Source organism: Triticum urartu, chromosome 7A, assembly GCF_056163025.1.
Source record: "Triticum urartu cultivar PI428250 chromosome 7A, HENAU_Tu73, whole genome shotgun sequence".
NCBI classification, from domain to species: Eukaryota; Viridiplantae; Streptophyta; class Magnoliopsida; order Poales; family Poaceae; genus Triticum; species Triticum urartu.
Window position 1 is genome coordinate 132,330,199 of NC_141879.1, and position 72,089 is coordinate 132,402,287.

General features: G+C 49.3%; 1 protein-coding gene, 1 long non-coding RNA gene and 1 pseudogene across 3 annotated transcripts; all 3 read right to left on the minus strand.

Moving 5' to 3' along the window:
* Positions 1–11,633: 11,633 nt before the first annotated feature.
* Positions 11,634–14,662, minus strand: LOC147958519 (uncharacterized). Its single transcript, XR_015612050.1, has 8 exons — positions 14,481–14,662; positions 14,151–14,252; positions 13,656–14,026; positions 13,330–13,573; positions 12,993–13,250; positions 12,877–12,915; positions 12,543–12,795; positions 11,634–11,807 (listed from the first exon to the last, which is right to left on the minus strand). It is a non-coding gene; the product is annotated as an uncharacterized LOC147958519 (long non-coding RNA).
* A 1,902-nt stretch (positions 14,663–16,564) lies between these two features.
* LOC147958520 (uncharacterized) lies at positions 16,565–19,370 on the minus strand (annotated as a pseudogene). Its single transcript, XR_015612049.1, has 2 exons — positions 16,739–19,370; positions 16,565–16,663 (listed from the first exon to the last, which is right to left on the minus strand). The product of XR_015612049.1 is annotated as an uncharacterized LOC147958520 (transcript).
* Positions 19,371–36,690: 17,320 nt separating this feature from the next.
* LOC147958521 (uncharacterized) lies at positions 36,691–37,200 on the minus strand. The gene has a single exon (XM_087532175.1). It carries the CDS (start codon positions 37,198–37,200, stop codon positions 36,691–36,693), a length of 510 nt encoding a protein of 169 aa, XP_087388301.1.
* Between the last annotated feature and the right edge of the window lie 34,889 nt (positions 37,201–72,089).

Genomic DNA, 72,089 nt, shown 5'->3' on the forward strand with positions numbered 1-72,089 from the left:
GTGGTGCTGTCATGTGAACGTTGACTACATGACACTTCACCATTGTTTGGGCCTAGAGGGAGGCATTGGGAAGTAATAAGTAGATGATGGGTTGCTAGAGTGACATAAACTTAAATCCTAGTTTATGCGTTGCTTCGTAAGGGGCTGATTTGGATCCATATGTTTCATGCTATGGTTAGGTTTACCTTAATACTTCTGTTGTAGTTGCGGATGCTTGCAATGGGCTGGGGGTTAATCATAAGTGGGATGCTTGTCCAAGTAAGGACAGCACCCAAGCACCGGTCCACCCACATATCAGATTATCAAAGTACCGAACGTGAATCATATGAACGTGATGAAAACTAGCTTGACGATAATTCCCATGTGTCCTCGGGAGCGCTTTCCTTCATATAAGAGTTTGTCCAGGCTTGTCCTTTTCTACAAAAAGGATTGGGCCATCTTGTTGCACATTATTTACTTTTATTGCTCGCTACTCGTTACAAATTACCATATCACAAAACTATCTATTACCGATAATTTCAGTGCTTGCAGAGAATACCTTACTGTTGGGTTCGACACTCTTACTTATTGAAAAGCTACGAGAGATCCCCTACACTTGTGGGTCATCAAGCATATGGCTTGAACCAAGATTTTCGACTGCCTGTGGGAGGCTGCATGTGTAGACGTGGTCTATCACAAATATTCTATTGATTGACTCGAGCATTAACAGTATCCTTTGTCTTATCAGGAATGTTGAGGATCGTGTGAAAAAGGGACTCTGCGACATTCTTTTCGGTGTGCATCACGTTGATGTGGTATGGAAGTTTGAGGTCCTTAAAATAGGGAAGCTGCATGAAGGAGGTAATGTGAGTCCAGTTGTGCATCTCACCATATCATTCAAAACATTTTTTCCTTTGCCTTTTCCTTTGCCCTCGCCCTCGCCCTTGTCTTCGCCTGTGGCTTTGCCTTTGCCTTTTCCTTTCCCTTCGCCGGTAGGCTTAAGAGCTTTCAGCTGAGCAAGCACATCCCCACAAGAAAAAGTTGGAATCTCGTTTACTTCATGGACAACTTTGCCTTTTGTGAAGTTCTTCTTGTCTTCCCTATCAGGATGGTCTGGAGGGAGGAACTGTCGATGCAGGTCAAAGGCAACATACTTGCCACCCTTCTTCAGCCAAATGAAAATCAACGCCTGCATGCACACTGGGCAAGGCATCTTCCCACTTGTACACCATCCGCAGAACAGGGCATAGCCGGGAAAGTCATGCATGCAATACTGTAGCCAAACTTTCATCAACAAATTTTTCTACAGATGCCGGCCGTATGTCAACCTCGGGAAGTACCAAGAATGGTGCAAATCATCCACCAACGGCTGCATAAACACACTCAAATTATTCCTCGGATATTCAGGCCCTGGAATTATAAGCGACAGCAACATGGTCTTGCATTGCATTATGGCGCCGGGAGGGAGATTGAGCGGAATAACAAATGCGGGCCAGCAGCTGTATGGATTAGACGACATACCATATGGATTGAACCCATCACCTGATATAGCAATTATGACATTCCCAGCCTCGGCTGCTTCCTCCGGGTACTCTATATCGAATGACTTACATGCTTCACCTTCTGATGGATGTACAATTCTTTTTGGATTGTACCTTTTTCCTTCCTTGTGCCACTTCATCATTTTGGCAGACTCCTTGGTGATGAAAAGGCGCTGCAGTCTTTTATAAAATCAAGATACCGAAGAACCTGCATAGGGATTTTTAGCTGCTGCTTTTGACCATGCTCATCGACCACCTCAATAACCGAGAGGAACCGCACTTCCTACAGTAGTTGTCATTCGCATACTCATGCCTAAACAAAAGGAAATTCTTTGGAGAAACATGTATTTTCTCATAATCCATGGAGAGCGCCTTCATGATTTTCTTCGTAGCGTACATGGTTTTCAGCAGTTCATGGCCCTCAGGCAGGATGTTAGCCCATACTCCCAGAAATGCTTCGAAGCAACCTCAGCTACAGCCGTACTCAGCCTTGACTGCCATCAGTTGCGAGATGGCATCTAGCACAGAGAGCTTGGCATCGTAATAAAGAGGTTTCTTTGACGAGGCCAAGATATCCAGGAAGGCCTTTGCGGTTTCTTCCGCTTCTCCGGTTTATTCTTTGAATGTGACGAAGGTGTCGGCTGTGCAGCAAAGACATCATCTAGCATGTCTCTAACACCATCGTCCTCATAACCAGCGATGCGTTGTCGTATCACCTCCTCTCTACCACGGTCCCGCTGGGCAAAGTTTATCGGCATATTAAAGTTGGGCATAAATCCATGCGTGGGAAGGTGCTTAGTCATCTCACTCTTATCTCTGCACATACGTCTCTTACATTTGGCACACGGGCATTCTGGCACAATCCTCATTGGACTACGGAATATCTCTTTCAAAAACACATCAGTTTTCTTGACCCACTTTGTTGTTACTTGATTTCGACGGAAAAATCCACTATACATCCACTGATTACCTGCCATCTCTACTTTATCGAAAGCCACGCAACAAAATTAAGGATTCATTTAAATTACTCACATCAATATTTTATTTTTTATAGGGTTGAGGAGAAACGACATTTAATCCACCTACATCTCTAATAGGTAAAGATGGGTCCTAATCCCGCCCGAGAATGTGTAGATTGAGTACGTTGTCCATGCTCTACCCCATTCTGAGACAAAATTTCGGCAGCACCTCCCCGTTGTTCTCCAAATACAAGTCTCGGCAAAATGCCGAGAGAATGTGCATCCGAAAAACAACGGGGAGGCGCCGCCGAAATCCTGTCTCGGAATGGGGTAGAGCATGGACAACGTACCCAATCTACACATCCTCGGGCTGTCCGTGGAAAACGCTAGACAATCCGAAAGAGCTGCGGTGCTAAATATACAATTGAATGCATATTTATTGATGCAACCCTTTCGGACGGGAGACGCCTAGGTTACGCCACTTGATGTGAAAATGAAATATAGTGACATGGCAAAAAAGCAGACGAGTCCATGGAATTATTGCTCACCCTCCAATGTAGAGGATGTAGTCGATCAGAGGGATGATCGTGGACCAACACCACCAACATCGGCGATCACTCCATGAAGATGGAACACCACAAATCCTGTTAATTCCACCGAGTGAAAAAAATTAGGTCATCACCTCACATTAAGCATTGGCACAACATTATGAATCAACATGAAACAACATGTCAAATTGCAAAAAAAATCTTCATTATCTATTTTAGAAACTAAGTGTGTCGAATTGCTTCTTATGAATCAACATGACCTAACACTAACTTGACCAAATACTAACTTGACAAATATCCATCCATCTATTCATCTATATTTGACAAACTAAGTGTCTAAAACATTTATTAACTTGACTAACATCCATTCACAAACTTACTAAAAACTATCTACTATGCATCTAAAAACCTAATAAAACTAAACAAAACAAAAAAAATACATTTTATTCATATATCTAGCATACGCATCTAATATCCATTCATCCATGCATCTAATATCCATCCATGCATCTAACAGTGTCATTCATCTAGCAAATGAAATAAATTGAAAAAAAGCCTTACCTCGCCGGAGAAGGAGCAAGTAGGAAGTCGGGGTGGGGGCAGGGCGTCCGGGGCAGGGGCAGAGCGGTGGCGGCACACACGGGTGGGGGCGAGTGGGCCGGCGACAACGCGGGTGGGGGTCGAGTGGGGCAGCAGTGGCGAGGGGGCAGGGTGGAGTGGGAGGCGACAGGGCAGGGGCGAGTACGATGGCGGCGGCAAGGGGCGAGAAGTCGGGGGTGGGGTGGTGGTGGGTAGGGCGGTCGCGGCGGCACGGGGACGAGGTGGAGTGGGATGGGCGGCGGCGACGCGGGGGGGGAGGCAGGGGGCGAGGCGAGGGGCGGGGGCAAGTGCGGCGGCGGCGAGTAGGCGGCGGCAGGGGGCGGGGCGAGTGCATCGGCGGCGAGTGGGCGGCGCCAGGGGGCGGGGGCGAGATCGGCGGCGGCGGCGAGCAGTTGGGGTCGTCGGGGCCAGGCGCTAGGGGAGAATGAGTGGACACAAGCAGCCGCGAGGGGATAAGGCGATCTATGCCGACGGCTGCCGTCTGCATAGACACCACGTCATCAATCTGCGTGACCCCGGCCCTATGGCCGCAGCGCCGTCGGCATAGTTATATTTTTCCTTTTTATTTCATATAGATTTGTTTTATGTTTTTTACGTATTATTATTTGATTAACTTACATGAAGCATGTGTAAATATAAGCATACGGCGTCTCTGGAGTGTGCAAACGCCCGGCAGGCGTCTCCGGAGTGTGACCCCCTCACGTTCGGGGTTACCGCAGAACGTCCACTACCGTGTCATCGCCGTCCTTGAGGGGGGGCCACACCCCGGAGACGGGTGCCACCTCTTCAGACATGCCACCACACCACTCCGCATGTATGAGGGGCCGGTGCAATGCTCCGCTAGCATTGCTAAGCCCCCCCTCCCCCAGGGCCCCCATCCCGCCTAACCCTGGAGCGGTTGACCACGAGATCTGGCCCTTTGACTTACCACGGACGGGCTTTGACCAGTGGACCTCTCCACCCAGTTGTGTTAGGTCAGCCTAGAGGGACACCTGGGAGCAACATCCGAGCCAAACCCACAGCTAAATCCCCTCCGTGTAGACCTGACGCGTCCGTTTCCCCCCTCCAGGTGCGGGCGGTGGCGCCGTCCGTGCGGGGGCACACCCCGGAGACGCATGCCGCCTCTTCAGACATGCCACAACACCACCCCGCATGTATGAGGGGCCGGTGCGATGCTCCGATGGCATTGCTACCCCCCCCCCAGGGCCCCCGTCCCACCTAACCCTGGAGCGGTTGACCACGATATCTAGCCCTTTCACTTCCCACGGACGGGCTTTGACCAGTGGACCTCTCCACCCGGTTGTGTTAGGTCAGCCCAACGGGACACCTGGGAGCAACTTCTGGGCCAAACCCACAGCTACATCCCCTCCGTGTAGACCCGACACGTCCGTTTCCCCCTCCAGGTGTCGGCGGCAGCGCCGTCTGTGGGGGGGCACACCCCGGAGACACATGCCGCCTCTTCAGACATGCCACAACACCACCCCGCATGTATGAGGGGCCGGTGTGATGATCCGGTGGCATTGCAACCCCCCCCCCCCTCAGGGCCCCCGTCCCGCCTAACCCTGGAGCGGTTGACCACGAGATCTAGCCCTTTGACTTCCCATGGACGGGCTTTGACCAGTGGACCTCTCCACCCGGTTGTGTTAGGTCAGCATAGAGGAACACCTGGGAGCAACTTCCAGGCCAAACCCACAGCTACATCCCCTCTGTGTAGACCCGACGCGTCCATTTCCCCCTCCAGGTGCCGGCGGCGCCGCCGTCCGTGAGAGGGGGCACACCCTGGAGACGCGCGCCGCCTCTTCAGACATGCCACAACACCACCCCGCATGTATGATGGGCCGGTGCGATGCTCCAGTGGCATTGCTACCCCCCCCCAGGGCCCCCGTCCCACCTAACCCTGGAGCGGATGACCATGAGATCTAGCCCTTTGACTTCCCACGGACGTTCTTTGACCAGTGGACCTCTCCACCCGGTTGTGTTAGGTCAGCCCAGAGGGACACCTGGGAGCAACTTCCGGGCCAAACCCAAAGCTACATCCCCTCCGTGTAGACCCGACGCGTCTGTCACTACAAGAAACCTGTTAATACGTGACGGATTTCTGGTGACATTCTCAGATATCGTCACTGATGATGATAGTTTCTCTTATCCGTCATGGAAAGCGTCATGGATCAGCAGGATGTGACCGCACCCCCTTGCTAGTGCTTAGGCTTCTCTTTTTTTATACATCATTCAGACCGTCACCGATGGTTGCTGCTGACGTGTCCCATGTGACTCTTTATTTGTCCCACCTGTCAGTTGGTGTAGCCAATGATTTATATTAAAACTAAAAGAGAATGCACGAACTTTCCAGAGAGCGCGCGGACATGTAAAATTTTAAGTTGCCCACGTGGGCCGGTTGTAATTTTTTTGACCCGGACTACTTAAGCCCACGATCCACACCCATCTAACCCTAATCCCCTTTCTCTCCTCCGTTCCCTCCGCCGCCACAGTTGCCCGCACCCGATTTCGGCGATTGCAGCGGCTATTGCCGGCGCGGAGCACCCCACTGAGCTCGCTTCGCTCGGGTCCATCCTCCCCTCCGCAAGATTTCCCCCTCCCGGCTTCTACCGCTCGCCGAAAATCCAGTCCCGTGCTAGGGTTTTCTACTCCGGCACACCCTTCATCGTCGGCGCATCTTCGGCGGCCTCTGGCAGCTCTTATTCGTCGTCTACGGCGCCCGCAGTTGTCGGTCCACCTCGAGCAGGTCGGCGCAGAGGATCTCCTCCCGCAGGTTCCATGGACACGGCGCACCCTGCAGTTGCTGGTCCGGGACGAGGGCGGGCACGGCGAGCCTTGTCCTGCTCGACGACGATGCCGGCGAACGCCGGTGCTCCTCCTGGTCGACCTCTAAGGAGGAGCGCCAGTACAGCATCAGCACGCCCTGCGGCTGAACCCCCCTTCTCCACCCATCCAATGGCGTACAGGATGTCAGCAAGTCCAACACCCCCTTAGCCCTGCGGCCCTGCCTCCTGTCCTCTAGCTCCAAAAGTTTTTATTTACTGTTAAGGTACATGAATCACTCGTGGAAATATTCTGATATTTATGTACTGACTTGGTTCTTGGGAAGGAGGAGTTAGTGCAGAATCAATATCAGAACCATCAGAAGTTCAGGATTGGACGTGGTGTTATTTTGTTCCAGTTTCTAGACAGAGACATATATGTACGTATATCTATGTTAGATGCAGTATGCTGGTACATATATCTATGTTATATGCAGTATGCTGGTATGTTCAAATCATTGTTCCAATCCATATATACCACATTAAAAATGTATTACAGGCATCGACAGTATTCCATCTCAATGCAAGCACAATGTCTCTCCCTTTGTCATCTTGACAAACTGCACTTTTCAGTATCTCTGCTGCTTAGAGCTCTAAGAAGCTTGATTTTTGTGTAAAAAATTAATTCTTCGTGGTTTTATCCAAAATTTACATCTCTTCAAAAGCTTAGCATATATAAGAATAGGAGTTTTATGTTACTTCCATGTTTACATCATGAATGCCATGGTTTTGAACATTTTCAGTTGTATTTGGTAGTGCGAGGTTAGTTGTCCTCCTATAAAGCTAACAAGCTGTTTATTGTGCACGAACTCTTTCTGGTGAACATTAGGTGAAAAATGACCAAGCAAGAACATATCCATGAATTGAGTTACTTATTCCATGTATTCGGGCCTATTTTTTTATCTTTTTTAGAACAAGACCGTGCATTCATGTATCAGCTACATGGCAAAATGTTGTGCTATCGTTTCTGGATAAATGGTGCTTAGGTGGTGTATAGTCAGTTCCCTTCACTCTCCCTCTCCCAGTTTTACATTCTTTCCCCATCTTTTTATTTCAAATTGAGACATTTATGTCAGTTTTCTGTTCATTTGCTACATAACAGTCGAAGGTAGGCGTCAAAGGTAGGAGTTTGTGGTTCTGTGATTGTAGTTGTATATGATGATTTGCACCATGTGTTTTCTTAAACTGTAGAAACTCTCTTACAAAAACTGTGTATACAGGAGGGGCACAACTCAACTAAATAGTTCATTTAGATGCCTAGTAGAGAGATAATAGGGTCCCAACAGCAATACAATATAGTCTGAGTTGTTTTTAAGATAACTCGGACACCAGTTGGCAGGTTATGATAACCGTCGCTTAGAGGCTGATTTTTTACTAATAGTTATTGCTCATTCAGACGGGGAGCATGACTCCACCAATGGACATGCACCTTTCCGTCGTTGAAATTTAAACGCTCGACATTCTGGTATTTTTCATGTATGTCGTAGTGGAGTCAAATATGGCCTCTTTTGTTAGGAAATTATATCTTCGGATATTTTGGGTACATTCCTTGAATTTTTGCATCCCAATCTCTCAGTAATACTCCTTCATTATGTTTCTAAATGTATTTTGTTTGTTCTAGAATAAATCATATACTGCATTTTGCATCATATAAATGCGCTGGTTTTGATCATATCTCCACTTTTGTCCTGTATGTTTTGCGAAATGGAGTAATTAACTTGAATTGTTAATGCGATTCAGATCTTTGGCATGTACAGTTCATATAGCTAATGCCTCCCTACAAATGACTTTGACCCCACTACAACTGTTCAAAGTTTACATGCATATTGTTTATGCTGGGTTCACTTCATATAGGAGCAAAATCTGAGAAGTTGTTGCGTTCAGGTTTATGTGAGTTCTTGGTATGGCTCCACTTCAACGTTGTTTAGTTGTAATATCACGCCTTTGAACGACTTATTCATAATACTTCTGTTGTTACGCAACCTTAGCTGGGCTGCATTTCTTATCTGAGTTGTAGTGGAACTTTTTATGTCAAATAAGCACAACGGAGTTTAGTTCTTTTCTCCCTACCAACTCTATTGATCTATTACAGTTCATCATTACTTTTTGTTGTCGCTGGTTGTTTCTTTTCACATGTTCGATTAAGTTTGTTGCACTAGTTTGCACCCTGGAAGTGAAAAAATATCGTGATAATGTGTAAGCTACTTCTAGTTTTACCTACTGGCTATTACATTTTATAATGTGACATAATTTTCATAATGTGGCAGATATTGGTTTATGGGAGCAGTTTCAACCACAACGACATGTGTTTTGATGACTTCGGTGTGCAGCCAGAAACATGGGATCACCCATAGTTGCTGTTTGATGAGAGTTGGCCTTGCTGATTTGGGTGGTACTGCCTGGAGAGTAGCATAGTGTTCTTTGAGACGTGCTTGTAAAATTAGTGTTTTCTGGGTCTTCCTTTTGCTCCTGTACTGATATATTTTTGGTGTATATTTGTAATTTTCTTTTTTAGTGAAATGAGCATATATTTTTTGGCAAACTCTTAATAGCCTGAAATTTCCATGGACCAAGAGAAATGACTGATGGGCTGATGTCTTTGGATTGAAATTCGTGGGCCTTACCCGAAATTATTATGGGCTGTCCCTTTTGGACACCGAGCTGAAATATAGTGGGCCAAAATTTAGATGGGCTGATTACTATATGGGCTGCCACATCATATCCATGTCAGATGATGATGTGGCAGGCAAATTGACGCCGTTATGAGTATGTCAGTTAGGTGCCATCCATGACAGTAAAGAACCGTCATGGTTCATGACGGTTTTGGATGATCCGTCATGGAGTGTGCAGTGGTTAAATTATGACGTGATAAATATGACGGATTTTAAATCCGTCACGTATGCCCTTCCACGGCTTTGCACATGCCTGTGACGGACTTAATCTGTCATGGATTAACAGAATTCTTATAGTGGTTTCCCCCTCCAAGTGCCAGCGGCGGCGCCGTCCGTGTGGGGGGGCACACCCCCGAGACGTGTGCCGCCTCTTTAGACATGCCACAACACGACCCCACATGTATGAGGGGCCGGTGCGATGCTCTGATGGCATTGCTACCCCCCCCCACCCGGTCCCCCGTCCCGCCTAACCCTAGAGCGGTTGACCACGAGATCTAGCCCTTTGACTTCCCACGGACGAGTTTTGACCAGTGGACCTCTCCACTCGGTTAGTTCAGCCCAGAGGGACACCTGCGAGCAACTTCCGGGCCAAACCCACAGCTACGTCCCCTCCGTGTAGACCCGACGCGTCCATTTCCCCCCTCCAGGTGCCGGCGGCGGCGCCGCCCGTGAGGGAGGGCACACCCCAGAGACGCGTGTCGCCTCTTCAGACATGCCACAACACCACCCTGCATGTATGAGGGGCCGATGCGACGTTCCGGTGGCATTTCTACCCCAGGGCCCCCGTCCCGCCTAACCCTGGAGCGGTTGACCATGAGATCTAGCCCTTTGACTTCCCACGGAGGGGCTTTGACCAGTGGACCTCTCCACCCGGTTGTGTTAGATCATCCCAAAGGGACATTGGGAGCAACTTCCGGGCCAAACCCACAGCTACATCCCCTCCGTGTAGACCCGACGCGTCCGTTTCCCCCCTCCAGGTGCCGGTGGCGGCGCCGTCCGTGAGGGGGCGCACACCCTGGAGACGCGTGCCGGGAGTTTGACATGCCACCACACCACACGGTTGTGGTAGGTCATCCCATTTAAACACCGGGCGTTTGACCCGATGCGGCTGTTTCCCCCCTCCAGGTGTCGGCCGCCGACGGCGGCGCCGTCCATGAGGGGGGTCACACCCCTCCGTATAGATTGAAAAAGTAAGGTATTTTTGCTTATATTAACACATGCTACATGTAAGTAAATTAACTAATAATACGTAAAAGGAACAAAAAATTCTATAAGAAATGCAAAGAAAAAAAACTATGCTGACGGCAAAGCCGTCGGCATAGCCTAGGCCAGGGCTGATGGACGGCGCGTCGCGGATCAATGACGTGTCATCTGTGCCGACAGGAGCCATTGGCATAGGTCTTGGTCGGTGCGGTTTGGATCGATGACGTGTCACCTGTATCTATGTCGACGACCGCCCATCTCCGCCGTCGGCATAGATCCGACGTCGTTAGCCGCCCGTCACGAGCGTGGTCAGCGGGCCTGCATGTATGCCGACGGCCAGTATATGCCGACGGCAGCTGTAGGCGAAGTCTGGGATAAGCCAACGGCTTTTCTTTGCCGACGGGGGCCATCGGTGTAGCCGCGGATAGCCCGACGGCCATTGTGCGCCGACAGCCTGGACCCAGCTGTCGGCATGGCTTGGAGTAGGCTGACGGGGGCCGTCGGCATACATTTGGCCGTCGGCATCGAGCCCTGTCTCGGTAGTGGCAGTAGCACAAATCTGGCATGCTCTTCACATTTTTCATGAACTTTTTGTGATTAAATAAAATGCAATTGCACACATACGCCACGAGTGCACTACACCACGGACATCAATAGGAGGCACTTTAAAATGCCTCGAAAGGGCCATATAATGCCAGCCTAGAGAATATAAGGCATTTTTAAAATATGCTAGAGATGGTCACGAAGGGAAAGGTCTTTGAAGGCACTTTTCTAGAACGCCTCAAAAGATCAACACAGAGGCATTTTTAAAATGCCAGCAAGCTCAATGGGAGGCATTTTTCAATAATGCCTCAAAAGGAACACAAAGGCATTTTTTTTAAATGCCAGCAATCTCAATTTGAGGCATCTTTAGGAATGCCTCCAAAGACTATTTGTAGCATTTCTTATACTGCCTCAAAAAAATTTGTGTGGCATAACTCATACTGCCTTCAAAACCTTTTTGTGGCATTTCTTAAGATCGCCTCGAAAACCATTTTGTGGCGTCTTTTGACTTGCCTCCAGAATGTTTCTGAGGCACATAAGAATGCCAGAAATTTTACACATGCATATAAGAATATGAATTAAAAACACTGTTACGGCAAGCTCACTAATTTGCAACCACTGTACAAACACATATATACAATAGTAGAACAAGATTGAGAGGCTTACATGGACTAGAAGTACCATCGTGCAAGAGAATAATGTAAAGCATTAGAACATCTTCACAAATTCAAAAGCAACATCAAAGTATCAATCAGCAACACAGGGCCAACAATGTAACACAAGTACACTGCCTACTATTGTGATAACAATGTAACACAGAGGTACACTGCCTACTGTTGTAAAAACAATGTAATTAAAGAGCGTTCCAGCTTGATGCAATCAATTGGAAGTACAGAAACCAATCAGCTGCGTGTCACCTTCAACTTCGACTTTCGGATGGCATCTACAAGAGCAAAGACTGTTCTTAGCACTGTAACAGGGTTAAAGAGACAGGCATGTAAAATGATGTAAATACTAAAACTTAAACATATTTTTGTTTGCGCCATTAAACTTAATCTATCATTCAAACAGCAACAGCATGCACGAGTAGGTAAAAAATAGCACTGTAAAATGTAAAATGGGTAAATTATAAAGATCATTAAGGGGTGTCAGGTATTGCTTTAAATCTGCACCATTGGTCATTGCCTCCATGGATTGAATCACTGAATAGATGATCAACTTGGTACTAGCAAAAAAAGGATAAACTGAAACCTATGCCTGTTGTTCCATCTGATCCTACTTGCGCGTGAACCATATGACTAGATTTGTCATTTTGGAGAAGCACCACTGGCCATTAGAATGTCCAGGTTCCACATGACACTAAGACACCGAGCACTATTTTTAAGAACTGAAACATGGAGCCATCAATTCAAGGTGCAACCACTGTACAGACTTTACACATGTACAACACCAACTATTGTTTAATATTGTACAACAATGAAACATATCTTCAAAAATTCAGAAATGACCAAAGCTACTATCACAACTTAAATGAGCATCTTAGATCACAATATTGTACTGTCAAGGATTGCAGAGAAGAGGATAGTAGACGAACTTATTACTAAGTTCAGGTTAGGAAATTATATATCCACAGAAAATCTTGATGCAAGAGTAACAGGAAAAGGCATGTACAACTCACCTATGACCATCTTTCATGTTTCCCTGCCTGAATTCCTAAGTATGTTGTTTCCGGTTGTAGCAGAGATTGCTTGAGTACCTTTTTTCATTCTTGTTGTCTCAGAAACTTTCTTTCTCTTCAGTGTATTCCTCACTGCACCTTCTGAAGTACTGCAACCAGTCTGATGGTTGGTCACCTGAGTTCCAGTAGTTGTTTCATTGGGATCCACATTCTTGCTATTGTTGAAAGACATCTGACTACAAACACTAGAAACCTACAATTGGGTAGAAACAAAAATCATGTATAGTTATATATAATATGAGCACAAAACAACAACTATGACCTATGACAGTACCTTAGAGTGCAGCACGGTAGTACGGTCTGTTTGCGTAATCTGCATAAAAAAGAGTTCAGAATAGTTGCATATACAAGAACAGGGCGAATGAGTTAGCAAAGTGTCATGTATCATACATTTTTGCGTGGCCATGGAATACACCTAGCTTGGGCATTTCCTATCTTGTTTATTTTCCCTTGTGCACGAGGCAGCTCAGTTGTTTCTTTGAGCACGACGTTGACAAGAACTTCAACACAATCAGCTAGTGGTTAGCCATCAGTAGCTTTAGCTTTTCTATCAGTTTTCTGAATTGTTCCCATTGCCACCACACCTGCACTGTTTGGCGACGTCAAACTAACTTCCATGCCACACTTTATGGTATCTTCTAATCCGTCCTGTAAGTTGCAATAGTATTAAGTAACCCTTCTAATTTGCTAGTTGGTTAATAAGTTGAGACAAATATAGAAAAATCACCTTTGGCCCCTTTTGGAGCGGTGTTTGAAATATTCCTGGTTTCTTATGTTTAGTTGTCTTTGTCTTCTTTGGTTTTGGCACAGGCGCAAGACTTGGTAGTGCTGATTCTGTTTTCTTTGATTCCAGTTGGGATGCCTTCACCAACTTAGAGTAGCCATTGCCTTGGATCAGCCATTGCCTCGGATGCCTTGGTAGTATATGAAAGTGAAGTTGCTTGTTCTTCGTCATTCATGATTTCCAAGTCCTAGTATGTGGAAACTCATATTAAGCTAGTAGTAAATGCTCAAATAATGTGACTGAATATAAGAGATGAAAATAAGAATCACCTTAGAAGGTTCTTTATTTGGAAGCTCCTTTTCTAGAATTCCTCCCATTTCAACAGACCCCCTAGAAGCTATGATCAAACTATTTAGCTCATTGTACTGTTCTGCCATTCTCTCACTCTTGGCCATTATTGAAGTTTGATTTGCCACCAGAGTATGCACCACATGCCAAAGCTCCATGTTCTCTTGTTTAGCAACATGTAGTTCAGCTTCAACTTGAGCAAGGCGCTTCGAAGCGACTCCACCTACTAATAGACCAAGGCCACTTGGCCTTCCTTTCTTTCCTTTTGGGAAAATTGATGAATAAAGATCACCATCACGGGCCTCCTCACCAATCAAAGAAGGATCTTCCCGAATCTTTTTTTAATTTCATCCTGAAAGGTTCATATAACAGTAGGATTGCAAGCATAAATTTTATGAAGCACTGAACACAGCAGTATCAAGTGAAAGCTAACTAGGAATATAATAGAACAGAGCACTATGAAGTGAACTACATACCACTTTTACTCCGCTTTGTTGGTTGACTGGATATCCATTGTTTTTTGTATGCGTAACCATGTAAAGCTCGGCACGCCCAATTTCCCTACCCTCTACCATCTCCTGAAGCAGAGATGAAATTTTGATACACTAGTTACACAAGTTAAAAAGGACAAAGACACTAAGGCAACAGATCTAGACAGCAAATCTGTCCACAATTCAGTTGTGTACATATGGGAGGCAGAATAAGTAAGGTCAGCCTTCCTCGACATAGCGGTGTGGGTCCCGTTGACACAAAGAACATGGCAAATGAATATTATGGGGTAAAATAAAACAAGGAATATTGATTACCATTTGATCAAGGACAACTGCAAAACTTCGTGACCCAGCCGTGTGGGTCCCGTTGCATCCCTCGAGTTGCGATGCCCAAGTGGCTTTGTTTCTCTCATATTTTTCCTGGACACACAAATATGGTGAAGAAACTCATAACAAGCTTATATGTGGAACACATATTTAGCATAGGATAAAAACTACACCATTGAGTACTCACCTTAGCTTTCTCTGTTCTCCAGTGTTTTACTAGCCACTCCCACTGTCCAATTGGAATTCTATTATCACAACCATTAAGAATATTCCGTGCCCGTGACAAATCAGCTTTGTAGTATTTCCTCTTTAAAACAACCTTGAAGTCTTTCCATTTTTTACTAGCTGATCTCAACACCCATCTTTTGTATGACTCATCAATGTTGAAAAAAGCATATTATAAAATACATTTGTGACAACTTGTTCGTTGAAGAAAAAATGACTTGTTTGTTGAAGATGCAAATATATATATATATATGTTAGATTGCGTTGACATACCTGGACAGAACCCCACAACTTTTCTTTCTCCAACTTTGGTACTTTGCTCCAGTTTTGAGCAGCTAAGGACATTTCTTTTCCTTTCACTAGGGTTCCAATAAAATTTGACAGCTTGCAAGTCTTCAAACCACATGGCTGACCAAATCTGTTGAACTTCAAATTAATCTTGTTATCAACATCATGTTCTTTCCAGAAGCGCCTCATGTGAGTAGGTCCTCTTCTAGTCTTCTCTACAACTTCTGGTATGTGAACAGATAGGAACTACCATTAGGCCCATGCAAAACAAGCACATGTAAATTCTTTTATGCCCTCAGAACTAACCATGTGTTTGCTCTTGTTCTTGTCGAACTTCCTCTTCTTCTTCATGTTCATCTTCTTGTCTAGACTCACCTTCTTCATCTTCCGATTCAGTTTCATCACCATGTTCAGCGCCATCTTCTCCATCTTCCGATTCAGTTTCCTCACCACTTCCCTCATGGCTCCTTAAGTCAACATCTTCAGCTCTGGAATCCTTCAAAATCAATACAAGAAAACAAGATGAGCAATAAAACAAGTTTTCAAAGTTATCCATGTTGAGCTCCTCAAGACCATCAGAAGTAATAAAAACAAGAGCTCACCAAGTATTTTAAGAGCTTACCATAGTGAAGTGTTTTAATTTATCCCTGTTTGAAGCTTCTATTTTCATTTGTTTCATAACATTGATGCATTCCATTTGTGGTAGATTAACTTCTCTGACTTTATATTTCAGCTCATTCAGTCTTCGTTCATGGTCAGACACATGGGACTGATTGAATGCATCAGATCTTGATCCCGAAGTCATCATATTTCCTGGCATGTACAATTTGAAACTCGGTTAGAAAAGACGGTATCAAAACTAAGATAAAAACAATCAATTGAAATTCAGTCCAAAAACAATCAATAGCTCTCACCTAATCCTAGCCTAATATTCTTCATGCCCATCAATTCTAGCCTCCATATCAAAGAAGTCTCTTGTAGGTGGATGAACCACAGCGTACCAATCCTTCTCTATAGAATCTTGTACATAATATACTTGGGTGGCTTGAGTTGCGAGGATAAATGGCTCATCAAATATGTCGCTGCCACTGCTTAGCAAATGGTTAAAATTCACCTCAGTTATTCCATATGGGTCCTTTCGAACCCCAGCATCAGGGTGAACACTGTCGACCCAATCACACTTGAATAAAACCATGCTGCCTTTGTTTGAATAATTCAGCTCAACTATTTCAGTGATTCGGCCATAATAAACAACATCTCCTAAAGCTGGATTCTTATCTTTAGCACTTGAGAAACTAGATGTCTTTGCAATCATAGATACTCCATCACATTGCGCTTCTTTTCCGTCACCATATCCCCTTGTGTGGAAAGTGCATCCATTTATAGAGTAAGCATTGTACTTTCTCACCATCCGATATGGCTTTTGTGCTAAGACTTTAACTTCTTCAGGGATCTTAACATTATTGGAAATCAATGATTGAACCTAGAGACATAACATAGTCAATGCAATATCACCACATGAAGCGCTTCAAGAATTTTAGCGTGAGATCATAGCACTTACATGGTCAGCAAACCAAGTGTGGAAACTATTGTGATGGTCATGTTCTACATCACGTATCCTTTTGCGTTGACCCGCTGATAGAATATCATGATGTTGTCTACATGCACATGAGAGAGGGTTACTACTAGTTCAGAGAGTATGGAGAGTGTGGAACAAGTGGTGAGAAACTTACTGGACATATGGAGCAATGTGGGGGTAATTGACCAACACATATCTTTGAGCTTGGATCGATGACGTGTAGTCTAGTTCTTCAACACAAGGACCAAATAAAGGACGACCGACTATTCTCAAGTATGTTTGATGGTTTGTCGAGTCATTGGGGCCAATACAATCATTATGTCGTCCTGTTTGAGTGAATATGGTTGGACAACCATGCAAATATCTTGAGCAAAATGTAAGAGTATCACCCAAAACATATCCCTCTGCTATTGATCCCTCTGGGTGACTTAGCGTATGGATCATACTCTTTAGCTTGCCCAAAAACCTCTCAACAGCCCACATGCTTCGGTAATGCACCGGTCCAGCAATCCGTACTTCAGTTGCAAGATGAATGGTCAAGTGTTCCATGATGTCAAAAAAGGCAGGAGGAAATACTTTATCCAATTGACACATGATTTCAGGAATCTCATCCTCCAACTTTTGTATCTCACTCACATTGATAACCTTAGAGTATAATTGCTTGAAGTAGTTGCACAAACGCATCAATGGAATACAAACATCTTCAGGCAAAGTTCTCCTAATGGCTAAGGGCAACAGATCACGCATTATAATATGACGGTCATGGCTCTTTAGTCCATTTAATCTCTTTCTCACTATATCCAATTTGTTGTGCAAGTTGGATGCATAGCCCTCAGGAAACCTAGCATCCTTTAGAACCTGGCAAAACATCTTAGCACCGTGTGAATCCAAGTAGTATAATGCTGGAGGTAGGTATGGTTTACTCCCAGTTAAATCTGGATGTTGGTCTTGGCGTATATTCAATTGTTGTAGGTCAAGACGTGCATTTAGATTATCCTTTGATCTTTTGCTAACATTCAGAAGGGTATGGGCAATATTCTCAAACACATTCTTCTATATGTGCATAGGATCCAGATTATGACGCAATAGAAGTGTTTCCCAGTATGGCAGCTGAAAGAAGCAACTTCTCTTTCTGAATATTGAAGTGTCTTGCTGCACGCTTATATCATTCTCATCTACCTGATTACGGTGTCGCTTCCTGCTGCTCTTCTGCTGCAGTTTCCCATATGTAGTTTTCATGTCCTTTGTCAATATTGAAATAGCATGTGATGAAAGGGGAACGGGAGGCTCTTGATGTTCCTCAAAACCATCAAATGACTCAGCATCAAATCGAAACTCGTGATTAGGTTCCAAGAATCTGCGATGTCCCATATAGCATTTCCTATGTCCATTCTTTAACCAAAGAGAGCATGTCTCTGATAGACAATGGGAGCAAACTACTATATTTTCTCCAGACGAAGATCCACGCCCAGGCCAATCACTTATTGTCCATAGTAGTGCGGCACGTAAGAGAAACTTCTTAGATCGAGAGGCATCATAAGTCCAGACTCCATCATTCCAAAGCTCCAGAAGATCATCTATGGTCAGCTGCATGTAAACATCCATGTCTTTCCCTGGAGATTTTTTACCAGGAATGATGACAGAGAGGATAAAGTTTGATTGCTTCATACAAATCCATGGAGGAAGGTTGTAGGGGATCAAGACGATAGGCCATATGCTATATGAGAGATTCATATTTCCAAAAGGGTTGAAACCATCAGCTCCCAATCCAAATCTAACATTGCAAACTTCTGAACTGAAGTCTTTGTGAATAGCATCAAAGTGTTTCCATGCAGGTGAACCAGCTGGGTGTCGTATCAAACCGTCCTTTGTGCGGCCTTCGCTGTGCCACCTCATATCTGATGACGTCTTTGTAGAAGCGAACAACCTTTGGAGTCTCTTCTTTAGCGGGAAATGACGAACCACCTTTTGAGGCACCTTGTGGACACGCCTTCCATCAACTCCAGTATTTATGCTCTTCCATCTACTTGTGCCACACACTGGACATGATATGGCATCAGCATGTTCCTTCCTAAATAGAATGCAATCATTTTTTCATGCATCTATACTATCATATCCAATACCAATGGCTCTCACAAACTTTTTGGCCCCATGAAAATTTTTGGGCAACGCCTGACCTTCTGGAAGTGCCTCCTTAATTAGCATCAATACCTCATCAAAGCAGACATTGCTCATTCCCCTCATATTCTTGATATGAAGCAACCTCACCAAAAATTGCAGCTTTGAGAATCTTTTGCAACCCGGGTACAACTCTTGGCATCCATCATTAACTAATCTATAGTATGCCTCAGCATCATCGTCCAAATCATCTTCAGACTCTTGCTCCTCTCCTAAAGTACGAGTATCGTACATTCCAAATCCTTCTAGTAGCATCTCATCCATCTCATCACTATCAGCATATTCTTCAAACTGTGAACTAGGACCAGTAGTTGCTTCGGAGGGCCGCATACTTTCTCCATGGTGAATCCATGTGGTATATCTGGACATGAATCCATCGCAAATCAAATGATCATAGACTTCATTCTCACCTAACCAACGAGAGTTTACACATATCTTGCAAGGGCAGAGAATCCTACTATTTTTGCTGACTCACAAAAAGCAAAATTGTATGAAGTTGATAGTTCCTTCAGAATACTCAGCGGAAGACCTTGCTGCTCGCATCCAACTCTTATCCATTCTCAACTGAACAGACCCAAGTTCTACGACACGTTAAAGCAGAGACCACATAAAATTCTACAATAAATATTTGAATGCATCAAAGAGAAATTTCTAAAAGCAATATCAGTTTACTATTAGCGGAATCAAAGGGATGTTCAATATAGAAGACCTCACGTGTAGCAAGAAAACAGTGTAGCTGAAACCTGATGCAACAAGATTAGAAGTAACACAGTAGGGATGTTTTATATAGAAATGCCAAATGCACCTGCAGTTGGATTATCAGTCTATCTATATAGCTTACTCCTTGTGTGAAGTTTTCTAACATGAACAGAAGGCCACCATGCACACAAGGCAACAACAAACAAACTCCAATTTCAACAGGACAAGTTGCCACACTCCTAGTATAATTACAAGAAGAACATGACACACAGTACAAGTTAATCCTAGATGTCATCACATAATGATTCTTCATCGATAAGTCTAGCACCAACAAAAACTGGAAGAAAAATGAACTACAAAAATGAAGAGGCATTACCTCGAACACCTTGTGTGCAGTAGAGCGTCAGATCAGCAGCAACCTGGCATGGGCTTCTCTGGCGTGGGTTGGGGGTGGGGGGGTCACCGCTGATGAGTTCGTGGCCTGGACCACTTGATCTTCCTCCTCCTCTCCGAGCTTGGATCTCCCCTTCTTCTTCACCGTGCACTATGAATCCCACCCCGAGATTGGGGACGAGAGAGGGAAGGCACGGAGTGGGGATGGCGGTGCAGGTCGCGGTGGATGCAGAGGCTCCGGCGTGGAGCGCCGGTGGCGGAGCAGGCGCCAGCGGCAAAGACGACGAGGCGCCCACCGCGGAGAAGCTCTGTTTTTTGATTTTCAGGAACAAACACGACGACAAGGTGTTCCTCTGTTTTTTGTTTTTGGAGGACCTCTGTTATTTTTTACCTTGGAACGCAGCGGGGAGGGTTGTTTCACACCAAAACGCTGGCTACGCTCCGTGGCACTTTTGTATGTTGTGTCAAACTTGTCTCCGAAGGCTGCATGTCGGTAGCATGCATGCACCAGTTGTAGCAGATTACTTAGCTATGAAGGCAGTAGCAGTAAGTTGGCAAGATCATTTTGATTTTCTACTATTGTAGGTCAGCAGTGACGTAGAAGCTGTTGATGATGTAAGGGCTGAGCTCAAGCAGCTCATATGTCGGTTTGTAAGTGCTATATAAACAGCACCACCCCTCCCGTTGTAACTCACTCAAGTTAGCACCAAAGCAATCCAAGAGTAGTAGTACTACAACCAGCCTCACTACGTGAGCATCTCCACAACGAGTGTGTGCGTGCTTCACTTGTGTCCTGCTAGCTTCAGTTAGCTGCAGTATAGATCGTCTGTGCCTCTGATCCTCGGCAGTTCTGCCAGTAGATAGTTTGGGCCAACAATTGGTATCAGAGCCTTAGGTTATGCCGAAGCATATGACGAAGGAAGGCGTCGCTGGCGACGGCTCCAAGACCGCCGAGCATAGCTCGGCTGAGGACACCCGTGCGGCGGACGCGCTCGCGCTGCGAGGTAGGCCGGGAGGTGAGCTGGGTGCGCCACGCTCCGTGCGTGACGTGGGCATGTCCAGCACCTCCTTCCCTCTCCTCACGCGGACCAACTACCCCAGTTGGTCGGTCATGATGAAAGTCATCATGGAGGCGCGGCATATGTGGAAAGCTGTGGAAATCGGCGATGTCGAGTATGAGGAGGACCGGCTGGCGATGGAGGCGATCTTGCGCTCCGTCCTAGAGGAGATGGTGCTCACCCTTGGCGCCAAGGAGACGGCCAAGGAAGCATGGGACACCATCAAGACTCTGCGCATCGGCGTGGAGCGCGTACGGGAGTCGAAGGCCCAGACCTTGCGCCTCCAGTATGAGGAGATCCGGTTTAAGGCCGGTGAACAAGTCGACGACTTTGCCTTGCGGCTGCAAGGTCTCGTCAATGATCTCGCAACGCTCGGAGATCCCATCGACAACAAGATGGTGATTCTCAAGTTTCTCCGCGTCGTCCCCAGGCAGTACAAGCAACTGGCCTGGTCCATCGAGAGCTTGGTGGATCTCTCCACCATGACGATCGAGGAGCTGGTAGGGCGGCTGAAGGTCGTCGAGGAGCGCGTCGATGAAGCCGACAACCATGCTGGCGGTGAACTACTACTCACCAGGGAGCAGTGGGACGCGCAGCTTCAGCAGCGCGGCCGCGATGGCTCTTCCGGCAGTGGGGGAGGCGCCCCCACGGGAAGCAGAGGTCGTGGCAGAGGCGGAGGCCGCGCCCAGAGCGGCGGCGGCAACCGCGGTCGCAAGCCAAGCCAGGCAGGGCGAGGCGCTGGCAACGACGGCAAGTGCCGCTACTGCAACATGCCGGGTCACTGGATCCGGGATTGCCGCAGGAGGAAAGCCGACGAGGCAGCCGCGGCAACGACAAACCTCGTCCAAGCTGACGTGGACGGCGGGCCGGCAATGATGCTGGCAAGAGTCGAGCCCGTGCAGGAGAGCACAGCGTCTCTCGCGACCACGGCTCCGACAACCACCCATTCTGTGCAGGAGGCACGGAACCCGTCCATGGGAACCATCACTCCAGTGACAGGCCACACCTCGACAACGACGTTCTCGGGGCCTGTCGACTGGGAGGCGATGAAGGCTCGGGTGTGGGGGAGCCACACCCCAGCGACGCCGTCCCCGAACTCGGGACCCGACGAGGTCGCGTAAGTTGGCGCGGCAACGACGCATATGGCGGACCATGCTCCGACCATGATGCTGGCAACCATCGACTCCGTGCAGGAGCGCACGGAGACTCAGGTCAGCCACACCCCGACAACAAAGTGTTCGGGGTCCACCGTGTTGACGGGAGATGGCTCCCTGACAACGGCATGTGCGTGCGGCTACGTCTTCCTCAACGAGGAGAGAGCCATGACCACACCCACGCTTGCAGGCGGCAAGCAAAGTGAGGGTTGGTTCCTCGACACCGGCGTCACGAACCACATGACTGGTTCGGTCGACGCGTTCGCGGAGCTGGACCGCTCAATCACCGGGAAGGTGCGGTTCGCGGACGGATCCGTGGTGGAGATCCACGGGCGTGGAACCGTCGTCTTCGCCGACAAAGGGGGTGATCACAGGGCGTTCACGGACGTCTACTTCATCCCGGCGCTCAAGAGCAGTGTCGTGAGTGTTGGACAGCTCGACGAGGGCTGGTTCGACATCGGCATCCGGCGCGGTGTTCTCACCGTGCGCGACCAGCAGAAGAGGCTGCTCATCGAGGTAACCCGCTCGGCAAACCGCCTCTACAAGCTCTTCTTTCGACCCGTGCATCCTGTGTGCCTTGCCGTGGGCCATGTCTCCGACGCGTGGCGTTGGCATGCCCGGCTAGGACACCAGCACTTCGACGGGTTGCGGAAGATGGCGCGAGGAAACCTCGTTCATGGGCTACCTCACATCGAGCATGCCGATGAGTTGTGCGATGCGTGTCTTGCCGAGAAGCAGCGGCGCCTGCCCTTTCCAGAAAAGGCACGCTATCGGGCGCAGAAACCCCTGGAGCTGGTTCACGGGGACCTCTGCGGCCCAATCACCCCGGCAACACCAGGAGGGCGTCGCTACATCCTGCTGCTCGTCGACGACTATAGCAGGTTCATGTGGGTGCTGCTCCTCGCCTCCAAGGATGAGGCGGAGCAAGCCATGGTCAAGCAGCAAGCGGCGGCAGAGGTCGAGTGTGGCCAAAAGCTGCGCGTGCTGCGCACGGACCGTGGCGGCGAGTTCATGTCGGCCACGTTCTACAAGCACTGCGACGAGAAAGGGGTGCAACGTCACCTCACAGCCCCTTACTCGCCGCAGCAGAATGGCGTCGTCGAGCGGAGGAACCAGACGGTGCTCGGGATGGCACGCTGCATGCTCAAGGCAAAGCAGGTGCCGAGCACGTATTGGGGGGAGGCCATGCTCACGGCCATCTTCATCCTCAACCGCTCCTTCACAAGGAGTGTCGATGGAAAAACGCCTTACGAGGCGTGGTATGGGAGGAAACCCGATGTATGCTTCCTCCGCACCTTTGGCTGCGTCGGGCACGTCAAGATGACGCGCCCACAGCTGAAGAAGCTCGACGACAGGAGCACCCCAATGGTGTTCATGGGCTACGAGACGGGCTCTAAGGCGTACAAGATGTACGACCCCGTCTCAAAGCGTGTGCATGTCTTGCGCGATGTCATCTTCGACGAAGACGTGCGATGGACTTGGGAGGCGTCGGGGGAGGCCCCGGCAAGCAGCTCCTTCATCGTGGAGTACCCGATGTACTCTAGGACCCCGGGAAACAAGACCCCGGGAAGTTCCACCCCAGGAAGCCTGGGAAGTGTGGATCCGGGAACCGCAACCCCGAGAACACCGTCCCCGGACACCCCGACGTCAAGCAAGGTGGGTCCCGGGAGGTAGTTCGCAACCCCGCCAATGGCGAGGTCGGAGCTATTCGACGCCGACGACAGCGTTGACGCCCCCCACAGGTTTCGGCGCATGGGGGATCTCCTCGACGAGGTTGCGGCAATACCGCAACAACCCGAGGATGAGGATGCTGATGACGATGAGGTCTTGCATCTGATGGCCGGCGAGGAGCCGACCACGTTCGCGGAGGCCGAGCAAGAGGATTGCTGGCGCCACGCGATGCTAGACGAGCTGGCGTCGCTCAATGACAACGCCACTTGGACACTCACCACACTGCCTGCTGGGCACCGAGCCATCAGGCTCAAGTGGGTGTTCAAGGTGAAGAAGGACGAGCACGGCGCCATTGTCAAGCACAAGGCTCGCCTCGTTGCAAAGGGCTATGTGCAGCGTGAGGGAGTGGACTTCGAGGAAGTCTTCGCTCCGGTGGCAAGGCTGGAGTCTGTGCGGCTCATCCTTGTCGTGGCCGCTCACCGCGGGTGGGGGGTACACCACATGGACGTCAAGTCGGCGTTTCTCAATGGCGACCTTAATGAGGAGGTGTACGTCTCCCAACCACCCGGGTTCGTTGCCAAGGGCCACGAGCAGGGCGTGTATCGACTACACAAGGCCCTGTATGGTCTCCGGCAAGCCCCAAGGGTGTGGAACGCCAAGTTCGATGCAAGCCTCGCATCCCTTGGGTTCTCACGCAGCGCTTCTGAGCACGGTGTGTACTCGCGTGGCATCGCGAACACGCTGCTCATCGTCGGCATCTACGTCGACGACCTGGTCATCGCCGGGGCAGAGCCTAAAGAGGTTCAATGCTTCAAGGGAGAGATGCATCGTCTCTTCAGCATGAGCGACCTTGGGCTGCTCCGGTACTACCTCGGGCTTGAGGTGAACCAGGAGGGTGGTCGCATCACGATCACACAAACGGCCTACGCCACCAAGATGCTCGAGCGAGCAGGCATGAAGGACTGCCATGCCGTGCACGCTCCAATGCAGGCACGGCTGAAGCTCAGCAAGGAGAGCCCGGAGAAGGCGGTGGATGCTACACTCTACCGTAGCATCATCGGGAGCCTCAGGTACCTCGTGCACACCCGACCGGACATCACGTTCGTTGCCGGGTACCTGAGTAGGTTCATGGAAGCCCCGACAAGCGATCATCTCGCTGCCGTCAAGCACCTGCTCCGGTACATCGCGGGTACGCTCACTCATGGATGCGTGTATCGTCGTGGCGACGACGAGAGCTTGGTTGGGTACAGCGACTCCGACCATGCTGGTGACGTGGACTCCCGAAAGAGCACCTCGGGCATACTGTTCCTTCTCGGGAACAGTCCCGTCAACTGGCAATCGGTGAGGCAGAAGGTTGTCGCCGTATCTTCGTGCGAGGCGGAGTACATCGCGGCAGCTACAGCAGCCTGTCAAGGCATTTGGCTTGCTCGCCTTCTCGGCGAGATGCTAAATCAGGACACAACCCCTGCGCTCATCTTCGTCGACAACAAGTCGGCGATTTCCCTCTGCAAGAATCCAGTGCTTCACGACCGCAGCAAGCACATCGATCTCCGCTATCACTTTATACGTGACTGCGTCGAGAAGGGTACGGTGATCGTGGAGTTCATCCGGACTGGTGAGCAGAAGGCGGACATTCTGACGAAGGCACTTGGTCGCGTCCGGTTCCAGGAACTACGCGACAAGGTTGGGATCATGGGCACCAAGCTTCTTCGACAAGTTTGAGGGGGAGAATGTTGTGTCAAACTTGTCTCCGAAGGCTGCATGTCGGCAGCATGCATGCACCAGTAGTAGCAGATTACTTAGCTATGAAGGCAGTAGCAGTAAGTTGGCAAGATCATTTTGATTTTCTACTATTGTAGGTCAGCAGTGACGTAGAAGCTGTTGATGATGTAAGGGCTGAGCTCAAGCAGCTCATATGTCGGTTTGTAAGTGCTATATAAACAGCACCACCCCTCCCGTTGTAACTCACTCAAGTTAGCACCAAAGCAATCCAAGAGTAGTAGTACTACAACCAGCCTCACTACGTGAGCATCTCCACAACGAGTGTGTGCGTGCTTCACTTGTGTCCTGCTAGCTTCAGTTAGCTGCGGTATAGATCGTCTGTGTCTCTGATCCTCGGCAGTTCTGCCAGTAGATAGTTTGGGCCAACATTGTAGAACGCCTTGTTTTTCCCTGTTTAGAAGGCATTTTCTAAAACTGCCCTTGAAGGCTGCGAGCTTCGGAGGCACTTTTGAAAAGTGCCGTCAATACCATGATTTTGAGGCGTTTAGCAAAAACGCTGGCAAAAAAATGCCTCCTAATGACATACGTGTTGTAGTGGTGGTAGCTGGTAAGTACAGCATGGGGTTTCGGAGGTACCAATTCTGGAAACGCATAGGCAAACATTCACAGATAGACAATTTTTTTAGAATAGCAGTGTTGCTCTAGCCGGCTCCGTTACTAGAATGAAGCCAAAGCATATGCATCAGCTCAGAGACCAGTCCATGAAGTAAAACTAGCTACCAAAATGTAAATAAGTGGTGCCAGAGGCCTAATGCTACGATACCAGTTGGTGATTAATGCTGCAAAGCAACATGTCATCAGAGCTGGATGTGTTCATCCGGTGGCTTGGCGGGACAAGGTGGGGCATCATGAACTAGTCGGATACCGTCCAGGCGTTCCACACTTCCACTAACGACAGAGAACAGCATGTCCATGCAGAGCAAGCCAAATAGTACGTGGGGCAGTTAGCTTCGGAGGCGCCGAAGCTGCACCGGAGCACCAACTGCGTGACCAGGATGGCACACACGTCCATGTTGTAGCCTTGCAATCCCTGATGCCTCCTACTCCTAATCTTGCAACTTGTGCCTCCGCATTGTGTGAATATATTATCTCGGTACCAATGAAAATACATCAAGGTAAGCATCGTCTGTATACATCTCCCTTCACTCTTCCTACTCACAGGTGAGTTGCTTCTCTGATCCAGTGTTTAAGGAGTTTAGCTATGGCTTCCACTGACCACAATTGCTAGGACTATGGGACAAAGTAGCCGAAATCACTTTCTAGTGGTCGACCGACCTTACTACTACCTAGTAGTAGTATCTTGAGATATTGCAGATATATATATAGGTCCATGCCATGGCTATTATTAAATGAAGGACATGGTTGGTCAGAGGATTCCAATTCTCCTTAAATCAAGAACTTTTACATGCTTGCAGCACCTTATGAGTGTGACCGGAAAAATGTAGAAACTAAAAACCATAAGGTCACCCAAATGGCCAAAGGACTCAGAAAGTAACCATTTGCAACAAAACCCCATTGTTAAGATCAAACACATGGATACTAGAACATACCCTCAGCTTCGGGGGTGAACAACTCACACATCACCATGAGAACAGAGGAAAAGTCGATAGTGATGGTGATGGAGGAGATGACCCCCACGGCGTTCAGTCGCCACCGGAGGAGACGGGCAGGGGGTCCTCCTTCTTCTTCTTCCTTGGACCTCAGGGGGAGATGGAGCTCTCCCCTAGATTGGATCTCTCTGTTGTCTTCTGTTTCTACAACCCTGTCTCTGGCAGAAAACCATTTCTTATATTCCCGGAGATCCCTAACTCTTATTGGGATAAAATTTTGAGGGGATTTTTATCTGGAAATTATCTTTCTTACGGCGAAATAAGGGCATCAACCGACCTATGAGGTGCCCACAAGCCACCTGGGCGCGCCTAGGGGGGTGGGCCCACCCTGGTGCCTCATGGGGCGCTTGAGAACCGTCTTGCATTGATTCTTCCTCCAAAAAATCACATAATTCCAAATAAATCTCAGCAAATTTTTATCGCATTTGGACTTCATTTGGTAGGGTATTTCTGCAAAACAAAAAACATGCAAAAACAGAAACTAACACTGGGCACTAGATCAATAAGTTAGTCCATAAAAATAATACAAGACTACACGAAAAACATATAAAACTCATGTAAATATAGCATGAATACTTCAAATTATAGCTACGTTGGAGACATATCAACCCGTAGAGTTGCACACTCTCATTGACATAGTCACACACGCACAACCACAGAGATGCATGCTCTCGTCGACATAGTCGCACGCGCATGACCGAAGAGTTGCACACTCTCGTCTGCGTAGTAGCTCATGCATGGCCATAGAGTTATGCCGACGGCATAGTCGCACACGCACGACCAAGGATTTGCACACTCTTGTCGGCATAGTAGCTCACGCACAGCCACAGAGCTGCACACTTTTGTCGGCATAGTCGCACACGTGTGGCGGCGGAGTTGCACACTCTCGTCCACATAGTCGCGCACGCACGGACGTGGAATTGCATACTATCGGTCGCATAGGTGTCCACTCTCATTGGCTACAGGAGTTGCACAAGCGCGATGGAGTAGTTGCTTACAAGCAATTGCAGAGAACACCCCTGGTCGACATAGTTGCTCATGCACGGATTGCATAGTTGCACACTCTTCTCCAATAGGTTATCACGGATGGTTGTAGAGTTGCACACTCTCGTTAGCATAGTATATCACATGACTGTGGGAGTTGCACACGCGTGATGGCATAGTTGACCCAAGAACGGACATGGAGTTGCATGCTTTTGTCGGCATAGTTTCTCACGCACGACTATGGTAGCTGCACACACACGGGAGGGGGGAGTAGTTGCTCACGCACGACTGCGTAGTTGTACTCCCTGGTCTACATAGTTGCTCACGCACGGACCGCAGAGTTACACACTCTCGTCAGATAGTTTCTGACGAACGGTTGTAGAGTTGTACATGCACGGCGACTACCAGGCAGTTGGTCCGGGCAGCAAACGAAGTTGTACATCTCACTGGTATGCGATAGTTTGGAGTGGAGGCGTCATCAACGATTACCACATGTACATGGGTTGGGGGAAATTTGCACATCGACTGCCAGGTAGGTGTACGTCAACGGCTAGACAGTTGCACCAAACGGTGACTAAATTGCATACAAAAAGGTCATCGAAAATAACTACACGGGATCTAGTTTCAAAGAGCACGTCGCGAGGATTCCTATAGTGAAATCAGATCTTAATTCCTATGTTCGAGCCAAAAGTAATGATTTTTTAGAAAGTTGGAAACCCGAATAAATGTCTTAACACATGTTTGTATGACTATAAACAGCAAGTCCACGAATAGAGAGAAAGTTGCACAATAACTATCAGCCAGTTGCACATCGACTTCTAGAGAATTGCACCGAACGGGCACTAAATTGCACACAAAACAAGTTCGTCGGAACATACCAATGCGGGATCTAGTTTTCAAAAGCACGTCCCATGCATTCTAATGGTGAAACGGATCTTAATTTTGACGCACGGTTTAAAAGTTATGCCTTTCTATAAAAAAAGAAAATATATAGAAAATGCACTCACATCTATTCACATGAGAGCTTTTGTAATTATTTCTCCTTTTTTCTGTTTACATGATACTTTCCTAGTATGGATTGGAATTTTCCTTGTATAAATATAAGAGGAGACAAATTATTTCCTTTTATATATTAGGAGACCAAATATTTTCTTTTTTGGCAGGCCACTCCGGAGCGCTAGGGAGCAGTCGGCCACTCCCTAGACGCGTCCAAAAAATTATTACCACCTCGGATAGTAGAAGAAAAATAAGATATGAGTGAACGGATAAGAAAAATCAAAGAAACACACCTTACTTTATTAGTAGGTCATCCCTCCATTTCTTTATGTAAGGTGTATTATTTCTAGCACGGTGACCAAGGCATGTAACTATAGATAATTTAGGACCAGATTACCCCTATCTAATTCGTTTATTAGAGGCAAGTAAAACATTTAGGCAAGGGAAGAAAGAGATACATGCAATCAGGGGAGATATAATTTCCTTTTTCTAGAGGGTCAGAAAAGGAATTACGGGGAATTAGAAGAAATGCACCTTACATTGTGGAATTTTATAAAAAAAACAAAAACACCTTATATAGAGGAACGGAAGGTATATGTATAACCCGCTCTCGATAAATATAGACTAGTTATAATTAAATAAAACGACATTGTACACCCACGCCATGAGTAGTACTCTACTGGCTGATAAGTACAGCATGGGGTTTCGTAGGTGCCTGTTTTGGAAAATGCGTTGGCAAACATTCATACATTGATTTTTTTTTTTTGAATAACAACGCTGCTCTCCCGGGTTCCATTACTATAATAAAGCCAGAGTATACGCATCAGCTGAGAGATCAGTCCAGGAAGTAAAACTAGCTATCAAAATGTAAATAAGTGGTGCCCAGAGGCCTAATGTGAAGATGCCGATTGGTGATTAATGCTGCAAAGCAACATGTCATCAGAGCTGGATATGTCAATTCGGTGGCTTGACGAGACAAGGTGGGGCCTCATGAACTCGTCGGATACCATCCGGATGTTGCACACTTCCACTAACAGCAGAGAGCAGCGTGCCCCTGTGGATCCAGACGAAGCCAACTGGTATATGGGGCAGTTAGCTTGGCACGTGCTGAAGGTGCACCGGAGCACCAACTGCGTGACCAGGATGCCACACGCATCCCTGCCGTAGCCTTGCAATCCCTGATTCCTCCTACTCCTAATCTTGCAATTTGTACCTCCACATTGTGTGAATATATTAGCTCGGCACCCAATGGAAACACATCAAGATAAGCATCTTAGCTCGGCACCCAATGGAGACACATCAAGCATCGTCCATCTACATCTACCTTCACTCTTCGTACTCACAAGGGAGTTGCTTCTCTGATCCAGCGTTTAAGGAGGTTAGCTATGCCTTGCACTGACCACAAGTGCTAGGACTGTGGGACAAACTAGCCGAAATCACTGTCTAGTGGTTGACCGACCTTACTACTCCCTACATTCCACAATGTAGTGCTTCCTCTATCCACGTGCTTCAACTTTGACCGTAAATTTAACTATCAAGACCGATTGCGGCAGGGGAAAAAATTATATCAGTGAACTCGTATTCAAAAGAAGTTTTTAATTATATAATTTTTTTCTCCCGCCGCAGTTGGTCTCGTTGGTTAAATTTATGATCAAAGTTGGACCTCGGGAAGCGCGGGCGCTCCATATTTTGGAATGGAGGGAGTACTAGCTAGTAGTAGTATCTTGAGATATTGCAGATATATAGGTCCATGTCATGGCTATTATTAAATGAAGGACATGGTTGGTCAGAGGATTCGATTCTCTTGAAATCAAGAACTTTTGCATGATTGCATCAGCTTATGAGTGTGACCGGAAAAATGTAGAAACTGGAAACGTGAGATCACACAAATAGCGAAAGGACTAACAAAGTAACCATTTACAACATAAATCCATTATTTAGATGGATCCTCCAAAAAAAAGTCCAATCTAATTTATCTATGGTTATACAAGGTAGAATTCCTTATTTACCTATAATATGCCCAACTTTACAAGGATATAATTTATCGTCACTCTTTTGGAAAAATCAGGGCCGGTAAATATCCAAACGTGTGTGCATTCCTCCCTGAAATTCTGGGAAAGACAAGACATACTGGTCAGAAACTGATTTCAATGGTTGGATTCAGTATATGTACAGTTATATTAGCTAGATTTAAATCACTCAGAGCACGTGATTGGTCGCACCGGTTTAGAGCCCACAAAACAGAACACTCAATTTAATGCAGGAGGATAGATAATACATGTGCCGGTAAAATGTCCGAAATCCCTACAGCCTCTTCTCCATGAAGTGATGTTTTCTAGTTCCTAGTCAAATAACTTGGGCATGATCCGATCATACAGTTGCATCACCAGACATTAGCACACAGAGTAAGCAAAAGAAAGTGATGCGCAAATGATCGAATGAATATGAATACTGTAAGAAGGAGCTGGGAAAGCACACTCAGATGCATGCATCCAGTTTATTTTCTCACATCGGTGACGTGACATGAGTTCAACAGTAATGCATATGTATGTTCCTCGAGTCTCGACTAATGTCTGGTGATTAGGAATGTACTTTCCTGCAGTACTTTGAAACTAAATGCAGTACTTCACACAGTGATTAGGAATGTACTTTCCTGCAGTACTTTGTTGTCTTTGATCTTCGAGCTAAATGCATGCCATTCGTACTTTGTTGCACTACTTTGTTGTCTTTGATGTTTCTCACTAATACCATACCAAAAACAACACAGATAGCATACAATTAATTTGGCTAAATCCCTCAATGAAAACCTAATCACAATTTCCCGTGGCAACCAGGGGGCGTGACCCTAGTAGAGTATCGATTTCTCCCCTGTCCTGATTTTTGACTCTGAAACAACATTTATTTCTGAGAGAATTCTTTATTTAACACCGTGTCTAAAATTTATGCCCTATTTGACATTGACAAATAATGTGTTCCCTATCTAACAAGGAGTCTAAATTTTATGCCTTTTATAACACTTATGTCCATTTTAAGCCTAAATAACACCTGAAATGACCATTTTGCCCTCATGTGGTATGTTTGTGTGCGCGTGCCTGTGATGTTGCGTCTGTTTATGTGCGCGTATGTATGTGCTACTGCTGCATGTGTGTGTGTGTCTGTGTGTGTGCACGCGCGTGTGTGCTGCTGTGTGTGAGTTTGCTACTGCGTGTGTACGTGCATGCTGTTGTGTGCATGTGTGGTGCGTGCAGTGGCGGAGGCAGGAATATTTTTCTGGTGTGGCGGAGTTTATGAAGGAGAAAATTATGTATGATATAATTTTGAAAGAACTTACTACAATACTGGATGTATATTACTTCGCTGTGTGTGTTGCTGTGTGTGTGTGTTGATGATGCGTGCGTGTGTGCTGCTACCTGTGAGTGTGTTGTGTGTGTGTGTGTGTGCTGCGTGTGTGCGTGCTGCTGTGTATGTGTTGTGTGTGCTACTGCCCTCGCGCTGATGTTGCGTGCGTGTGTTATTGCCTCGCACACACACATACCACACGAGGGGCAAAAGGATCTTTAGACTCGTTGTTACATAAGTAAGAAAAAGTTTTTCAGTGTCAAATAAGAAAACGAAATTTAAAATAGTGTTAAGTAAGGAATTGTTTTTTTATTTCTCCTCTGTCCTGGTTACTGAGCACATTTGACTCCGAAGTTACACCCATTCTGACATGATGAAATTTGCCCTAAAGAAGGGAACAGAGCATTACTAAACATTAGCCCAGACATACTTAGCAGGAAAAAAGAAAATGGCAAAAAAAACAAGGGGATTACCTCCCGAAAGAAAAGCGTTACCAGAGACTTATCAGCGGTATTCTTATTCTTTGGATTTTATCAAAGTCATCCTGCCACACAGTGACAAAGTTCGTCCTTTCCAACCATCTAGCCTTACTTTATGTTTCTCTTCTAGTGCAACCCTGTTAGACGCATGTAATTTTTTGCAACGGACTAGCACTCCAAGATATTTGACAGGCCCGGGCGACATTGGAAGGAATAATTCATATGGTTCGCAGTCCTACAAACCAAACGAGCAATAGAATTATATTTCTAAGAAGATTTCTTAAAAAATTCTATGAAAATCCATTGACCCAAAGAGGGTAGCTATGCTTAAAAAAAAAGAGGGTAGCTATGCAACTCAGCAATATATGGTGATTATTATTGTTCTCGTCCTTGGACAGTTAAACACCACAACCATCTCCATTAGACCGTAGACCATTATAGCAGTAACACGAATCTCACCGGCTCTTCACATCTTTCATGAACTATTTATGATTAAATAGAACGACACTGCACATGCACATGCGAACACTAGAAGTAGTAATTTTTTCTCGCGAATATGCAACGGCTTGCGTATCATTCATTGATAGGAAGAAAAGGAAGTACAAGAGTACAAGCTGAGAGGGGGGGGGGGGGAGGAGGCAATGTGGTTAGTCGTACGCATGGATGGCGACCACCACATCGCGAGCAGAGAGGGACGTGGGTTGCTCAGCCCACACTAAGCTCTACTCCACTACGGCAAGACATTGACGAGTCCAACGGCCCCCGCCCTGGCCCAGGTTTTAGCTTCTTCCTTAATGGAGCTGGAGAGGAGGGGTATGGAGGGCTGTTTTCCGTCAAAGATGCACCCATTGCGGTGCGTCCAAATGGACCAGACAATGGGGAGAATCATGGAGGAGAGACCCTTTCTAGACGTCGCGGGGCAGCTGGAGCGCGCAGAATGCCACCACTCCAGGAAATCATCCGTAGGCCCAGGGGTAGGCACCGCCAGGGAACACCACGCGAGCATGTCACTTCAAATCTGCCGGGAGAAGGGGCAGCCAATAAGCAAGTGATGCATAGTTTCCGGCTCCTGGTCGCAAAGGCGGCAGCGCGGATCATGGGGGAGCCTGTGTCTAGCAAGGCGAGCTGCCATCCAACAGCGATCCTGGAGGGCGAGCCAGGCGAAGAACTTGATGCGCAGGGGTGCCCAAGCCTTCCAATGAAGTCGCCAGTGAGGGGCGTGGGTGGATCCGTGGAAGAGCGCCGGGTAGCAAGAACTGGAGTACACGCCTGAGGCAGTCCAGCGCCAAGAAAGCCTGTACGGCTCCGAGGTAAGGGCAACCTGGCCGAGAAACCGCCAGAGGTCGATGTATTCCACCATGGCCATGGGTGACAGGGCCCCCTGGATGTCCCGAATCCAGGAGCGCTGAAGTAGACACTCAGCGACGGACCTCCTGCTGCGTCGGCGATGGGGGACGAGGGAAGAGAGCGTGTGGCGATCTCCGAGATCGATCTGCCATCAAGCCACCGATCCGACCAAAAGCGGCAAGTGCGGCCGTCGCCAAGCGACCAAGAGGAAGAAGCCCGGAAGATGGCGGCAGTCTCAGCATCAACAGGGATCCGAAGATGGCTCCACAGACGATCCGGGTCCGTGCGCTGGAGCCAGCACCACCGGGCGCGTAGAGCAATGCCGAAGCGGCAAAGGTCAGGGATACCAAGCCCGCCCAGGGCAAGGGGCGGCAGACCTTTTGCCAATTGACCAAGCAATGACCAGCGGAGGCGTCGCGACGGCCGTGCCAGAGGAAGTCCCGGATGATCCGATTGATCTGCTTGAGGGTTCAAGCGGACAGGGCGATGGCCATCATAATGTGCGTCGGCATGGCGGAGAGCACATGTCTAGCAAGGGCGAGGCGCTCACCCCTGGACATCACCGAGGCACGCCAGGTGGACAGCTTGGTAGCCATGCGGTCAACCATGGGTTGGAGGGCAGAGGCAGGCACCTTGCGGAGCGACAAGGGAAGGCCCAGGTAGGTCAGAGGGAAGGCGGCGACGGGGCAGTCGAGCTCGCTAGCCACGGTCTCGACCTCCTCCGGGGAGCGCCGGATGGGGGTGGCCGAGGATTTAGCCATGTTGGAGTGGAGACCAGACACCTCGCCGAAGATCTGCATGAGGGTGCGCACAGCCCGAAGGTCGTCGGCGACAGGGTGGCAGAAAATGGCGACGTCATCGGCGTACAGGGACACATTAGAGGTGAACAGCCGATCAGTGAGCCGACGCAAGATTCCGGCACGGATAGCGTGATGCAGAAGGGAGTTTAAGACGCCGAGGACCAGCATGAAGAGCATGGGGGAGACTGGGTCGCCCTGCCGGAGCCCTTTGGCGTGCAGGATCGGCGGCCCCGGCGAGCCGTTCATGATGACCCGCATGCTAGCCGTAGACAACAGGATAGTCACCCACTCGCGCCATCTCCGGCCAAAACCGATGTGACGAAGGACCTGGAGCAAGAAGGGCCAGGAGACGGAGTCGAACGCCCGAGAGATGTCGAGCTTGAGGAGGACCCGATGGGCACCAGCCTGGTGGAGGTGTCGCGATATCTGTTGAACAAGCATGAAATTGTCATGAATGCAGCGCCCAGCGATGAATGCGCTCTGGTTGACCGAAACAAGCTCACCAAGCCGCGGTGCGAGTCTCAGCGCGAGAACCTTGGCCACGAGCTTGTCAACCAGGTGAATCAGGCTAATTGGCCGATAGTCTGATAGGGAGAAGGCGTCGGGGCGCTTCGCAAGAAGGGTGATGAAGGCTTCATTCAGGCAATGGAACCCGCGGCCATTCATGTGGTAGATCTTGTCAAACGCCGCCATGAAGTCGCCCTTAATCGTGTCCCAGCAGTGTCATAGGAACTCCGCCGAGAAGCCGTCAGGGCCCGCCGCCTTGCCGGTGGGCAACAGCTTAATAGCCCGCCAGACCTCATCTTCGGAAAAAGGGCAGTCTAGAGCCGAGAGGTCAAATTGCCTGGGATCAATAGAGTCGAGACGAAGAGTGAAGGCGCGCGCATCCGCAGTCCCCAACATGGCCGAAAAGTGCTTAAAAGCGACCCTAGAGAGATCGCAGGCTCCAGAGATGACCTCCTCACCGCGACGGAGCGAGAGAATCATGTTCTTTTGCTTGCGCTGCAAGGCATGGATGCGCAGGAAGGCGGAGGAAGCCTCTCCACTGCGAAGCCACGAGAGCCGGACGCGCTGACGTAGAATCGAGCACTCGAGGGATGCAAGGCCAAGGTAGGAACACTTGAGGCGGCGACAGAACCATGATTCAGCATTGGAGAGTGGGCAGCAGTCTTGGGCCGCGTCAAAGCGCGCGATGAGCTCGCGGGCAACTTGGAGCTGGAGGGAGATGTTACCAATGGACCTAGCGCTCCAGCGTTGTAAGTGTCAGGCAGCGAACGGAGCCGGAGGAAGATACGCCTGAATGGATCTGGCTCCTGGCCCTCTTCTGCCCAGCCCTCTGCCACAGTTTGTTGGAAGCCTTCCATCTTAGGCCAAAATCGCTCAAAGGGAAACCGACGCGGCCCGGGGGCAGACGCCATGCAGTCCATCATGAGGGGGCAGTGGTCGGAGGCAGCCGAGGAGAGACATCGAAGAAGGCAGTGCGGATAGGCCTCGTTCCACGCGGGGGTGCAAAGAACACGGTCGATCCGGACAAGCGTGGGATTATCTCTCTCGTTGGACCAAGTATATCGACGCCCGTGGAGGTAGAGGTCCTGCAGCTCCAAGTCGACCAAGAATCATCGGAAACGCCGCAGCATGCGCAAGTTGAGGCGTGGGTTGTTCTTGTCGGCGGCGGAAGCGATCATATTAAAGTCGCCGCCAAGGACCCAGGGGCCAGCGCAGTTAGCCCTTTCCTCATGCAGATCGGCCAGGAAATGCATCTTCTCGGGGTCACTCTGAGGCCCATAGACCCCGGTGAGCCACCAGTGCCGGTCTCCATCGAGCGAAGAGACCGCCGCCGAGAGGTGATGGGCACCATAGGAAGGGTTGGAGACGCTAACGACGGAGCTACGCCAAGCAAGAAGAATGCCTCCACGGGTCTCGTCCGCGGGCAGGAAGAAGAAGCCATCAAAAGAAAGTCCAAGTGTATCAACCACAAGCGGCAACGTGACAATGTCGAGCTTGGTCTCCTGAAGGCAGACAATGGAAGGCAAGTCGGAGACGACGACACTACAGACAGCGGAGCGCTTGGCCCCAGAGTTCAATCCGCGCACATTCCAGAACATACACTTGAGGTTGTGACCCATTACAAAAGGGTGAAGAACCGGACTAATAGCGGACGTGATCCAGTAGATGGCTACGCGGCCACAATAGCGAACGAGGATGGTTGGTGCAAGGCGAGTAGCATCTCCTCCGAGGGCACCTCCCATCCATAGAATTCAGCAAATGCCTGGATCACGTCGACGGCGAGCGGGCGCTCGAAGAGCTTGGTATATTTGTCGAGGGCCGCGTTGGAGATGATCTCATCGTCCTGTAGAAGGCCAAGGCGCCGTAAAAGGACTCGCTTGGCCTTCATCTCCGAGTTCAGACCACGATCAGCCTTGGTGAGGCGATCGCTCCTGCGCGGGGTGAAATCCAATGGGACAACACACCAGCGCCGACGTGGGGTAGCAAGGAGCGGAGGAGCGGCGGCGGTGCAGACGGAATCCACGTAGACAGCAAGGGTTCTGTCGGTGCTGGCGAGCACAGCAGCCGGAGGAGGGCTTGGTACGTGGCCGTTGTCATGCATGGGCTGCATGGACAGGGAGGGGCTGGACGGGCACTCAGCATAGGGAGCAGAAGCGGGGTCCACCTGTCCCGACAGAGCAGGCGCGAAAGGGATCAGGCCCGTGGGGTCGCCCGTGGGCGCTGTCATGCATGGGCTACATGGCGCCACAGAATCAAGCTCAGCCGCGCAGGTGGAGCCGGACGGAGTCTCTGCGGAAAGCTGCTGGCAGAGGGGCAGCGCGCAGGCAGCGGGTGGGGGGCACGCGCCTTGCAGAGCGGCCAGAGGGTGCGGGCTAGCGACCAGGGGGCAGGCGAAGGGTCTGCCACCCTAATGTCGCCAAGCGGCACGCCCGCAGAGGGGGACAGGTCTGTCACCCTGATGTCGCCAAGCGGCACGCCCGCAGAGTGGGACAGGTCTGTCACCCTGATGTCGCCAAGCGGCACGCCCGCAGAGGGGGACATGTCTGTCACCCTGATGTCGCCAAGCGGCACGCCCGCAGAGGGGGACATGTCTGTCACCCTGATGTCGCCAAGCGGCACGCCCGCAGAGGGGGACATGTCTGTCACCCTGATGTCGCCAAGCGGCACGCCCGCAGAGGGGGACGGGTCCAAGGTGACCAGGTCCATCCTGTTGACCATGTTTGAATCCAAAGCAGGGAAGGTGGGAGAGGAGGCGGCCAAGCGCGGAGAGGGACCATGGCCCGGATGCGGCAACTTGACGACTTTTGCCGAGGGGGGGAGATCAGGCAGCTGGACACAGGTGGCCCACGACGCATGCAGACCGCAGAAGGGTGTGGGCCCAGGATGCCTTGCCAGCCCTGAGGCGCAGGAGGGGAGGAGCACCGGCGACGATGGCTCCCACCCGCAGCAGAGCCACCAGCGACGTGCGGGGGAAAGTCATGGCGACGGGGATAGGGCGGCGGGAGCGGCAAGGAGGGGGCGGAGTCCCCACAGGATCACGGTCACCACCGTCGGGAGTGCGGCCGGGAGCATGGGCGACAGGAAGGCGGTAGTCCTCAGAGGCGGAAACACGAATGGAAACCGGGAAGCGCAGCAAGGCGTGACCAAAACAGAACACCAGGTTCGGGTCAGTCCTTTCCACCGCCGCGCTCAGCGCGGTGAAGAGGAGCTCAGACGAGCGAGGAATGGCGTCGGGGTTGAGAGTCCAGGCGGAGAGCCAGAATGCCGTCATGTCCGCCATGCTGATCGTCTCGGGCACGAGAGCGTCGATGTCGCAGAAAGGAGAGAGCAGAGTCTCAACGGTAGCACGCTCCCATGCATGGTCAGGGATCCCTCCCAGCTCCAGGAGGACGAAGAAGCGCGCGGTGACCGGCTCAGCCCCGACGGAGTCACTCCAGGGGTGGATCAACAGGCGAAAGCGCCGACAGCGGAAGGCGAACGAGGCGACACGCGCGCAGTCAGCAGCGGCGCGGAAGCGAATGAGGAACTCATCGGGGCGGCGACGATGCAGGGAGAACGCATCAGGAGCTAGGGAGCACTTGGCGCGGAGCAGGGCCGCGACGTCCTCGTCGGATACGCCGGAGCGGGCGCCGGCGACGATGATGATGAGCGCGCGCTGCTGCTGCGTGGCCTCGGCTTCCACAATGGCAGGCTACGTGGGACGTAGCACACGGCGCTGGCTGGCCTGCGGGAGGGATGGCCCGACATGGCCGAGATGGCTTGGGTATCTGCAGAGCCAGGGTCAGAAGCAGGGGAACCTGACGAGGACGGACGAGGGGAGGTGGCGGCGGAGGGCGCAACCGACGACTGGTGGCGGACCACGACCCAGAAAGCGCCGGTGCGGCACCTCCAGCAGACCCGGAGGACACGGGTGACCCGGAGAACACGGGTGTCGAGCCGCCAGAGCCCAAGCACACCGGCGTCGCATCAGAGAAGACTGGCGTGGAGCCGCCCGACCCGGAGAACACGGGCGTTGCGGAGGAGTGGGGCGAGGATGCCCTGGGGCAATTGGAGGGAGGAGCGTCGGAGGGGGAGGCCGGGGAGTGCGCCCGGTCGTAGTTCCGGGCGATGTGCCCGAAGAATCGACAGCGGCGGCACCAGACATCTTTACGGCACTCCGACAAGGGGTGGCCATCCCTCCCCAGGCACCGGGGGCACTCACCAGGGCCATGGCGGGGAGAGCGGCGTTGGCGGGCAGCACGGGGGCGCCGCTGACGCTGCAGGCGCAGGGCCCTCCGACGATGCCCGCAGGGCACCTCCAAGCGGCCAACAGGCGCGTCGACAGCAGCAAGCGGGGCCTTGACAGCGCGGTGGAGCTCGGACCGGGGCCAGGCGCGGGGCACGGGGTCCGGGCAGACCACTGGAGCAGGGGAGGGCTGGGGCGACGGGAGGGGCGGCGAAGCACAGACGGCCTCGCAGAAGGAGGCCGGCAAGGGCCGACGGGCACTGCTCCCAGCGGAAGAGGGGCTGGATTCAGTCCACCGAGTCCCGGGGCCGGCCGCCGGAGGCAGCAGGGGAAGCCATGGGGAGGAGAGGGAGGGCACCGGCGCCGGAGAGGCCAACGGCAAGGGCAGGAGGGTGGGCGCCGGGGCCGGAGTGGCCACCGGCGAGAGGGCAAGGTGAGGGCTGCTGGGCTCAAGTCGCGCCTCCACGAGGGCTCTGTGTGTTGTGTTCACACACAAAAATCAGAAGTAGTAACTAGTAAGTACAGCTTGTGGTTTCGGAGGTGTCAGTTTCTCAAGTCTCAGATGAAGGCAAATATGTAGGCAAACGTCCATAGATAGATGATGTGTAGCGCTGCAAATTACAGATACACAGCCATGTCATCAGAGCTCATGCATGTGGTGATCCCATGGTTTGACACGACAAACTATTTGGCTTGACGTCTTGAACTCGTCGGGCTCGGACACTATCCTCGCGTTCCGCACTTTCGCTAACGGCAAAGAGAGCGTGTCACTGTGGATCCGAAGGCTGACTTGTATGCAGAGCTGTTAGCTTGTGAGGCGCTGAAGCTGCACTGGAGCATCTACTGGATGACGATGATTCCACACGGTGCTTTACCGTAGCCTTGCAATTCCCAAGCTTTCCGTGGGAAACTTCCCGCGGCTGATCAAATTCGGAAAAGGAATGATCCGGGTTCTGATAGATGCGCTTTATGTGGAGCCATTGAAAACACCGACCATATTTTCTTTCTTTACTCTCTGGCTAAATTTGTGTGGAGCTGTATTCACTTCTGGCTACAAGTGAACTGGAATCCTTCGTCTTTCGTGGACTTAAGGAGACTTTCCAGCGGCTTATCTGGTGCATCTAAAATGATTTTTTGGGTTGGGTTTACGGTGATCTGTTGGTCGTTGTGGACTATTCGCAAAAAATTTACCATCGAGCTTTCCTTCCCGGCTAATCATGTGCATTGCTTATTTAAAACTGGTGCATTTCTGAGTGAAGATTATTGATTAAAGAGGCGGATCTCGAGGCTTTCGACGCTATGACATCCAAGATTCGGTTCACGGCTTCCTCCTTGATGCAGCGGATTTGGTCGGCGCCTTAGTTCTGCTATCTTCTTTCTTGTCTTTTGATTGCTGGCCTGCGTGCCAGGATTGGCTCGTTTGCCATGTACGCTAAACTCCTTTCTGTTGGTTGCTACTGTGTTGGCTTGGGTGGTGATGGTTGCTTGTGATACTCTGCCTGGTGGCTTTATTTATAAAGTTGGGCTTATGCCTTTTCTCTGAAAATTCCTAATGCCTCCTACTCCTAATCCTTCAACTTCTACTGCCGCATTGGGTGAATATATTAGCTCGGCACGAATGGGAACACAGCAAGATAAGCATCGTCCATATACATCTTCCTTCACTTCCTACTCACAAGTTAGTTTTGTATTTGTTGTGTTATGAATAAATACATATCTCACCTTCTCTCCTCCAACTTATAAGGAGGGTAGTTATGGCTTGCACTGAGCAAAGTACTGGGACTGCGGGACAAAGTAGCCAAAATCACTCTCAAATGGTAGACTGACCTTACTAGCTAGTAGTAGTATCTTGAGAGACTGCAAATATATATAGGTCCATGTCACGACTCTTATCAAATAAATGAAGGACATGGTTGGTCATACGATTCTGATTCTCTTTAAGTCAAGAACTTTTACATGATTGCAGCGTCTTATGAGTTGTGGCCGAAAAATGTAGAAACTGGAAACTATAGGATCCCTAAATGGACAAAGGACTCACTAAGTAACCATTTAAAACAAAACCCACCATTTAGCTGGATTCTCTGGTGGAGCGGTGAATTCAACCTATACACTGATGGCGACGGATCTTGACGGCGTGGCGCAGTGCAGATTCGGAGTTCGCTGTGGGAGGATGGACTCGTGCAGGAGGACGACGCTGTCGGACATTGTGGTGGCGTCGATGGCAGAGAGACCTGGTACAGTACATGCAACACTACAGCTCTGAAGATGGATTGGTGGCAGGTGGTTGCGGCGGCCTCATACCCGGCAGGCGTCCTGGTTGAGGAGTGTGCCGGACTGATAGGTGCCCCATACCCGACAGACGTCCTGGTTGGGACCTCAGGTCTTAGATGTCTATGTTTGGTTGGGATGTCTGTTTGATATTAGGCCCAGACTATCTGCGCCTCTTCATCAATTGGATAGGTGTAGCGACAGTTGTTGCTTAGACGGTGGCTTTAGTCTTACTGTTGTATGGCTTTGTAAGGTCTTGTGAGAATAATTAATAAAGTGACCGTATGCATTGCCCAGATGCAGAGGCCGGGGATCATCCTCCTTTTCTAAAAAAAAATTAGCTGGATTCTCCTAAAAACTTCCAATCTGATTTATTTATGATTATGCAAGGTAGCCTTCCTTGTTTGCATATAATATGCCAAACTTTACAAGTATATAATTTATCATCACTGTCTCAGAAAAATCTGGACCCGTAAATATCCAAACACTTGTGCATGCCTCCCCAAAATTTGGGGGGAAACAAGGCATACTGGTCACAAATTCATTTCAATGGTTGGATTCACTATATGTAAAGTCATATTCACTAGATTTAAATCATTCAGAGCACATGATTGGTAACTATATCCCACAAAACAGAACGTCCATTTTAATGGCAGGAAAATGGATAATATATGTCCAGTGACACGTCCAAAATCCCTACATCTTCTCAATGAACTGCCATTTTCTAGTTCCCGGTAATAACTTGGGCATCACGGATCATTCAGTTGCAACACCAAACATTAGTGCACAGAGTAAGTGAAAGAATGCAATGCACGAATGATCAGATGAATGCTTAATGAATACTTTAAGGAACTGGGAAAGGACACTCAGACGTCCACAGGTGCTTCATTCGGTGATTGGAAATGTACTTTGCTGCACTACTTTGTTGTCTTCAATCTTCGATCTAAATGCATGCCATTCCTTGTTTCTCGCCCATGCTTACTGCACCATCAGAGCATCTTCAACAGACGCGCGGTTGCGCGGCATGTTAATTTTTATTTTTTGCAGCGCCAAAATAGTCTTTTTGCGTGTGGGAGCAACGAAGAGGTTTGTCAGATACACAAAAACACCAATCCGGCAGCCCCACCTGTAGCAGACCAGATTTTGCAGCGTGCACGAGTGGGCGCACCAAATACGCAGCGCGCAATGCTGTATTCCCCAGCGCGCTGAACCTTGCTTACCAAGCGCGAGATCTTAGCACGGTTGCTGGAGCGCTAGTTTTGGTCGCGCGCGCTATATAGCTGTTTTTTCTAGCGCGCGGGTTATCTAGCACGTCTGTTGGAGATGCTCTAACAATGGATGAAATGCAACTAATTTGGCTCAAACCATCAATGAAAACCTAATCACAATTATCTGCGGCAACGAGCGGGCTTGGTCTAGTACAATATCTATTTTCTCCTATGTCCTGGTTATTGAGACACGTTGGTCTATTAGTAGAATGCTCGTGCGTTGCTACGGGCTATATTGTATATAAAATGAATCAAATAAATGATTAAAGCCATCTTGAAGATCAAAGCTCATTTCTCCTTCATACATACATGTGTGTTTGGATATTAAACTGGCGCCTAGCGGGCCAGTCAAAATCCAATCATTTGGACAGTTTCGATTCCTTCAAATCTAACCATATGTGTTGGTGAAGTATGGTTGTCTAACTATCTGTCATGTTATCTTCAATAGACAGTCCCGACCAGGATGGCACACACGTCCGTGTTGTAGCCTTGCAATCTCTGATGCCTCCTACTCCTAATCTTGCAACTTGTACCTCCGCATTGTGTGAATATATTAGCTCGGCACCAGTGAAAACACATCAAGATAAGCATCGCCCATATACATCTTCCTTCACTCGTCCTACTCATAAGTGAGTTGCTTCTCTGATCCAGCATATATTGAAGGAGGTTAGCTATGGCTTGCACTGACCACAAGTGGTAGGGCTGTGGGACAAAGTAGCCGAAATCACTCTCTAGTGGTCGACCGACCTTACGGCTAGCTAGTAGTAGTATCTTGACATATTGCAGATATATATAGGTCCATGTCATGGCTATTATTAAATGAACGACATGGTTGATCAGAGGATTCCGATTCTCTTTAAATCAAGAACTTCTGCATGATTGCAGCTGCTTATGAGTGTGACCGGAAAAATGTAGAAACTGGAAACCATAAAATAAGCCAAATGGCGAAAGGACTCACAAAGTAACCATTTACAACACAAACCCATTATTTAGGTGGATTCTCCTAGAACGTCCAATCTAATTTATCTATGATTATGCAAGTTAGCCTTCCTTACCGGCTCACTCCCCCCCCCCCCCCCCCCCCCCCCGCGGCTCCCGCGTCGTCCCCCTTGGGCGACTCGGGGGCGACTAGGGTTTCCCCCGGCGCCGCCACCCCCTCCAGCCCCCCTCCCCTTGCCGCCGCCAGAGGTACGCTAGCCTAGGCGGCTGCCGATGAAGGTGGCGGCGAGGCTCCCCGTCGCTTCGTCCCTTGGCAAAGGACCCTGGACGCCGGGGCGGCGGCCCCGGACGGCGAGGCGGTGCCACCTTCGCGGCAGGTGGCGGGCGCGGGATGCGGCGGACGGCCTCCTTGGCAGCTTGGGCAGCGAGGAGCCGGCAGGAGGTGGTCGTGGTGTGGGCTTCTTCCACTCCAGATCTGAAGGTCGTGCTTCTCTCCTCCTCTGCTCCACTCCTCCCTCTGGCGGTATCCGATATGTGGCTTTGGCTATCAGATTCGGTGCTGGCGGGGTGATGGTGGTATAGGACTGCGTCTGGAGGCGCCGCTGAGGACCTGTTTCTTTCCACCCCCGTCCCAGATCCCGGGTGAAAGCCCAAAACCCGTCCCGGGTTGGGCGGCGGTGGCGCCATGCGCGTCGTTCTCTCCTTGGAGACGCCGCCTGGGGCTCTCTGGTTCTTCAGGAGAGTGGTTGTGAGGTTGGAGAGCGCTCGTTGGCGGCGAGCCCAAGGGGTGATTTTTTTGTGTAGGGTGTGTGTTCCTGCAGGTGTATGCCTTGACGGAGTAATGCTCTGCGGCGGCAAGGTCGTGGTGTGTCATGGTGGCTCTGCTCCTGAGCCGGGTTGGAGGGGGATAGGGTTCCTCTTCCCGTTGACAGCCCCACGACGCGCACCGCAGAAGCCTCTTCCCTTGTGCGGACACTGGAGCGGCACCTGGTGCTTCCAACTTTCTTCCCTGGTGCTCTGCATTGCTTCTTCGACGATCCTCCCGGCAGCTTTCCTTCTGTTTCTCGGTGTCCAAGGAAGGTGGCAGTGCAGCGGATGTGGTGTGTCTTTGGTGTGGCGAGGACCGATAGTTTACTTGCTCTGGTGTGTCGGCCGGCGCCTGCTCTAGCTCTCGGGTGAGCTCCCAACGATCCGATGGTGCGGCGCCTTCGAGCCTAGGCGAGAGGATAGGGTTCCTCTTCGGCGTTGGAAGACAGGTGCTCGTTTTGTCCGATGCTCCATGGTCAGGTGACCCCCGGTGCCTCCATGCTACTGACTGAACCTCGATGCTTCTTTGTTTTCCTGTCTTTGGTCCCGGGGTGCAGCGGGCTTCGACATTACTTGCAGGACGTTCTCGTGTATTTTCTTGGTGTGCAGTAGTGTGCGTTGCGTTGTAAGCTGCTCAGCCAGCTCCCATGTATCTTTCGGTCGCTCATGCTTGGTGGCCTTGTGTAATCCTGACCGGTTGATGGCTTTGTTAATTCAAAGTCGGGCTTTTCTTAAGCCTTCGTTCAAAAAAAAGCCTTCCTTATTTGCATATATACTATGCCCAACATTACAAGTATAAAATTTAGAGAAAAGTTCACTTTACAACTTTCAACTAAACACAGTATTTGATTTGCCCCCCTCAACTTCAATACCGATTAGAATACACCCTAAACTATTGAAACCGCGTACTTCACCACTCTCACACAGTTACACAATGGTTTTGTTTTGAGGTGGCATCCAATTGACCAGTCAATGCTGATGTGGCAATATAATAAGCATTAAATTAACAAAAGGAGTGGCGGCTCCAACATGTCAGTCTATAATATGCTAACGGGGGATTACCCCAAACAAATCACACAAGTCTAGACCCCCTGTCGGTGTCTCACCAGCCCTTTCAACACCGGCAAGCGCGCACGCGGCGTCTCTCGGTACAGCGCAGGAGCACGCGAGAGAGCTGCACGAGCAGGCGGGAGGAGAACGTATCCTGTGCACCAGCTTAACTCGTGCTACGGATGCGCCGCACAGACTGGATGTTAGTGCTCGGTGGCAGCTGGTACATTTCGCACAATGGACCTTGTAAAGGCACTCAACTGCGCAAAGCAGTCCTTCCGAGATCCCATTGCCTTCTTCCCTTTGCTCTGCTCGTACCTGTACACCGGCGATTTGCAAGCTGGGGTTAGCAATTTGCTCTGTCGCCTTGGGTTTCGTAGTAATTTCAAAAAAATTCCTACGCACACGCAAGATCATGTGATGCATAGCAACGAGAGGGGAGAGCGTTGTCTACGTACCCAACGCAGACCGACTGCGGAAGCGCTGACACGACGTAGAGGAAGTAGTCGTACGTCTTCACGATCCAACCGATCAAGCACCGAAACTACGGCACCTTCGAGTTCGAGCACACATTCAGCTCGATGACGATCCCCGGACTCCGATCCAGCAAAGTGTCGGGGAAGAGTTCCGTCAGCACGACGGCGTGGTGACGATCTTGATGAACTACAGTAGCAGGGCTTCGCCTAAACTCCGCTACAGTATTATCGAGGAATATGGTGGCAGGGGGCACCGCACACGGCTAAGGAATAGATCGCGTGGATCAACTTGTGTGTTTCTGGGATGCCTCTGCCTCAGTATATAAAGGAGCCAAGGGGGAGGGGGGCGCCGGCCAGGAGGAGGGCGCAGGAGGAGTCCTACTCCTTCCGGGAGTAGGACTCCCCCCCCCCCAATCCTATTCCAACTAGGATTCCCAAGGGGGAAAGAGGAGAGGGGTGGCCGGCCACCTCTCCTAGTCCTAATAGGACTAGGGGAAGGGGGGAGGCGCGCAGCCCTTATGGGCAGCCCTTTCATCTTTCCACTAAGGCCCACTAAGGCCCATATGATTCCCGGGGGGTTCCGGTAACCTCCCGGTAACCCGGTAAAATCCCGATTTCACCCGGAACACTTCCGATATCCAAATATAGGCTTCCAATATATCAATCTTTACGTCTCGACCATTTCGAGACTCCTCGTCATGTCCGTGATCACATCCGGGACTCCGAACAACCTTCGGTACATCAAAATGCATAAACTCATAATATAACTGTCATCGTAACCTTAAGCGTGCGGACCCTACGGGTTCGAGAATAATGTAGACATGACCGAGACACGTCTCCGATCAATAACCAATAGAGGGCCCTGGATGCCCATATTGGCTCCTACATATTCTACGAAGATCTTTATCGGTCAGACCGCATAACAACATACGTTGTTCCCTTTGTCATCGGTATGTTACTTGCCCGAGATTCGATCGTCGGTATCCAATACCTAGTTCAATCTCGTTACCGGCAATTCTCTTTACTCGTTCCGTAATACATCATCTCACAACTAACATATTAGTTGTAATGCTTGCAAGGCTTATGTGATGTGTATTACCGAGAGGGCCCAGAGATACCTCTCCGACAATCGGAGTGACAAATCCTAATCTCGAAATACGCCAACCCAACATCTACCTTTGGAGACACCTGTAATGCTCCTTTATAATCATCCAGTTACGTTGTGACGTTTGGTAGCACCCAAAGTGTTCCTCCGGCAAACGGGAGTTGCATAATCTCATAGTCAGAGGAACATGTATAAGTCATGAAGAAAGCAATAGCAACATACTAAACGATCGGGTGCTAAGCTAATGGAATGGGTCATGTCAATCAGATCATTCAACTAATGATGTGACCTCGTTAATCAAATAACAACACTTTGTTCATGGTTAGGAAACATAACCATCTTTGATTAACGAGCTAGTCAAGTAGAGGCATACTAGTGACACTCTGTTTGTCTATGTATTCACACATGTATTATGTTTCCGGTTAATACAATTCTAGCATGAATAATAAACATTTATCATGATACAAGGAAATAAATAATAACTGTATTATTGCCTCTAGGGCATATTTCCTTCAGTCTCCCACTTGCACTAGAGTCAATAATCTAGTTCACATCGCCATGTGATTTAACAGTAATAGTTCACATCACCATGTGATTAACACCCATAGTTCACATCGATATGTGATAAACACCCAAAGGGTTTACTAGAGTCAATAATCTAGTTCACATCGCTATGTGATTAACATCCAAAGAGTACTAAGGTGTGATCATGTTTTGCTTGTGAGATAATTTTAGTCAACGGGTCTGTCACATTCAGATCCGTAAGTATTTTGCAAATTTCTATGTCAACAATGCTCTGCACGGAGCTACTCTAGCTTATTGCTCCCACTTTCAATATGTATCTAGATCGAGACTTAGAGTCATCCAGATCTGTGTCAAAACTTGCATCGACGTAACCTTTTACGACGAACCTTTTTGTCACCTCCATAATTGAGAAATATTTCCTTATTCCACTAAGGATAATTTTGACCACTGTCCAGTGATCTACTCTTAGATCACTATTGTACTCCCTTGCTTAACACAGTGTAGGGTATACAATAGATCTGGTACACAGCATGGCATACTTTATAGAACCTATGGCTGAGGCATAGGGAATGACTTTCATTCTCTTTCTATCTTCTGCTGTGGTCGGGTTTTGAGTCTTACTCAACTTCACACCTTGTAACACATGCAAGAAACTTTTTCTTTCACTGTTCCATTTTGAACTACTTCAAAATCTTGTCAAGGTATGTACTCATTGAAAATCTTATCAAGCGTCTTGATCTATCTCTATAGATCTTGATACTCAATATGTAAGTAGCTTTACCGAGGTCTTTCTTTGAAAAACTCCTTTCAAACACTCCTTTATGCTTTGCAGAATAATTCTACATTATTTCCGATCAACAATATGTCATTCACATATACTTATCAGAAATGTTGTAGTGCTCCCACTCACTTTCTTGTAAATACAGGCTTCACCGCAAGTCTGTATAAAACTTATATGCTTTGATCAACTTATCAAAGCGTATATTCCAACTCCGAGATGCTTGCACCAGTCCATAGATGGATCGCTGGATCTTGCATATCTTGTTAGCACCTTTAGGATTGACAAAACCTTCTGGTTGTATCATATACAACTCTTCTCTAATAAATCTATTAAGGAATGCAGTTTTGTTTATCCATTTGCCAGATTTCATAAAATGCGGCAATTGCTAACATGATTCGGACAGACTTAAGCATAGATACGAGTGAGAAAATCTCATCGTAGTCAACACCTTGAACTTTGTCGAAAACCTTTTGCGACAATTCTAGCTTTGTAGATAGTAACACTACTATCAGCGTCCGTCTTCCTCTTGAAGATCCATTTATTTTCTATGGCTTGCCGATCATCGGGCAAGTCAACCAAAGTCCATACTTTGTTCTCATACATGGATCATATCTCAGATTTCATGGCATCAAACCATTTCGCAGAATCTGGGCTCATCATCGCTTCCTCATAGTTCGCAAGTTCGTCATGGTCTAGTAACATGACTTCCAGAACAGGATTACCGTACCACTCTGGTGCGGATCTCACTCTGGTTTACCTACAAGATTTGGTAGTAACTTGATCTGAAGTTACATGATCATCATCATTAGCTTCCTCACTAATTGGTGTAGTAGTCACAGGAACAGATTTCTGTGATGAACTACTTTCCAATAAGGGAGCAGGTACAGTTACCTCATCAAGTTCTACTTTCCTCCCACTCACTTCTTTCGAGAGAAACTCTTGTTGGAAATATGCCCTAGAGGCAATAATAAAAGCTTTATTATTATATTTCCTTGTTCATGATAATTGTCTTTATTCATGCTATAATTGTATTATCCGGAAATCGTAATACATGTGTGAATAACAGACACCAATATGTCCCTAGTAAGCCTCTAGTTGACTAGCTCGTTGATCAACAGATAGTCATGGTTTCCTGACTATGGACATTGGATGTCATTGATAACGAGATCACATCATTAGGAGAATGATGTGATGGACAAGACCCAATCCTAAACATAGCACAAGATCGTATAGTTCGTTTGCTAGAGTTTTCCAATGTCAAAGTATCTTTTCCTTAGACCATGAGATCGTGTAACTCCCGGATACCGTAGGAGTGCTTTGGGTATACCAAACGTCACAACGTGACTGGGTGACTATAAAGGTAGACTACGGGTATCTCCGAAAGTGTCTGTTGGGTTGACACGGATCAAGACTGGGATTTGTCACTCCGTATGACGGAGAGGTATCACTGGGCCCACTCGGTAATGCATCATCATAATGAGCTCAAAGTGACCAAGTGTCTGGTCACGGGATCATGCATTACGGTACGAGTAAAGTGACTTGCCGGTAACGATATTGAACGAGGTATTGGGATACCGACGATCGAATCTCGGGCAAGTAACATATCGATTGACAAAGGGAATTGCATACGGGGTTGATTGAATCCTCGACATCGTGGTTCATCCGATGAGATCATCGTGGAGCATGTGGGAGCCAACATGGGTATCCAGATCCCGCTGTTGGTTATTGACCGGAGAGTCGTCTCGGTCATGTCTGCTTGTCTCCCGAACCCGTAGGGTCTACACACTTAAGGTTCGGTGACGCTAGGGTTATGAAGATATGTATATGCAGGAACCCGTATGTTGTTCGGAGTCCCGGATGAGATCCCGGACGTCACGAGGAGTTCCGGAATGGTCCGGAGGTAAAGAATTATATATAGGAAGTGTTGTTTCGGCCATCGGGACAAGTTTCGGGGTTATCGGTATTGTACCGGGACCACTGGAGGGGTCCCGGGGGCCCACCGGGTGGGGCCACCTGTCCCGGGGGGCCACATGGGCTGTAGGGGGTGCGCCTTGGCCTACATGGGCCAAGGGCACCAGCCCCACTAGGCCCATGCGCCTAGGGTTTCCATGGGGAGGAGTCCACCTAGTGGAAGGCACCCCGAGGTGCCTTGGGGGGGAGGGAATCCTCCCCCTGGCCGCCGCACCTAGGAGATCAGATCTCCTAGGCTGCGCACCACCCCCCTTGGCCCTCCTATATATAGTGGGGAGAGGAGGGACTTGACACACCAGCCCCTGGCGCCTCCCTCTCTCCCTGTTACGTCTCCCTCTTGTAGCATAGGCGAAGCCCTGCTACTGTGACGCCCTGCATCCACCACCACGCCGTCGTGCTACTGGATCTTCATCAACCTCTCCTTCCCCCTTTCTGGATCAAGAAGGAGGAGACGTCTCCCGTCCCGTACGTGTGTTGAACGCGGAGGTGCCGTCCGTTCGGCGCTGGTCATCGGTGATTTGGATCACGTCGAGTACGCCTTCCTCATCCCCGTTCTTTGAACGCTTCCGCGCGTGATCTACAAAGGTATGTAGATGCAATCCGATCACTCGTTGCTAGATGAACTCCTAGATGGATCTTGGTGAAACGAGTAGGAAATTTTTTGTTTTCTGCAACGTTCCCCAACAGTGGTATCAGAGCTAGGTCTATGCGTAGTTCTTCTTGCGCGAGTAGAACACAATTTGTTGTGGGCGTAGATTTGTCAACTTTCTTGCCGCCACTAGTCTTATCTTGCTTCAGCGGTATTGTGGGATGAAGCGGCCCGGACCAACCTTACACGTACGCTTACGTGAGACCGGTTCCACCGACTAACATGCACTAGTTGCATAAGGTGGCTGGCGGGTGTCTGTCTCTCCCACTTTAATTGGAGCGGATTCGATGAACAGGGTCCTTATGAAGGGTAAATAGAAGTTGACAAATCACGTTGTGGCTTTAACATAGGTAAGAAGACGTTCTTGCTAGAACCCTAATTCAGCCACGTAAAACTTGCAACAACAATTAGAGGACGTCTAACTTGTTTTTGCAGCAAGTGGTTTGTGATATGATATGGCCAAAGTTGTGATGAATGATGAATGATCTATATGTGATGTATGAGATGTTCATGCTATTGTAATAGGAATCACGACTTGCATGTCGATGAGTATGACAACCGGCAGGAGCCATAGGAGTTGTCCTTATTCTTTTATATGACCTGCGTGTCATCAAGAATCGCCATGTAAATTACTTTACTTTATTGCTAAACGCGTTAGCCATAGTAGTAGAAGTAATAGTTGGCGAGCAACTTCATGGAGACACGATGATGGAGATCATGGTGTCAAGCCGGTGACAAGATGATCATGGAGCCCCAAGATGGAGATCAAAGGAGCTATGTGATATTGGCCATATCATGTCACGTTTATTATTTGATTGCATGTGATGTTTATCATGTTTTGCATCTTGTTTACTTAGAACGACGGTAGTAAATAAGATGATCCCTCATAACAATTTCAAGAAGTGTTCTCCCCTAACTGTGCACCGTTGCTAAAGTTCGTCGTTTCGAAGCACGCCGTGATGATCGGGTGTGATATATCCTTACGTTCACATACAACGGGTGTAAGACAGTTTTACACATGCAAAACACTTAGGGTTAACTTGACGAGCCTAGCATGTACAGACATGGCCTCGGAACACAGAAGACCGAAAGGTCGAGCATGAGTCGTATAGAAGATACGATCAACATGAAGATGTTCACCGACGTTGACTAGTCCGTCTCACGTGATGATCGGACACGGTCTAGTTAACTCGGATCATGTAATACTTAGATGACTAGAGGGATGTCTAATCTAAGTGGGAGTTCATTAATAATTTGATTAGATGAACTTAATTATCATGAACTTAGTCTAAAATCTTTGCAATATGTCTTGTAGATCAAATGGCCAACGTAGTCCTCAACTTCAACGCGTTCCTAGAGAAAACCAAGCTGAAAGACGATGGCAGCAACTATACGGACTGGGTCCGGAACCTGAGGATCATCCTCATAGCTGCCAAGAAAGATTATGTCCTACAAGCACCGCTAGGTGATCCACCCGTCCCACAGAACCAAGACGTTATGAACGCTTGGCAGACACGTGTTGACGACTACTCCCTCGTTCAGTGCGGCATGCTTTACAGCTTAGAGCCGGGGCTCCAAAAGCGTTTTGAGAGACATGGAGCATATGAGATGTTCGAAGAGCTGAAAATGGTTTTTCAAGCTCATGCCCGGATCGAGAGATATGAAGTCTCCGATAAGTTCTTCAGCTGTAAGATGGAGGAAAATAGTTCTGTTAGTGAGCACATACTCACTATGTCTGGGTTACATAACCGCTTGTCTCAGCTGGGAGTTAATCTCCCGGATGATGCGGTCATTGACAGAATCCTCCAGTCGCTTCCACCAAGCTACAAGAGCTTTGTGATGAACTTCAACATGCAGGGGATGCAAAAGACCATTCCTGAGTTGTTCTCTATGCTGAAATCAGCGGAGGTAGAAGTCAAGAAGGAACATCAAGTGTTGATGGTCAATAAAACCACTAAGTTCAAGAAAGGCAAGGGTAAAAAGAACTTCAAGAAGGACGGCAAGGAGGTTGCCGCGCCCGGCAAGCAAGCTGCCGGGAAGAAGCCAAAGAATGGACCCAAGCCCGAGACTGAGTGCTTTTATTGCAAGGGAAGCGGTCACTGGAAGCGGAACTGCCCTAAGTACTTAGCAGACAAGAAGGCCGGCAAAACAAAAGGTATATTTGATATACATGTAATTGATGTGTACCTTACCAGTACTCGTAGTGACTCCTGGGTATTTGATACCGGTGCCGTTGCTCATATTTGTAACTCACAACAGGAGCTGCGGAATAAACGGAGACTGGCGAAGGACGAGGTGACGATGCGTATCGGGAATGGTTCCAAGGTTGATGTGATCGCCGTCGGCACGCTGCCTCTACATTTACCTACGGGATTAGTTTTAAGCCTTAATAACTGTTATTTAGTGCCAGCTTTGAGCATGAACATTGTATCGGGATCTCGTTTAATTCGAGATGGCTACTCATTTAAATCTGAGAATAATGGTTGTTCCATTTATATGAGAGATATGTTTTATGGTCATGCTCCTATGGTGAATGGTTTATTCCTAATGAATCTCGAGCGTATTGCTACACATATTCATAGTGTGAGTACCAAAAGATGTAAGATTGATAATGATAGTCCCACATACTTGTGGCACTGCCGCCTTGGTCACATAGGTGTCAAACGCATGAAGAAACTCCATGCAGATGGACTTTTAGAGTCTCTTGATTATGAATCATTTGACACGTGCGAACCATGCCTCATGGGTAAAATGACCAAGACTCCGTTCTCAGGAACAATGGAGCGAGCAACCAACTTATTGGAAATCATACATACTGATGTGTGCGGTCCAATGAGTGTTGAGGCTCGCGGTGGCTATCGTTATGTTCTCACCCTCACTGATGACTTGAGTAGATATGGGTATGTCTACTTAATGAAACACAAGTCTGAAACCTTTGAAAAGTTCAAGGAATTTCAGAGTGAGGTTGAAAATCAACGTGACAGGAAAATCAAGTTTCTACGATCAGATCGTGGAGGAGAATACTTGAGTCACGAATTTGGTGCACACTTACGAAAATGTGGAATAGTTTCACAACTCACGCCGCCTGGAACACCTCAGCGTAACGGTGTGTCCGAACGTCGTAATCGCACTCTATTGGATATGGTGCGATCTATGATGTCTCTTACCAATTTACCGCTATCCTTTTGGGGCTATGCTTTAGAGACTGCCACATTCACTTTAAATAGGGCTCCGTCGAAATCCGTTGAGACGACACCGTATGAATTATGGTTTGGGAAGAAACCTAAGCTGTCGTTTCTAAAAGTTTGGGGATGCGATGCTTATGTCAAGAAACTTCAACCTGAGAAGCTCGAACCCAAGTCGGAAAAATGCGTCTTCATAGGATACCCTAAAGAAACTATTGGGTATACCTTCTACCTAAGATCCGAAGGCAAGATCTTTGTTGCCAAGAACGGACTCTTTCTGGAGAAAGAGTTTCTCTCGAAAGAAGTAAGTGGAAGGAAAGTAGAGCTTGATGAAGTATTACCTCTTGAACCGGAAACTGGCACAACTCAAGAAAATGTTCCTAAGGTGCCTGCACCGACTAGAGAGGAAGTTAATGATAATGATCAAGATACTTCTGATCAAGCTCCTACTGAAATTCGAAGGTCCACAAGGACACGTTCCGCACCAGAGTGGTACGGCAACCCTGTCTTGGAAATCATGTTGTTAGACAACGGTGAACCTTCGAACTATGAAGAAGCGATGGCGGGCCCGGATTCCGACAAATGGCTAGAAGCCATGAAATCCGAGATAGGATCCATGTATGAAAACGAAGTATGGACTTTGACTGACTTGCCCGTTGAGCGGCGAGCCATAGAAAATAAATGGATCTTTAAGAAGAAGACAGACGCGAATGGTAATGTGACCATCTATAAAGCTCGACTTGTCGCTAAGGGTTATCGACAAGTTCAAGGGGTTGACTACGATGAGACTTTCTCACCGGTAGCGAAGCTAAAGTCCGTCCGAATCATGTTAGCAATTGCCGCATTCTACGATTATGAGATATGGCAAATGGACGTCAAAACGGCATTCCTTAATGGTTTCCTTAAGGAAGAATTGTATATGATACAGCCGGAAGGTTTTGTCGATCCTAAGAATGCTGACAAGGTATGCAAGCTCCAACGCTCGATTTATGGGCTGGTTCAAGCATCTCGGAGTTGGAACATTCGCTTTGATGAGATGATCAAAGCGTTTGGGTTTACGCAGACTTATGGAGAAGCCTGCGTTTACAAGAAAGTGAGTGGGAGCTCTGTAGCATTTCTCATATTTTATGTAGATGACATACTTTTGATGGGAAATGATATAGAACTCTTGGACAGCATCAAGGTCTACTTGAATAAGAGTTTTTCAATGAAGGACCTTGGAGAAGCTGCTTATATATTAGGCATCAAGATCTATAGAGATAGATCGAGACGCCTCATAGGTCTTTCACAAAGCACATACCTTGATAAGATATTGAAGAAGTTCAATATGGATCAGTCTAAGAAGGGGTTCTTGCCTGTGTTACAAGGTATGAAATTGAGCTCAGCTCAATGTCCGACCACGGCAGAAGAAATAGAAGAGATGAGTGTCATCCCCTATGCCTCAGCCATAGGTTCTATTATGTATGCCATGCTGTGTACCAGACCTGATGTAAACCTTGCCGTAAGTTTGGTAGGAAGGTACCAAAGTAATCCCGGCAAGGAACACCGGACAGCGGTCAAGAATATCCTGAAGTACCTGAAAAGGACTAAGGAAATGTTTCTCGTTTATGGAGGTGACGAAGAGCTCGTCGTAAAGGGTTACGTCGACGCTAGCTTCGACACAGATCTGGATGACTCAAAATCACAAACCGGATACGTGTATATTTTGAATGGTGGGGCAGTAAGCTGGTGCAGTTGCAAGCAAAGCGTCGTGGCGGGATCTACATGTGAAGCGGAGTACATGGCAGCCTCGGAGGCAGCACATGAAGCAATATGGGTGAAGGAGTTCATCACCGACCTAGGAGTCATACCCAATGCGTCGGGGCCGATCAAGCTCTTCTGTGACAACACTGGAGCTATTGCTCTTGCCAAGGAGCCCAGGTTTCACAAGAAGACAAGGCACATCAAGCGTCGCTTCAACTCCATTCGTGAAAATGTTCAAGATGGAGACATAGAGATTTGTAAAGTACATACGGACCTGAATGTAGCGGATCCGTTGACTAAACCTCTCCCTAGAGCAAAACATGATCAACACCAGAATTCCATGGGTGTTCGATTCATCACAATGTAACTAGATTATTGACTCTAGTGCAAGTGGGAGACTGTTGGAAATATGCCCTAGAGGCAATAATAAAAGCTTTATTATTATATTTCCTTGTTCATGATAATTGTCTTTATTCATGCTATAATTGTATTATCCGGAAATCGTAATACATGTGTGAATAATAGACACCAATATGTCCCTAGTAAGCCTCTAGTTGACTAGCTCGTTGATCAACAGATAGTCATGGTTTCCTGACTATGGACATTGGATGTCATTGATAACGAGATCACATCATTAGGAGAATGATGTGATGGACAAGACCCAATCCTAAACATAGCACAAGATCGTATAGTTCGTTTGCTAGAGTTTTCCAATGTCAAAGTATCTTTTCCTTAGACCATGAGATCGTGTAACTCCCGGATACCGTAGGAGTGCTTTGGGTATACCAAACGTCACAACGTAACTGGGTGACTATAAAGGTAGACTACGGGTATCTCCGAAAGTGTCTGTTGGGTTGACACGGATCAAGACTGGGATTTGTCACTCCGTATGACGGAGAGGTATCACTGGGCCCACTCGGTAATGCATCATCATAATGAGCTCAAAGTGACCAAGTGTCTGGTCACGGGATCATGCATTATGGTACGAGTAAAGTGACTTGCCGGTAACGAGATTGAACGAGGTATTGGGATACCGACGATCGAATCTCGGGCAAGTAACATATCGATTGACAAAGGGAATTGCATACGGGGTTGATTGAATCCTCGACATCGTGGTTCATCCGATGAGATCATCGTGGAGCATGTGGGAGCCAACATGGGTATCCAGATCCCGCTATTGGTTATTGACCGGAGAGTCGTCTCGGTCATGTCTGCTTGTCTCCCGAACCCGTAGGGTCTACACACTTAAGGTTCGGTGACGCTAGGGTTATGAAGATATGTATATGCAGGAACCCGAATGTTGTTCGGAGTCCCGGATGAGATCCCGGACGTCACGAGGAGTTCCGGAATGGTCCGGAGGTAAAGAATTATATATAGGAAGTGCTGTTTCGGCCATCGGGACAAGTTTCGGGGTTATCGGTATTGTACCGGGACCACCGGAGGGGTCCCGGGGGCCCACCGGGAGGGGCCACCTGTCCCGGGGGGCCACATGGGCTGTAGGGGGTGTGCCTTGGCCTACATGGGCCAAGGGCACCAGCCCCACTAGGCCCATGCGCCTAGGGTTTCCATGGGGAGGAGTCCACCTAGTGGAAGGCACCCCGAGGTGCCTTGGGGGGGAGGGAATCCTCCCCCTGGCCGCCGCACCTAGGAGATCAGATCTCCTAGGCTGTGCACCACCCCCCTTGGCCCTCCTATATATAGTGGGGGAGAGGAGGGACTTGACACACCAGCCCCTGGCGCCTCCCTCTCTCCCTGTTACGTCTTCCTCTTGTAGCATAGGCGAAGCCCTGCTACTGTGACGCCCTGCATCCACCACCACGCCGTCGTGCTGCTGGATCTTCATCAACCTCTCCTTCCCCCTTGCTGGATCAAGAAGGAGGAGACGTCTCCCGTCCCGTACGTGTGTTGAACGCGGAGGTGCCGTCCGTTCGGCGCTGGTCATCGGTGATTTGGATCACGTCGAGTACGCCTTCCTCATCCCCGTTCTTTGAACGCTTCCGCGCGTGATCTACAAAGTTATGTAGATGCAATCCGATCACTCGTTGCTAGATGAACTCCTAGATGGATCTTGGTGAAACGAGTAGGAAATTTTTTGTTTTCTGCAACGTTCCCCAACAACTCCTTCTCTAGAAAAACTCCGAATTTAGTAACAACAGTCTTGCCTTCGGATTTGTGATAGAAGGTGTACCCAACAGTCTCCTTTGGGTATCCTATGAAGACATATTTCTCCGATTTGGGTTTGAGTTTATTAGGATGAAACTTTTTCATATAAGCATCACAACCCCAAACTTTAAGAAACGACAATTTTGGTTTCTTGCCAAACCACAGTTTCAGATTGTTGTCATCTCAACGGACTTAGACGGTGCCCTATTTAACGTGAATGCAGCTGTCTCTAATGCATAACCCCAAAACGATAGTGGTAGTATCGGTAAGAGACATCATAGATCGCACTAATAAAGAACGGTTATGATGTTCGGACATACCATTACACTATGGTGTTCCAGGTGGCGTGAGTAGTGAAACTATTTCACATTGTTTTAATTGAAGACCAAACTCGTAACTCAAATGTTTTACCTCTGCGATCATATCGTAGAAACTTTTATTTTCCAGTCACGATGATTTTCCACTTCACTCTGAAATTCTTTGAACTTTTCAAATGTTTCAGACTTATGTTTCATCAAGCAGATATACCCATATCTGCTCAAATCATATGTGAAGGTCAGAAAATAACGATACCCGCCGCGAGCTTCAACACTCATCGGATCGCATACATCAGTATGTATTATTTCCAATAAGTCAGTTACTCGCTCCATTGTTCCGGAGAACAGAGTCTTTAGTCATCTTGCCCATAAGGCATGGTTTGCAAGCACCAAGTGATTCATAATCAAGTGATTTCAAAATCCCATCAGCATGGAGTTTCTTCATGCGCTTTACACCAATATGACCTAAACGGCAGTGCCACAAATAAGTTGCACTATCATTATTAACTTTGCATCTTTTGGTTTCAATATTATGATTATGTGTATCACTATGATCGAGATCCAACGAACTATTTTCATTGGGTGTGTAACCATATAAGGTTTTATTCATGTAAACAGAACAACAATTTATTCTCTTACTTAAATGAATAACCGTATTACAATAAACATGATCAAATCATATTCATGCTCAACGCAAACACCAAATAACACTTATTCAGGTTCAACACTAATCCCGAAAGTATAGGGAATGTGCGATGATGATCATATCAATCTTGGAACCACTTCCAACACACATCGTCACTTCACCTTTAACTAGTCTCTGTTTATTCTGCAACTCCCGTTTCAAGTTACTAATCTTAGCAACTGAACTAGTATCAAATACTGAGGGGTTGCTATAAACACTAGTAAAGTACACATCAATAACATGTATATCAAATATACTTATGTTCACTTTGCCATCCTTCTTATCCGCCAAATACTTGGGGCAGTTCCGCTTCCAGTGACCAGTCTCTTTGCAGTAGAAGCACTTAGTCTCAGGCTTAGGACCAGACTTGGGCTTCTTCACTTGAGCAGCAACTTGCTTGCCGTTCTTCTTGAAGTTCCCCTTCTTCCCTTTGCCCTTTTCTTGAAACTAGTGATCTTGTCAACCATCAACACTTGATGCTCTTTCTTGATTTCTACCTTCATCGATTTCATCATCATGAAAAGCTCGGGATTCGTTTCCGTTATCCCTTGCATATCATAGTTCATCACGAAGTTCTACTAACTTGGTGATGGTGACTAGAGAATTCTGTCAATCACTATCTTATCTGGAAGATTAACTCCCACTTGATTCAAGTGATTGTAGTACCCAGACAATCTGAGCACATGCTCACTAGTTGAGCGATTCTCCTCCATATTTTAGCTATAGAACTTGTTGGAGACTTCATATCTCTCAACTCGGGTATTTTCTTGAAACTTCAATTCCTGGAACATCTCATATGGTCCATGACGTTCAAAACGTCTTTGAAGTCCCGATTCTAAGCTGTTAAGCATGATGCACTAAACTATTAAGTAGTCATCATATTGAGCTAGCCAAACGTTCATAACGTCTGCATCTGCTCCTGCAATAGGCCCGTCACCTAGCGGTGCATCAAGGACATAATTCTTCTGTGCAGCAATGAGGATAAACCTCAGATCAGGGATCCAATCCGCATCATTGCTACTAACATCTTTCAACACAATTTTTCTCTAGGAACATATCAAAATAAACATATGAAAGCAATAACGCGAGCTATTGATCTACAACATAATTTGCAAAATACTACCAGGACTAAGTTCATGATAAATTTAAGTTCAATTAATCATATTACTTAAGAACTCCCACTTAGATAGACATCCCTCTAATCCTCTAAGTGATCACGTGATCCAAATCAACTAAACCATAACCGATCATCACGTGAAATGGAGTAGTTTTCAATGGTGAACATCGTTATGTTGATCATATCTACTATATGATTCACGCTCGACCTTTCGGTCTCCGTGTTCCAAGGCCATATCTGCATATGCTAGGCTCGTCAAGTTTAACCCGAGTATTCTGCGTGTGCAAAACTGGCTTGCACCCGTTGTAGATGGACGTAGAGCTTATCACACCCGATCATCACGTGGTGTCTGGGCACGACGAACTTTGGCAACGGTGCATACTCAGGGAGAACACTTCTTGATAATTTAGTGAGAGATCATCTTATAATGCTACCGTCAATCAAAGCAAGATAAGATGCATAAAAAGATAAACATCACATGAAATCAATTTAAGTGATATGATATGGCCATCATCATCTTGTGCTTGTGATCTCCATCTCCGAAGCACCGTCATGATCACCATCGTCACCGGCGCGACACCTTGATCTCCATCGTAGCATCGTTGTCGTCTCGCCAATCTTATGCTTCCACGACTATCACTACCGTTTAGTAATAAAGTAAAGCATTACATCGCGATTGCATTGCATACAATAAAGCGACAACCATATGGCTCCTGCCAGTTGCCGATAACTCGATTACAAAACATGATCATCTCATACAATAAAATTCAGCATCATGCCTTGACCATATCACATCACAACATGCCCTGCAAAAACAAGTTAGACGTCCTCTACTTTGTTGTTGCAAGTTTTACGTGGCTGCTACGGGCTTAAGTAAGAACCAATCTCACCTACGCATCAAAACCACAACGATAGTTTGTCAAATAGACTCCATTTTAACCTTCGCAAGGACTGGGTGTAGCCATACTTGGTTCAACTAAAGTTGGAGAGACAGTCGCCCGCAAGCCACCTGTGTGCAAAGCACGTCGGGGGAATCGGTCTCGCGTAAGCGTACGCGTAAGGTTGGTCCGGGTCGTCTCGTCCAACAATGCCGCCGAACCAAAGTATGACATGCTGGTAGGCAGTATGACTTATATCGCCCACAACTCACTTGTATTCTACTCGTGCATATAACATCAACATAAATAACCTGGCTCGGATGCCACTGTTGGGTTTCGTAGTAATTTCAAAAAATTTCCTACGCACACGCAAGATCATGTGATGCATAGCAACGAGAGGGGAGAGTGTTGTCTACGTACCCAACGCAGACCGACTGCGGAAGCGCTGACACGACGTAGAGGAAGTAGTCGTACGTCTTCACGATCCAACCGATCAAGCACCGAAACTACGGCACCTCCGAGTTCGAGCACACATTCAGCTCGATGACGATCCCCAGACTCCGATCTAGCAAAGTGTCGGGGAAGAGTTCCGTCAGCACGACGGCGTGGTGACGATCTTGATGAACTACAGCAGCAGGGCTTCGCCTAAACTCCGCTACAGTATTATCGAGGAATATGGTGGCAGGGGGCACCGCACACGGCTAAGGAATAGATCACGTGGATCAACTTGTGTGTTTCTGGGGTGCCTCTGCCTCAGTATATAAAGGAGCCAAGGGGGAGGGGGCGCCGGCCAGGAGGAGGGCGCAGGAGGAGTCCTACTCCTTCCGGGAGTAGGACTCCCCCCCCCCAATCCTATTCCAACTAGGATTCCCAAGGGGGAAAGAGGGAGAGGGGTGGTCGGCCACCTCTCCTAGTCCTAATAGGACTAGGGGAAGGGGGGAGGCGCGCAGCCCTTATGGGCAGCCCTTTCATCTTTCCACTAAGGCCCACTAAGGCCCATATGATTCCCGGGGGGTTCCGGTAACCTCCCGGTAACCCGGTAAAATCCCGATTTCACCCGGAACACTTCCGATATCCAAATATAGGCTTCCAATATATCAATCTTTACATCTCGACCATTTCGAGACTCCTCGTCATGTCCGTGATCACATCCGGGACTCCGAACAACCTTCGGTACATCAAAATGCATAAACTCATAATATAACTGTCATCGTAACCTTAAGCGTGCGGACCCTACGGGTTCAAGAATAATGTAGACATGACCGAGACACGTCTCCGATCAATAACCAATAGAGGGACCTGGATGCCCATATTGGCTCCTACATATTCTACGAAGATCTTTATCGGTCAGACCGCATAACAACATACGTTGTTCCCTTTGTCATCGGTATGTTACTTGCCCGAGATTCGATCGTCGGTATCCAATACCTAGTTCAATCTCGTTACCGGCAATTCTCTTTACTCGTTCCGTAATACATCATCTCACAACTAACATATTAGTTGTAATGCTTGCAAGGCTTATGTGATGTGTATTACTGAGAGGGCCCAGAGATACCTCTCCGACAATCGGAGTGACAAATCCTAATCTCGAAATACGCCAACCCAACATCTACCTTTGGAGACACCTGTAATGCTCCTTTATAATCACCCAGTTACGTTGTGACGTTTGGTAGTACCCAAAGTGTTCCTCCGGCAAACGGGAGTTGCATAATCTCATAGTCATAGGAACATGTATAAGTCATGAAGAAAGCAATAGCAACATACTAAACGATCGGGTGCTAAGCTAATGGAATGGGTCATGTCAATCAGATCATTCAACTAATGATGTGACCTCGTTAATCAAATAACAACACTTTGTTCATGGTTAGGAAACATAACCATCTTTGATTAACGAGCTAGTCAAGTAGAGGCATACTAGTGACACTCTGTTTGTCTATGTATTCACACATGTATTATGTTTTCGGTTAATACAATTCTAGCATGAATAATAAACATTTATCATGATACAAGGAAATAAATAATAACTTTATTATTGCCTCTAGGGCATATTTCCTTCACGCCGCTCCTCTCCCCTGAAACAGTCGCACTGTCGGCGAGCGCGTACATGTAGCGCCGCCATGCTGTAGGCCCGGGCAGTGTCGACCCAGCCATCGCAAAGAAGACGGCCATCTTCTGCAGCTTAAGGTATCAAGGTATGATCTCCTATTCGATTATCCAAAGTATTACGTTTCTTCCCATTTATCAGTTTTCCCCAATTGCAGCAATGGACTAGAAATCAGGCAAAAGGTGTGCTCGTTGTTCCATACTTAAGTCGTCAACAGTATCTATATCTCCTGCAGGCTATAAAGTAAGATTTGTGCATGAATGTTATGACTTGTATGTGAAAAATGGTTACGAGCCTGGAGTAGATTATATTTTGTTGTGTGTTCTTTTGATTCATTTTGTTGATCTTAAATCGAAACTGCACTTTGATGTCCAGTTGAACTTTCTGAAATCATTAGTAGTTCTTCTTATTCATGACTTTTTACTTGTTGCGATGCACTTTCTAACAATGCTTTCAAAATCCCCTAAAAACAATGCTTTAAAATCAACAATAATGATCTGGCGTACATGCCTGGAGTCATCTCAAAAATTCTTGATCGGGGTCAGGCGGCACGAAGATGGAATCGGACTCTCCGTCGGGGTCAGTCGGCTCAACGTCTTCGCCGTCCTCTCCTTCGTCGTCTTCGCCTTCATCACTGGAGGCGATCTCCTCTGCCGAGTCTTCACCCGCTGCCGGGTCCAGCCCGAACCACTCCTCCGCCTGGGCAACGCCGTCGTCATTGATCTCAGGAGCGAAGACGCTGATGTCAGTACACTCGGCGATCGTCGAAGCGCGCTGAGCGATAGCCGGCTGCACCTCCTCCAACTCTTCGTCGGCCTCCAGCCGCCAGGTGCGCAGCTGGTCCAGGTTCAGCCCCGGATACCAGGCTCGGACGAACTACAGCACCCGCCCAGCTCCAAGCCAGGCTGCCGACGCCTTCCAGGCCTCGAAGCGGCCAACCGCCACCTCCAGCCAGTCGGCAGTCCAACTCGGGGTGCGAGGAATCGTCTCGCTTGGCCAGAGGGCGGCCAACACCTGCGCCCCGGCACGCTGGAGGTGGCGGAGCATACGGTGAGCCGGCTGCAGCCGGGCTTGGACCGCCAAGAGCTGCTCCTCAAGCGTCCGGCTCGCGTCCGGCACGATTTCAGCCCCCGCCTGCTGGCGTACCTCGCGATGGGCCTCGATGGATTGGGTGGCGAAGACGGAGTAGCCGAGAAAGTAGTCTGCACAGAGAACAAAAAGCAGCACAAGTCAGAACACAAATTAGGGATCAAAGGGCAAGCAGGGAGTGAAGAAGGCGGCTTACCGTCGATCAGATCCTCGATACGGCTGAAGCCCTCGCTCAGCGCCTACTTCGCTTCAGCCCAGCCCGCCGCTTCGATCTTGAACTCGGCCCTCAGGGCGTCCTCGTTGTCCTGCGCCCTCTTCAGGGCCGCCTTGTGACTCTCCTCCTGGTCGGCCAACTCCTTGACCAGGCGGTCACGCTCCAGAACCAAGGCGCTGTACTCGGCTTCCTTGGCGCGAAGGGCGGCCTGGGCCCCGCTGAGCTACTCCCTCAAGTTGGCATTGGCTCCTGCAAGTATGAAGACAAAGGAAAAATTAATAAGGGGAAGTCGTCAAGGAAGATCCGACCCGGCTGCTCAGCAGTCGGCCCGAATCTCGGGGACTACACCCAGTGAGTGGGCTGACGTGCCCCCACAGGAGATGAACGAGACAAACACGCACTCCAGCTGCTGGTCAGGTCCTCAATTCTCCGGCCAAGCTCCTGAGCCTGGGAGTTGAAGGCGGCTGCGCGAAGGTTATGATACTCCTGGAAGATTATACAGGAGGCAAGGATAAGTTAAGTTGTCAGAACCTAGTAAGTTCCAAGCCGCCTGCGCAGCAGCCGGCTTGGAACTCGGGGACTACACCCAGTGGGTGCGCTGACGCGCCCCCATGGAAGAAATCGAAAGAGCAAAATAGCCAAGGACAGAAGACTCACCCGGATGACGGCTCGCATCGAGAGAAACTCTTGAGTATATCGCTGCAGCGAGGCGACCTGAGCTTGAAACTGGTTCCGGACCTCCTGGGCCGCCGCGTTCAGCTCGCCCGTCCCCCCGCTGGGAGTCCACTCGGACACGCTGACGCTGGCCGCCTCCAGGGCCTCCACCGTCTGGCTGGCGCCCGCTACTCGGTGCGGTTCCGGCGCGGAGGCGCCACCCCCTGCGCGCCGGTGCAATGCCGGCTGCACCTCGAGACCGGCCCCTACCGCCGGCTCGCCCCTGGACGGCTGCTCTGGCGCCGCAGCTGATTGGCCGCTTTGGCCCGCTCTAGTCGGCGCCGTCTGCGACGCCCCCTCCACGAAGATCACGGGGTCCTCCCGCCTCTCCATCACCGGCGGGCCTTGGTCGACCTCCTCCGACGGGGGCACAGGAACGTCGGGGGCCACGGCGCGGAGGGGAACAACGAGCAGCGGAGGCCGGTTGTGCGAGGCCTCCGCCTCCGGCTCCGCGGCTGCCGCCTTCGCCCGGGCCTTGGCCGCCGCGTCGGCCTGCTCCTTCGTCGCCTGGGCGGTCCTTCGCTCCGCCGCCTCCCACTCCTCCCGCGCCTCCGGCGCGTTCCACTCCGTGGCCTCCTTAAGGTCGGCGCGGGGATCCACACGGCGGGAGCTTGAGGACCCTCCAGTCGGCCCGACTACGGAGCCGCCAGGACCTCGCTCGAGAGAAAGCGGCGCCCTGCCCGGCAAGAAAAGAAAGGTTTAGAAGAGTTTCGAACGAAGAAGATAAAAAATATATACGCAAGACATTCGACGACTTACGCAGAGATCGCCTGCGGCTGCTTCATCGCCTTGCGGAAGCGGGCTGCCTTCGCGGCCGCCTCTTCCCGCTTGGTCGCCGCTGTGGAGGCCTTGGATTTTTTTGGCCGGCTGCCGAGGAAGGTCGACGCGGCCCGGTGCTTCTGCGCGCCGCCACGGGCAGCCGACACGGCAGACGAGCCCGCGCCTTGATGATTGGGCGCCGGCTGGCGGAGCGGGGCGACTTCGACCTCGTCGTCATCCGGCCAGTCCTCGAAGCTGGTCCCGAGTCCCGCGCCTACGGACTCGTCGCCTTCCCCCACGATGGCGTCTTCCATGGCGGCCGCTCCCAGGTCCGGATCGTCGGCGTCGTCCATCGTGCGATCGGGGAGGAGCTGGCGCTCTACCCCCGCGGCCCCGGCTGTCGGCGGGAGAAGAGGGTTCTGCAAAAGGCAGACCAATTGATCAAGAGTCGGCTATCATGAGGCCGGCTACAAAAAAGGAAGAAAAGAAGAAAGAACTTACGGTAGGCGGAGGGTTGGCGCGGGAATACGACTCCTTGCCGTATCGCCAATCCTCGGCGAGCTTGCAGTTGGAGATATAATTCACCATGTAAGACACCTCTGCGTGAGGCATCTCCCTGGTGCTCAGCCGGCACGGGTCGAAGCGGCCACTCATTTGGCAGATCATGTGAGGCCGGCCTTGGAGCGGAAGAACCCGGCGCTCCACGAAGGCGGCCACCAAGTCGGCCCCGGTCAGGCCCTCCGACTGGATCATCACCCGAAGCCGGGAGACGGCTGCGTTCCCGGCCTGAGACAGCGACCTGGCCCGGTAGCTCCACGAAGGCTGCCTCCCAGCCGGCGGGCCGGCTACGTAAGCCGGCAGGTTGACGTAGTCGCCTTGCTGGGCGACGTTCTTCACGTAGAAAAAAGACTTCTGCCAAAGTTTCACCGACTGGATCAGCGGAATGGACGGGAACGGATTGTTCTCGCTCGCCCGCCTCATGGCAATGAAGGCTCCGCAGGGGGCGGGCACGCCCGCGACGACGGTGCCGAGCTTGCTTTGGAAGAACTCCCCCCAGAGCTCGAGCGTGGGGAGAACTCCAAGAAAACCCTCGCACAGGGTGACGAAGGCCGACAGCAGCATCACCGCGTTGGACGTGAGGTGATGCGGCTGGAGGTGGTAGAACTCGAGGAAGGCTCGAAGGAATCCGCTCGCCGGGAGGCCGAAGCCGCGCGGGGAGTGCGAGCGGAAGATCACCTGCTCGCCCTCCTCCGATGCCGGCGAAATCTCCCTCGTCGGCGCTTGACGAACCCGCACAAGGTTCTCGCCGGGCAGACGCCGCGTCCGGCGGAGGAACTCGACGTGGTCCTCGTGGACGTTGGAGCCATCCCATGAGAAACGGCGCAGCAAAGGATTGCTGCGGCGGGGAGCAAGACGAAGCGACGGCGGAACGGCGCGGCAAAGAGTTGCTGCGGCGAAGAGAAGAAGAAGGAGGGCGAGAAGGGGCGGAGTGAGGGAGAGCGCGCGAGCCTCTGCCGCTCCCCCTCCTCCTACTACTTATAGACCGCGCGGCGGAGCCGAGGAGGCGCGGCGTGGGGGAACGTGGGGATCAACTACGCCCACTCCCCCACGTCCCGCGATTATTGTGCCTTGATGGCAGAATAAAATCGCCGCGGGAAGGCGAGCGGTCCATGTGGGCCGCAGAAGATCCACGCTTGGACCGAGGCCTGCGAGTGGCGGGCCCGGACCTGCGGTGGCGTCCCGTCGCGCGCGTGCGTTGGCAGGATCTCCTCGCCACGTGGCCCGCGTTCCCGCCTACGAGAAACGGAGCTTTTCCGAAGACGGCGGGCACGAGCAAAGCCGGCCCCTCGAGATAGGAAGCTGACCTAGCTTCTTGTCCCGTTGTCAGCCTCGAAGCTCGATCAGCTTCGGGGACTACTATCGGAGTAAATAACCATGGGTAGCCTAGCCGGCTCCCCCTGGCCCTTCTGAAAGAATTACGAGCCGATTCGGCCCTCAAGAAACCAAGACACAGGGCCGCCTTCCCCTTGCCAGCTGTCTCCAGGCCGGCTATCGGAAGGCGGCCCGACTTCAGCCCTCATGAAGAAAAGCCGCGGGAGGGCCGGCTCCGAGAAGCCGGCCGTGAGAAGGCCGACTCCAGGAAGCCGGCTCCCATAAAACGGTCAAGATCGTACCCTCGAAGTCTGCATCCACATAACGGCGATGTGACGGGGCGTGGCTACAGTGAAGCCTGCCATCCCCGAATCCCGGAGCACGCCTGGCACAGTGCGCCGTACGGGTGGCCATGACCCGTCCGGCGCAGCACTGTTGCCACGATTGACCCTGATGTCATCCATGACGGGCTACCAGTACGGCCCATGGGCGGTGGGCCCCTTCGGGCAGAGAGACACCCGAAGGCGGCCAGACCTCCCCCAGTCGGCCCAAGATAGAGCCGGCTCCCCACAGCCGGCTTGCCACCTCCCTCGAAGAAGACACCCCATTAAGGAGACAAGACGCGGTGGGGCTACAGTGATCGCCCACCGGGCGGCGGCACTGTAGCCACGCCCACTTCAGCGAAGCCCTCGCCACCAAGATTGAGCAACAGTAACCAACCGCCGACAAGGCCCTGACAATGGGGCCTGCCTGTCGACCAAGGAGCCGGCAGCCGGCGGGACCCACTAGCCGGCGGGCCCCAGCAGCCGGCGCAGAAGCCGGAGAGCGTAGACACAGACGGCTGGGCCCCGTGCCCAGCCGGATTACCATTGTACCCCCGGGAGGTAGGCCTATATAAACCCCCCGGGGCATCCATGCAAAGGGAGATCAATCCCTGCTAGTCTCAGACACCACATAGGGAGGAGAAGAGAGCAAGCCGTGCCCTTCTTCCTCCTCTCGCCAAACAGCTCAAGGAGCACCGTGTAGCTACTTGTTCATCTAGTGACCATGCGGAGACCCCGCAGGGCAGCAGTAGGGGTGTTATCTCCACGGAGAGCCCCGAAGCTGGGTAAGATTTGCCAGCGTGCATGTCTTCGCCTCATCCCGTTTCCAGACACCGGCGACGTCTTACTGGCTCCCATAATGATAAGCCATCCGTTGGCATATGTCGCACCTACCACCCGACACTTGGCAACATTTATTTTGGCTGTTGATTTAGCTTGTACTCTGGCTATCATTATTTTTGTTCAACTGTTTCTTCTTATCCAACCAGATAATTTTGTTGACCTTTCATATTGGATATGCTTCTAAAAATACATGATGTTCCTATTTTTTCAGGTATTGTCGGCATGTTCAGTTGCAAGCTCATCTCTAGCGAAAACAAAAAGTTCGCTGTGCAGACTAATGTTGTAGTTGTATCCACTTTGTCTCTTTCAGCCAACCAAGATATCTCTGTTAGATGACGATGGGAGCTGCATGGTGCTCAACCTATTGCTCAAGTCAGGATATATTGGCATCTGAAACGAAGTGTATCTATTGTAATAAAGTGACTGGTAATAGAGCACAGCAGGCCTTCTTTTCGGGAGTTGTGTACAACAAAGCTATCCTTGTGAAATACGTTACATCATATATATGTGTACAATGTTTGAATCCGACTTTGTATACGACAGCGGGCCTTCTTTGATGCATCTGTTGTTCCTTTTCTAAACATATTATATTTCTCGCATAGCATTTATTCAGTGGTCATGACTTCAGTGCAAGGTTAGAAACTACACTTATTTTTCCAGTTGCTTATTTCAGCACAAAATTCAGAATAGAAGGCCCAACTAGAATCTGAAAAGGGCATGACAAAGACAATAATACCAACTGTAGTCTGATTTCTATTTTGGACATAGCAAATGCACACACATCAATAGGAGAAGGCTCATATATACAAGAAGTTCAATGATATCCGCCGTAATCAGTAATCAGGAGAATATTCTTAGCTCTTTTTTCGTTGCGCCTGTGAAATAAATATGCAACTCACGATCTGAATAAAGAAAGCAACTCAGCTTGTTAGGAATTTGCGATGGCGTTGAATCTGAGCCTGCAACGGCGGCGGCGGACCGGCGGTGACCAGGAGTGTGCGTCGGTCCTGCCAAGCCATAGTCAGCACCGTTGTGGACAGGGATAGATTGTGGAGATAGAGGGAAAAGGGATTGCAGCCATCGGGGTGAGAGTTTTGCTGAAGAGATAGGTACACAACGGGACAGAGCAAGGGAAGGAGTGGAATTTCGGTAGAACTTTTGCGCAATTCAAGAACTTGACAAGGTCTATTGTGTAAATATACCCGCAGTCACGTTATGATAACATCCAGTCCGTCTATTCCCAATCCAATGGCCCAGAATCGCTCGGTGTACTGGGTGCACGAGTTGGCTCGTTGTTCAGGATACTTCCTCCAAGCGGGAGAGCATGCTAGAGCGGGCACGTCCGAGGAAGCAAGCACGGCGGCTGCCAGAGCTAGTAGGAGAGAGGAGCCAGCCCCCTTTGGATCGAGCACGCGCACAATGCAAAACACGCAGCAACGCACGCACACTCTCAGGTCTGAGCACGCACACAACGAGAAGATCATGTATGGACACACACACAACGTGCCGCTCGACTGGGGAGGTGCGCACGCCAGCACTGTATCTCGGCCCAGGCGAGAGAGCTAGTCCAAGGCGAGCGCTGGAGGACGCCGATGCAGGCGCCACGTGGGCCGGTTAGCGGGTTCTGGACTTCTGGAGCCAAGAATGTTGCCGGAGCACCGCCGCACACCGAATGGGTCGTCTACTAGCACGGCTCTTTTAGAAAAATCTGGTCCGGTAAATATCCAAACGTTTGTGCATGTCTCCCCAAAATTCGGGGAAAGACAAGGCATACTGGTCAGAAATTGATTTCAATGGTTGGATTCAGTATACGTACAGTTACACCCGTTCTTTGATCTCACCGATGCTACTGCACCGCAACAGAAACAACATAGATGGCATACAACTAATTTAGCTAAAACCCTTAATAAAAACCTAATCACAATTTCCCGCGGCAACCAGGCATGGCCCTAGTACAGTATCTATTTCTCCCCTGTGCTGGTTTTCGACTATGAAACAATTTCTCCTCTATCCTGGTTACTGGGACACGTTCAACTCTGAAGTTACACCCGTTCTGACATGAAGAAATTTTCCCTACAGAACAGAACAAAGCACCGCTAAACATTAGCCCAGACATACTAGCAGGAAAAAACAAAAATGGCAAAAAATAAAAAACAAGAGGATTACCTCCCGAAAGAAATGCGTTACCATAGCCTTATTATCAGCGGTATTCTTTGGATTTTGTCAAAGTTATCCTGCCACAAAGTGACAAAGTTTGTCCTTTCCAGCCCTCTGGCCTTACTCCATGTTTCTCTTCTAATGCGACCCTGTTAGCCGCATGTAATTTTTTGCCACGGACTAGCACTCCAAGATATTTGACAGGCCCGGGTGTCATTGGAAGGAATAGTTCATATGGTTCGCAGTCCTACAAACCAAGCGAGCAATAGAATTATATTTCT

Bases quoted from the DNA above. Each gene is read 5' to 3' on its own strand.
- LOC147958521 (XM_087532175.1), bottom strand. From the start codon at position 37,200: ATGGGTCACAACCTCAAGTGTATGTTCTGGAATGTGCGCGGATTGAAC.